Genomic DNA, 60,948 nt, shown 5'->3' with positions numbered 1-60,948 from the left:
AGACGATGGTGGCTTTTAGTGACTATCAGTGACTGTCTCTGTAGATATACTCGGCCAGGGCCGGGAATTGAGCGGTGTTATTTTCCTTACTATTCTTTTTTTAAATGATCATTAACCGCGCTAAGCGTTGGGGATTGGCGATAAATTAGTAAGAAGGGGGACCAGAATAAGCCCCCTCTCGCCGAGTGAAAGAAGATTATTCTATTCTTAATATACATAAAAGTAGGAAAGAGTCTGCCCTCCGTTGCTAGAACGATGGTGATCCGCCACCCGCACAATGTTTATGACTCTCCTACGGGCTGTTAGAAGAAATCGATTTCAGAAATTCTACTAAAGACTATACGAAATTATGCCGATACTAAATGCGGAAAGGGAAACTCAGACGGTGCGTTCTACTAACAAAAGAGGATAAACGAATCGAGTCTCTCAATTTTACCTTCCCTATATCCTCCCACGCCGTTCAATGGCATACTACCCGTAAGTCCGCATTTTTAGGCTCCAGCTTTCGCCCCCGTCGAGCTCTCTTTAGTTGCCTTCGACGTCCTACCCCCGTGATCTCGTTTTCTTTCATTTTAACGTTTTCATCGATGCCTAAAGACAGTGGTTCCCTTTTAACGGCCGGTAAAATGATTAAATTCATCGTCCGGGTTCTATCGGTGGTCTATTCAAACTGCTTTAACTTCTAATCTACCACCGCTAGACGTGCTTCAAGGCTAAATAGTTCGTTTTTATAGCGTTCCATTATATACTCGTAGTCTTATTCCATTTCCTTCATCCTAGCTTAAAGCTCCAATGTTCTCACCGTGGTCATTCCGTTCTCGCTTAAATCTAGTTCGTGAATCGTCGCGCCCTTCGTAGGGTCCGTAGTGCCGGTCGTACATTTATATAGGGTAACACCCTTTTCTAAGATACGGATCCTCTAACGAGCTTAATCTACGTTATGTTGTAAGAACCTCTATTACTCGACCAGATGCTGGTTCCGGCCTTTAGACTCTTCGGCCTAGCGACGAGCCGCCTCGGTCTCTTCTTAGGCGATCAGGAGCTCTTCCTACAATACGACGCTGTTTTCGGCCATTTCGTTCAGCTCGTCGGTTTTAGAGTTATATGCCGTATTGATATCTCACCACGACTTCTCCAAAGCGGTCTTCTGGCTCAGTAACGTGTGGATGTTGGTCCAGAGAGTACGCTGGATATCGCATGCCTCTCTTTGAAACCCGGCATACTGCTGGGTGACGAACTAGAGACGTGTCTAAGTAGCGTTTAGGTTGTTAACATTCACCGGGATAGGACCAGTCGGCATAAGCCGCCCTCCAGCAGTGCTGGGAGTGACCTACAAGATTAATAAGAGTTCAAACGGAAAATAATGAGTAATACGTACTCTCACGGCGTCTAGTTCTGCGCTATTTCTTCCGCTTATATGAGAAGCCATATTTTTTATCGAACGTTTTAAGCTGCCGTTATTCGTTAGACTTTACCGTTCAACGCGGCTCCTTTTAAAGTAGAAAACACTAAGTTCCTCTTCATTCAACAGCAATATCGGCGGCGACAACGGTGACGGCAGCGATAAAGAACTAAAATTAGTTCATAACGAGCGTACCATATCCTAAATCTTGAAATAGAAGCGTCGCCCTTATCGGTTCATAAATAGCTAGGAGTGGAGGCACTATTTTATTGTGGCCTGCGGTTAACTTCAACCGTAGAATAATAATCTCTTTACGCAACGAGAGTCGCTCGACCGTTGGTAGGACTGTCGCTAGGTGCATTGAGCGAGGCTTAGGGCTGTGGGCGCAGGGATGGAAATAATCTGCCCCTCAGGACTCTCCACCGAGCTAGTGAGGATCTAAACGGGCTCGGAGATCCCTGCCGTTACACTATCTGCTGCGAAATCTCTAAAGTAGGAGCCCGGCTTAGACCCTTCGGTACGAAGGGAGTTTACACCGTCTTCTAGAGGGATAGTTCCGGCCCCACGATAAGCGCCGCCGTTTGTCGGTTTAAGGTCGAAGGGTAATCGTCGCCCACGGTTCGCGATGGGCTAGATATAGTAAAGTATACCTTAAAGGTATATTTCTCACTAGGTGTTAGTTAGGTGAACTTATATAAGGAAATGACATTTAAGGGAGTGACATACGTAGTTAACCCTACCTTTATACCATACTTCGATGGCCTTTCAGTAAAATACTTAAAACGCCACCGGCGGAATGTCGTGCGAAGACGCGCTTCAACTTCTCTTCTATAAATAGCCTATCACCAACGAATATATCCAGGACACCACCAATTACCTACTTCAATAATTATCCACCGCTTTCCTATTTCGATAGGACAATACGAGCATCTGTCCGCACATGTGCGCCGATACTACGTTTATATAATCGGCTCCAGAACTAGATGTCAGCTCACTAAAGATGCCTGCCGAGTTTACAGCCACGTTGAAGGAGATTAAGTAGGGAGTGACCTCCCTCCACACCCGGAGTGATTAGATCGAATCTCTATAGACGCAATGTAATCAACTAGAAATTCATTTCTCGAAGTTTCAAGATTAGTATAATCTTTCCGATGAACCCAATACTTTATAACTAACCATGAGAACAGGGTGAAAGCTTCGATGAACACGATGAAGAAATATATTGAGCATCATAGATAGTGATCTTTAATCTTTAAGAGAACGGTGGAAAGCTAGATTAGGGATCGAAATTCTAATTACGAGGGATAGGCCAGATCTAAGGGCTCTATAGTCGAATCGTAGAATACTTAAGAACGGCGTAGACGTATATCTAAATTTGTATGGTAGTTTAGTAATCGGATACGATTAAAGGAGTTACCGTCTTAGGGCATTTTATACGATCGGTAGGCCAGTAAACTCACTAACTTTAAAGCATTTTAAGAACATCGTTTAAAAAGGTACCTTAACCCTCGATGCTAGAAGGTGATGAAGCCCAAAGATGTTCTTAATGAATTATTTACGCTTAGGCCATGGAAATTATATCGTCATTAAACTAAGATCTAATCGTCTACGGTGTACTAAATTTTAGAAGGCTTTGAGTACATTTAAAGCCGACACTTAATTTCGACCCTCTATCGTCGCTAGATTCATTTCTACGGCCACTCCATCGGTCGATACTCGAGAGCTAACCGAGTCTCGATATGAATTCTCTAAAAAGCTAGCTAATCTACATTGACCATTTCTTTCTCTTCATCGTATATCTAGAGGGCTGTCTTAATAAGAACGGCTGTATTAAAGGCTTCTTACAGCAATTTAAAGGTGACGTACAGACTTCTCTAGTGGCATAAAATCTAATATCGTAATGACGAAATCTCTTTCTCTGGTCTCTCGATCGTAATTAATTCCTCCCTTCTCTAGAAGTCGTCTATTCTCTTTAGCAACGCCTCTATGAATAGGTCGTCGTCGTTATAATTAGAAATACTAGGCGAGTCCGGCTATTCTTTATCCATGTTTATTTATTGAGGCCAGACATAGATGGTTCTAAGAAGATGCGGTAGACTACTCTTAGTGATGAATGTTATATAATCGATCGGCTAAACTTAGCTAGATAAGTTGCCGTCTTTATATTCAACCTCTAAAGTCGGCCGGAAGAAGGGACCTAAAGAGGATCCTGGAGCTTAATTTAGCTTTCTATCGTGATTTACACGATCTATATATACCGGAGGCCGAATTAATTAAGTGCATCTACAGTACTACGCGCATCTATTCTCGTGTTAGGACTACCGGCACTCCAGCTTTCTATCTACATTCTCCTCTATCTTTCTTATTGTCGCACGAACACAGCACCACATTCCGGAAATCCCTCATTTTTAGTACTTAAACGCAACACGATGGTGTGAGGGTGTAGTATCATCATCATCCTATCTCGATGACTCCGTCGAAAGGAAAGCGAGAAGAAAAACGGCGGCGCCGAAGAAGCGATAGCTAAGCCTCCGGTATACATTAGTGTCATTGAAGCGGTTACCTCTTAAGTCGACGACATTAACCCGTAAGAAGTGATCATCGACGGTCGCAATTTTTTAAGATCCGAGACTCCATCACCCGAATCTCTAGGACAACGCAGCGAGCAGACGAAGGAGTTTTTTAAGAGTATTTAAGTTTAATGTCTTACTAGGTTAATTAGATAGAAACGAACTATATTTAGATATATATCTTAATAATAAGAATTAACATCGAGCTCTACGGAGGCCAAACGTTCCTCTGGTGCTTTACGAGGTGCCATACTAATTTACGTATCGAAAGGTATATATTCATAACATTATTGAATAAACTATCTAAACTATTTAAGTCCCTATAAATTTACCCGTAATAGAAGAAATATAGAAAGGAGAAGAATCCCTCGTCGATATATCTACCGTTAGAAATCGTCGCTCCAGATAGAAAGAGTCGGCATTAGGCCCATGAGCAACCACATTAGCAAAGTCGCTGGAGATACTCTCAATCGCCCTTCAGCACCGGTGAAGAGGCTAATGTTGGCGGACGAGACAGTAGCAGAGGGAAGACTAAGGCTTATGCTCTGGGTTGGGCTAAGAGACCCGTCGTCTATGGTAAACAGTGGCGACGGCGACGAAAATGTGTTGCCCGAAGGAACCACTGTCGCATTCGTCGAAGGAGGGTTTATGGCGGAGACGCTGTGGCTGGAAAGGGGAGGAATAGTCGACCCGGAAGTAACATTGGCTGCGAATAGATTTGGAGAGCCGCAGGGGGTGACAGAGGTGCTGGCGGCCGTCAGATTGACAGCTGTAAAGCCGTAATTATTGGTTAAGTTTATAACACCGGAGCCGACTAGGCCGTCGAACTAAATCTCAACGGTCGCCTGCGGTGGTGCGCTGAACGTGTTCGTTTAGATAAAGTCCCTTGATATACTGGCCGTTAGAGTGATTATCTCGATGTCAGTTTAAAAGTTATCCGTAGAGACCCCTCTCAGGGAGAAGGTAAGAGCAACGAAGATAGAAGCGCGGGTAGTAGTGCGCAGTAACATCGTTAGGAGCTTCATAAGGAGAATGAACTACGGGAGCGAACATTATCTACTACGTTCTTTATAGAAAGAGTTTAGAATTAGATCCTTAAAAGGCTATATCTATGAATAGGTTAACTTCGAGGAGCTATAACGGGCTCCTCATTTACTGCTATACGATAAAATATAAAACGGCCGCTATGATGAAGGCTTCGCAGCTAGTTAAGTTTAACTGCCCAATAAGATAGCAAAGTAAAAACAAGAGTAAACTAGAAAAGAGAGAATTATATAGCGACGAAAGAGAAAGAGAGACTAGGTTAACAAAACATTTTAACTCTGGGAGCTATGCGGATTTAAAATTACGGTCTATCTTTAGAACTCTAAGAGCGGGTAGATCACATTTCTTTAGACGCCCGGCGAAGAATCGTTATCACGTAACATCGAAGATCTAATGAGGAGCCGGTTAATCTAATCTCCCATTAATTTCAGGCGCTAACTCTCGTTTAGAAGTCAACCGATCCATAAGTAGAAATACTATTACCGAAGGATGTTGAGTATATTGGGGGGAAGAGAAACACTCGAGTAAAACCGAGACTAGGAGCGAGACCGAGGCGTAGTTAGTACGCGTAGAGCCATAACTAGAATAGAGCCTCGGCTAAGAGGAGAGAAAAGAAAGTTTCCCTCTATAACACTTCGTTACCGAATCCACCATTCTTTGGAACTTTTAGTTCAAGGGATAGAAGATTCCCGTTTAACACTAAGTAGAATAAGTTAAATCTCGTGGAATCCGGGCTCCTAGAGGAGCTAAATCTAAACATAGTCCTATAGATATTAATGTTACTAGCGTTATTCCTAACAATCTCTATAATCTTATCATTGTCCTATCCCGTCCCCCGTTCTAAGCTATCGGCGGTTTATCGCCCGGCGCATGAACCCGGAATCTATATTTAGTTATCCTAATACTATACTAAGAGCTAGCCTTAAGCACCACCTACACTTTAGATATAGAGCCGTCTTCCGGCAATCGACCGGAGTCGAAATGGGCTGTCTCGCGACGTACTTATAAGGGCTAAGTCGTGGACCGTCGGGGGGCCTAGCTACGGATGGCGACTAACAATGTTAGAGGATGATTAATCATATAACCCGGTCGACCCGAGTTACAAGAAATGGTAAAACGGCCGCGAAGGGTCTCTATTCTGTTCGCTCTGGGTGACTAGGTTCGGTTAGTTGTGCTGCTGATTGCGACTTTCATGTGAAAAATCAACCAGGGTTCACCGAAGGCACAACACCAGTTAAAAGGGCCCTGGTGGATAAACTAAGCTTTAAGGGCAACGCCACAATGCTTAATTCCCCACACACCCATCAACTTCTAGCCCCGACTACCTCGTCGGGCTTAAAAGAACTAGGGAGTAGTTGTGCGCACATAGACCCCAACGCATGCTTTAAGGTTTGAGGGTTTAGCTTATACTGGCGTGCTGCACTGCCACGGAACTCTGCTCATTACTGTCATTCGATCTTAGTTTCTACGGATAATGGTCAGTCGGGCGCGTGGTAAACTCGGCCAACCTCGGTCGACCGCGAACAGTGCCGCACCGTAGTTTATGAAAGTGGTCACAGTCCAAGACACCTAGCGAGTATACTTTCATGGCTATCGTCGGCTAAACCTAAGGTGCTGGAAGGTGCTCAATTTTTTATGCTTAGTATAGTGGTGGTTAGTTAATCTATGGTGTGGGCAGTATAACCTTAGCCACAGGGACGAAATCGCAGAATAACTTAGCCGTCCCATTGATAGTTCCCATAAGGATGGTGTGACTAGCAATGTATAATATAGATGTGAACAATATCTGAATCTCGTTAAACATAATCCGTAGTAAAACCTACAATACGATTCACCAATAGAACCGGCCGGCGATTCCATTACTAATTCCATTAGTGACCATCATCTTTAGAGAAAATAATACAACGGAAGTATTCATTGATATCTAGGATCCGTGATAATGTGGGTACGGACGCGATGTTAACTCATTATAAAAGCTCTCAGCTTAGCGAGATACAAAAGTTAGTTCGGTTATACGATTAACCTATAAAACTTATTACTTATCTTTAAATTAATTAGAGTTCTTCTACGTCTAGGCCGACTTCTTATAATCACTACGAAGAAGCTCCTTTTATCGGCCCTACTCTACTGTAGGGAGCTTAACCGTAAGAGGAGTTCTAGTGAAGTTATTCGGGAAAGGATTCTCGTAGATATAATAGTGCACTTCTAGGACTATTATCGATAAAGGCCTTTTCGATAGAGACTAAGCTCGTTTCTGGGCGCTGCATCCTAGTCGCGAATAGACCCCCGGACGCGGTTATTCTCCCGGAGCGATGAGATAATCTCTCTAGTAAGCCGAAGACCGGGGCTTATAATAAAGGATACATCTATACCTAAACGCGGGTAGCTCGGAGTATCTCTTTAGATTAAGGGTCGACCTTAGATCTTTAAGCTCAATAGATGATTAATTTATATAATGAACTTAGTTACTAAAAGGCATTCTACTAATGAAGTATTTGTCTATCCTACCCTTCGAAATTTCCGTAATGACCATAATTACTGCTCTACACTATATTTATCCGCGTAAAGAGAGGTAATTCATCGTGAATAGCGAGAAGAAATGAACGGTGAACGTTAATTACTTTAAATGGATTTTATTAGGAGTCTAAAACGTAAGTTAGAGTTATGCTAGGTCCTAAAATCGGATCTCGAAGGGCCGCATTCGGAGCCTATTTAAGTCTCTTCCCTCTGCTTGTTTCCTTTTCCTCGTCCGCTACTTAAGGACCTAGATTGAGCTTCTCTCACGGGATGACGGTCATCGTAATATCTTAAAATCATCTTATGTTGTGCATCTTATAGTCTCGATACTAGCTATCGTATTTTGGCTGTCATGATGGCACGCTGTTATTACAGCGATTAGCTCAACCTCCGCATCGAACGAAACGAAGTTATCTTGCATATCTCGGATCGGCTTTAAACGCTGATCGACGAAATTTCTAGCCCTGGCCTTCGGCAACCTAGCTTATTAGTCTTCATTGGCCATACCGCCAAATTATTAGCCCTTCGTATACTCGGCGTAGAGAAGTATAGGTAGAAGTCGACCGGCAGACGAAAACGTGGCGGCGGAGTTCATCTTTAACGAGGAAATCCCGACGTGTTCCATGACGTCCCCGTGTTTCTAGTCGATGGCGACCTTCCGTACCGGGACTTAAAAAAGATATTCTCGGCCGAATGCCACGAGACGAGATAGTTAATGCTTCCTCGCATTCGGGGAGGCGTTCGAGATCTAGCTATTAAAAATGCTACCGATTACCTCTACTCCCGTCTCTTAGGTGCTTTTGCGGATATCTTTTACTTCTTTTCCACCGACGTCGGCGAGTTTAGTCCCGTGGTACGTCGACTCGCATTCTAGCTCGAGAATGGTAAGCCGACGACACTGCCGAAGGCAATATATTCACGGGTGATCGTGATAATGGAAGCTATAGACCCTGAGGCCGAAAGCGACGAGGAGACCGAGGAGGCCCTTATGGGCGAGCTAAGAGAAGAGATAACTAAAAATTCTCTAGAGATGGTGTCGGCTCTCGAGGTAGTGATCATTCTTCACGGACAATACGACTACCGGCGACTAGAGGAATACTTAGTCCGGGTGCTAAATTAAGGTCGGAGGTAGAAGATTAAGGCGAGAATGCTTTTCTCTAGGAGGTACTTAACCGCATTCTTTAAATATACGATCGACCACTTTAGTAGAAGCACGAGGGAGCCATTCGATTTCGTGAAAGCGTTACGTTTACTTAATCCTATCGCGCCAGACTTAGATACGCACCTATCGAACTTCTTAAAGTATATTAAATCACCCGAAGAGCTAATGGATTTCGCGGTGCCGATGATTACGTCGAGCCTCCTACTAAATCACTATTCTCCCGGTATATATAGTAAGTTAGAGCTTCTTTCACCGCGTAGCGGAACCATTCTAACGGCCTCGTGGCGTTCGACCTCGAAGATATATTTTAGACCTTATATAAAGACGCCTACTATCGGGTGGGTAGAAGCGAGGTACTTATGTATAACAGCTCGATAAGCTTACTTCTTCTATCTAGCTTCGTCTAAGCCGTCTCGGAGTAGCTGCGGCGATGTTTCGAGGACTTTATACGCGGCGACGGTACGCTATCCGTGGCCGTTCATCGTAGTAATCTAAAGAAGTTTAAGCTTCGCTGAAAGCGGGTGCGAAGCGACGATACCTATCTCGTGTACTTACGTCGTATACTAGAGAATAATAACTTACTCTACGGCTACGCGGTCTACGAAAACTACGTACGTATTTTCGGATAGCCGGATTAGAATGATCGATGAGCGTTCGGCATTTCGCGTTATTTCCTCTACGACGCGGCATTTCGAGGGGTAACGGTAAAGATAAAGCCTAACACTACCGGGGTTAACGTATTGACCATCGACGGGGGTAGTATTAAGGGAATCGTACCGCTGCTATTTTTATAAATCTTATAGAATAGGATAGATCTACCGATCCTAGTATAGAATAATTTCGAGATTTTATTCGGTACTAGTTCCGATAGATGAGTAAGATCCGCTAAACGGGCCTCGCTAACGCGGACTAGGCGGGCTAATCGTCCTCGCATTATTTATTATAGAGTAGCCGGTGAAGGACTATACGAATATTTTTAAATCTTTCGCGAAAAGGGTATTTAGGCCCCGCTGAGTCTCCTACGTATTCATCGTGTCCCGTATTCCGGTCCTATCGCACATTCTGGGGTTTCTCGTATTATATTTAGCCGACGGTCTATATTTAGCGGATAATTTAGAAGCTACGCTAAAAGAAGTTTTCGGCGACATAGGTATCCTAGATAACTCCTATGTAATAGCGATCGGCGCGAAAGTAGGAATCCCGGTGACTACGGTCCTTAAAACGGACCCGTGCCTCTTCACTAACTATAACGGGACGGGACCGAGGCCGTAGGACTACGGTAAGCTAAGATTCGAACTAATAATGTGAGAGCGACCTCTAATGGATAAATAGAATATCGCATTATCCGGTCATAAGACGGGTGGAAAAGAATTCGGCTGTGGGAGATGTGAGTGTCCATTTCCTTCCGTCACGGTTTATTAAAGTATAAGAAGATGACTAATATTATAAATAAGAGTAATAAGCGGAGCTACGACACCGTGGTATATTCTCTTCCGGCTCTTTCGAGGTTCTAATTAGCTCATAGACTACGAGGTACTTTCTAGTAAAGCGTATTTCTAGAGTAGAAACCTTTTAAGACGGAGCCCTATAAAGGAATAATTTCGTCGACCTTACTCTATGGGAAATCTCGATGATGTGGCCACTAATCCGAAGGCCTAATGTAGTCGTCTCCCTCGGTACCGAGTCCCCGGGACCACGCGTACCTACGCCGTACTTCAGTAGACTACGTACGATCTAAAGAGAGAGATTTCTACCACGATTATATAGAGCCTTCATAGAATTAATCAACGGTTAAAAAATTACCTAGGCGTTTAAGAATAAAAGACGAATAGAGTTAGACGGGCGATATTTCCGGTTTATCGTTGAGCTAAATAGAGAGGTCGACTTAGATGATACGGGCGGGATGCGCGGGCTAATAATAAAAGCTCGGGAGTAGTTCTATCGATCGAAGAATGTCGATGTCGTCGCGCGTTACCTCGTTACGACGCATTTCTACTTTAAACTCGAGTCTAAGCCGAAGAAGATTAAGGGAAAGTATTCTGAATCGGGCTATATCTTCTATCGTTTATCTCGGAATAGTTCTGAGCTCGAGGTACTACTGGAATAGTTGTCTAAACGGGCGGCGAGATTTATCGTGAACGGCCATGGGCTTCCCGGGTCGGTCGGCGATCGGTCGTTCATCGATCACTAAGCGACCTTTCGTAAAAGGGTCGAATTTAAAACTAAGAACACATTATCCGTTCTTCTTCAAGAAGGGCCAGCGGATCCGCAGCACATTAGTGGATCTCTATACGCTGTTCACGATCTACTGAATATGCAAGGCCTCAATAATGATTTTGGTACTCCGGATCATAGGAAGCGAAAAGAGCGCGAGGAGGATGAGGGAGAAACGACGATAGAGGAGCCGGTAAAGAAGCGTCGTCGGTCTCGGTAGAATATCATCGGTGCTCGTGGAGGTGATATCGCGCTCGAGGAGGGACGAATCGAACAAGGTTATGAACCGGCGCAGTCTTTATAGTAACCTAGTAAGGTATCTCCACCACCAGAATAAGGACAGTCTCTGATTGGCGTGAGACGCGGCTGGAAGGGAGTAGGGAGGTTAATAAAGAGACAATGAAGTTGAGGCCGTCGAGGGATAGAGAAAACGAGTCGCTTCACGCTAAACCGCGGCAAAAACAACATTCCGGCGGTATGTTAGCCGAGGTCCACTCGGTCCAACCGCCATTCCTTTCGCAAGAAGATGAATTCTTGTATTGTTCAATCAAATCTTCTCATCCGAGATCTATCATAGTCTACTTATTTACATCAACTAGAGCTAGCTTTCAGATGGACCACTAAACGATATCCCGGCGCGGTGAAATGCCCTAGGTGCTGAAATAAAGTTCAGGTACTCCGAGCATCGACAACGCACACCCACTACTTTGGACGCTGATTGAGTTTACGAGCGTACTCCCATATTAAAAAAGTAATTATGCTATAATCATCATTGCTTTTTGTTTATTAATACCGTGACTTGAAATTCTTAAGGCCCCGGTTTCCATCGGCCCACGAGAAATCTCCCAAATCGTTCCAGCTCTCCAGAGGTGCTGATTCCCATCGACTTAACATTCCAAGATATGGAAGATGGTACTCCAGCTTATATACACTTTAGAATAGATAATTAATTTAGCCACTTAAGCTGTTCATCGTTTGTGCTGTGGTTTCGCGTTGACGAATACCTCTGTTAGGTACTTCGGTGTAGATTAATAAACAGCCGACTACAATACCGGAAACGGACAATATAGAAATGACACGCGACAAGGATGGCGATTCAAAAGCTTAGCCACCGCCACGATGCTCGCACCATTGCCGCCTCAATCACACTGACGTGCACGTGACACGCTGCATGGAAGAGCGGCTGGATAGGTCCAGCCACGGCTGCCTTTGGCTTGAATAGACTTAGATGCCGCTGATACTCAGCCTGACCCTGAAAAGGCAACATTTTCACGTCCAATTCAATTGTTGAGTATTTCTCACCGTTTCCAAGCGGTATTGTACCTTCGTCGTTCACGCTATGCCATCTCGCCATGTCCCTAGCGGCACCGGGTAGTAAGCGCAGCCGTTTCCGACAATGGCTCTCCCGTGGTTCCATCCCCCCTAGTAGACCAAACTCCCCAGCAGCATCCCCAGCTCCTACCACGTAATCTATCGCTTCGGGAACGTCGATTGCGACGCAGCAAGATTTCCAAACCCGAGTTTTCCTTCTTCTGTTCCTATAGGATCAAGACACCATTCAACAACACAGCGTGACGAAAACGACGGATGTGGATGCACTTATACAGTAAGCTCTCGCGGCGACGAGGCAGAAGTAGACAACATACCAGGCGAAAAGATAAACTTGGACACTTCGCGGACATACCGTCACTTTACGAGAAAAGGCAGACAATGTTGTTAAATGGCTAGATCGCTTTAAGCAGGTGGGAGATATTGCTTCTAGTGCTGATCCTGTGCATATGGGACTTCCGTAGGCAGGCATTCGTCTTCTTCTGGAGATAAATATTTTAGATCTTACAAAAGCCGTTACATATACGGCGCAAATGGGAATCGATTTCAGACTGACTTTCTTATAGGCCGCAATTTCCGCGTAAAGCCAGATGGCGGCTCTCCTCCTCGGTCTTAAAATAGCCCTCTACCTCTCGAACCGTCTCTAAGTGTACATAGTATATTTAATCACCCTTCCGGCCGGTCAGGCTCGTACCAATTTCGAAACCTACTTGGTCGAGTTTCATGCGTTGATATTACGATTTCTCGCAGGCGCGGTTCGCATCTATCAAAAAGGCAGCATTACACGTGCGTTTGACGCATTCTAGCGAATCGAAGATGTGTCAACTTTTAAGAATGCGTGCAATAAACTGGCCAGCCGTGCCGAGACCGAGGCGAGCAACTGTGATCGAGACTTAAATGCTACCAACCGAGCAGCGGTGAAGCGGCAACAAGAAGGCATCCGGTAAATTTTGAAGCAGTTGGAAACCGTGTATCTCATACGGACTGGCATCGATAAAATAGAGGTTAAATTCGACCTCAGTAAGCTCCCAGTGGCAACGGGTGCCGCTTTCAACTCCCTCCAGAGCGAACACGATACTCGATGTCACCTAGACACTCGGGGAGACTTACTGCGCGAGATCTATGATTGGGCTGATGACGTCGATGGAAAATGCATATTTTAGTTAAGAGGTATGGCCGGGACGGATAAGTCGACGATTTTCCGTACGGTTGCTCAGACGTTCGCCAACCGGGGGCGACTAGGCGCTAGTTTCTTCTTTAAACGAGGCGAGCACGATCGTAAGAATACGAGTCTCTTCTTCACCACCATTGTAGTCGACTTAGTTCACTAGATACCGGAATTGGTAACCCACATTCACTAAGCGATCGATGAAGATCCTGGGATCGCTCGCAAGACTTTAAGAGAACAGTTTAAAAAGTTAATTTATCAGCCGTTGACCGGCATTAGTCCTACCTTATTTATAAGACCTATCTTACTTATCGATGCGCTGAACGAGTGTAACTAAGAAGGAGATATACGAACTATTCTCTCTCTTCTAGCCAGTGTACGACGACTCGGTTTAGTCCATGTACAAATCTTTCTAACTAGTCGACCGGAACTACCGATCAATCTCGGTTTTACACAAATCGGCACTGAAACCCATCGCGATATCGCTCTTCACGACATTCCACCTTCTACGATCCGCCACGACATCTCCGTCTACCTGGAAAGTGAATTCCAACGGATTCGCGATGAGCATAACTATCTCTGGCCCATGAATCAAGCACTGGCTCCCCACTGGCTAGGTCGGTAGACTCTGAAGTCCTTCATTCAACTGTCCGTTCCACTTTTCATCGTGGCTGCCACGATTTCCCGCTTTATTGGTGATCGTCGCGGCGACCCCCACGACCGACTGACGACGTTTCTCGCTCAGCTCAACACGGGGCGAATGACCCAAATGGAGCAAACGTATCTCCCCGCGCTCTGTTAGATATTGATCGACGTCGAGGAGCCCGAAGAAAAGGATAAGCTTTGCCGCGATTTCCGTGAAATTGTGGGATCGATCGTTCTCCTAGCTAATCCCTTATCCACGATTTCCCTGTCCCAATTACTCTAGATTCCGAGACGGAAAATTAATCACTAGCTACGACTTCTCCACTTAGTGCTGTCTATGCCTTCCAACCCTAATGCGCCGGTTACGTTGTTCCACCTCTCCTTCCGGGAATTCCTCGTGAAAAAAAGTAACTCCGATCGAGCACGACTATTTGCGATTAACGAGTTCTTCACGCACGTAAATCTAAGCGATAAATGCCTTACACTGCTTCAGAGTCCCAGCGGTCTTCGAAAGGATATCTACTAACTACAGCACCCTAGTGTCATGCGGGAAGACATCGACGAGACCATCGTTACCGAACACATTCCGCCTTCTCTCCAATATACCTGCCGCCACTGGGTCTACCACCTCCAGCACAGTAGACGTAAGATCCGTGACCATGATGTCGCTGCCAATTTCTTACGGGAGCACTTTCTACATTGGCTCGAATCGTTGAGCCTTCTAGGGAGGATCTCCGAGAGCGTTGACTTCGTTGTCACATTATAATCGCTTGTGGCAGAAGAGAACAGCTAAATATCGGCCTTTCTACAAGATGCGCGACGGTTTGTGCTAACATTCAATCCCATTCTTGCGCAGGCGCCGTTACAAGCGTATACCGGTGCTTAGCATTTCAGCCCACTCGCCAGCATTGTCCGCAACGAGTCCCAGAATCAGGCATTACAAAGTGTCCGAGTGATAAGAGAAATCCCAGAGCGGTGGAGTGTATGCTTATTAACTTGTGAGGGCCACTCTGGCTCGGTCCGCAGTGTGGTGTTCTCGGCCGACGGGTCGCGCATCGCCTCTGGCTCCGACGACAACACGGTGCGGGTGTGGGATGTACAGACGGGCGCGTGCGAGCAGACACTCGAGGGCCACTCTGACACGGTCAACAGCGTGGTGTTCTCGGCCGACGGCTCGCGCATCGCCTCTTACTCCGACGATAAGACGGTGCGGGTGTGGGATGTACAGACGGGCGCGTGCGAGCAGACACTCGAGGGTCACTCTAGCTTAGTTAACAGCGTGGTGTTCTTAGCCGACGGGTCGCGCGTCGCCTCTAGCTCCGACGATAAGACGGTGCGGGTGTGGGATGTATAGACGGGCGTATACGAGCAGATACTCGAGAGCCACTCTAGCTTAGTCTATAGTGTGGTGTTCTCACCTAACGGGTCGCGCATCGCCTCTGGCTCCGGTGATAAGACGGTGCGGTTATGGGATGTTACATCCGGAGCCGATTTACTGTGCTACGATTCTCATACCTACGATAACTATATTGAATTTATCGACAATGGCTTAAATATTCTAGTAAACGGTGAAGTTATAAATATTTCGCAATAGTTACCACGACCTACGGTTCCAACGCAATCACCTAGCTTTAACTTACCATCCGATAGTAAGTTCGGAGTCAATGGTGACTGGATTACATGGAAGTCACAGAGAATACTATGGTTGCCGCCTGAATATCGTCCTACATCATGGGTGGCTCAAAGCGACAGTATTATTATAGGGAGTGGAAATGGTCGTGTTACTTTTGTGCGTTGGACTGTATAGTTATCCTCTAAATAAAGAATAATCTAATGATTTTTGTAATAGCTTTACGAACGAGAGGTCCAGAGAATTTCTTTCTTATATACTGTATAATAGCAATGTATCTAGGAGTTTCTTCTAAGTCTTTAAGTAAACAGCAGATTCCGTCACGTAGTTCGGGCTGGACGAGTCGAATATAAGGCGCGGATCTCATCGACACTAAAGCGGCAAGATTATTGAAGTCTGGAACTATGGCTAATGATACCAGCGGGGGGAATTGTCATTACAGCTTAATTTACTTCGGGTCGGTCCTCGGCTGTCGATTAATGTACGTCGGAGTACCCGCCAGGGTTCCTATGTGTGCGTAGAGGGCGGCATAGAACACGGTCAGCTTCAATGCTTAATTTAATAATTGGCTCTACGGTAGATAGATTATACTGTTATACGTATACGATGTTGAAAGTGGAGAGACCGGGTATTGGCGCCTCTAGGGCACCGAAGTCGTGTGGCCGATTTCTTGAAGGGTTGTCGAAATCTCGGCTTATTAACATTAGACTCTGGTATTTATGGAGGAGAGTGACAATGGCGATAGAATGCGGCTTTACAATGTGCGTGCATCCTCAGACCGTCTGTTCAAATGGTAAGTGGTGTGCTAAATATGGTGGCGCTCGAAGTACCCAGGCCCTATTTCACGACGTAGGGCATTTCACGACACCGGGACGTCGACTACTCGTACAGTGACACTTGATCCACGTGGAGCCCAATGCTCCTCGGCAATTTCTGAGTGATGTTGATTTGACAGCGATCCTTATTCTCTTCTTCCGCTGCATAGGAATAAACCGGTCCTAGAATCGTTCTAGAGTTCTCCTCAGGGCAACAGGACTCTAGGTATGAGCATCATTGGCCCTTCCCGACCTACCGTTTCAGCCCGAGTGAGACATCGACAGCTGCTGTCGTAATTCGGCGCTTCTCTTGTCCGATAGTTCAGCCATCACCCGTACACTTAGCCCAAAGCAGAGACAACGCCACTACTACTCACTAAGTTACCGTCCCCCGCGGCACACATGAACCAGGCATAGCCGGACACGTCGTCGTTACCGTCGAGCCATGGTAGGACCGTTTCCAAAAACTGCATTTGCTGGTCAGTACCTCCGTAACTACGTAACTCTATAATCCAGAGTGTTCCTACGCTATTTTCTATTACCAGTGCCGAGGCATTAGATATAAACGTCTAGAAATTCGACGTGTCGACTGCCGAGCTATACTAGTGAATGTTGACGGCATCGACCAAGCACCTCCCTGCACAGGCATCGAAGAATGATGATAACCACTTAAGACCGAGCGAGTCGCCGAGTTCATTCGTCACTAACGGAGTGGCCAGCTCGGCTTACTCATGAAAAGGATTCATATACTGTATGAACTCATCGGCCGCTGCGGATACATTGAGATTTACTTATATTACGATATCGGGTTCATTAAAGGAGAAGAGATGTTTTAATTCATAGCTAATGGCGGAGGAGGCCTATGTAAACCACGAAGATGTCGCGTCTTCATCGAGACCCTAGAGCGTCGGGATAAATTCGAGATTAGAGAGAAGAGAGCCGTTAGCGAATGAAGCCTAGTTATAACCCCAGCTCACGGAGGACTAGTTCGCGAAGAGATACGTAAGCGACGCATCGTTATAGGCCAGACCTCTTTTACCCCCTATTAGACCTTCTATTTTCTCTAGTGTAGGACTTATAATAGAGCTCCTTAAAGGGTTATTAGCTCCTTAAGGAACTAATACGTAGGTATCCTTTTAAAAATTAGTATTTATCGACGACGTAAGAGAGCTAATTTAATGACGTAGTACGATGAGTAGAAAGCCCATGAGATATCTAAGGTAACTTAGGACGGACATCTTAATTAAAGCGTAAGTATTTAACTACGAATTCTGACTCGCGGGTGTGAGATTCAAGGTAAAATATCGCCACGGAACGATAAAAGAGAACTGCATTAGGAATAAGTATATTCTCTATAGCATCACCACTAAAGAGACTATCATAGGATTAAGAGGGGATTCGACACCTAAATAATACGTCGAAAAATATCCATTTAGAGAATTCTATGCCAGTAAATGTGAGCTCCCTTTTAGGCTCCCCAAATTTCCCCTGGGACGTAAAAGGAACTTAAAAAGGCCCCTCTCTTATCTAGGAGAATGCTAGTAAATCTCGAGTATAACCCTTCTTTAATTCTATATCAACGTGGTAGAGTTCCGAATTTCTTAGAGTTATTCATTGTCACTTATCTCTCTATATTGCCTTTAAAGGCTTAAGTTAATAATCGACTAATTTCCTCTAGGAGATGTGAAATAATGTCGAACTAAGAGTATCCTTTCTTCGGTTCTTCTTTCGTCGATGAGATATATATATCTAGATAATTAGCCTTATGAATAAACTAGTTAATTTTAACGAGGAGCATAGGTGTACTTAGATGGCTTCTACCCTACTTCCTCTATGGAAAGACTTAAGCCCGTCTTCGGAACCGACGACTCTTAGATTTCACCTGGTTCAATCGCGAGGTGAGAACATCTTCATTTTGCCGGAATATTTAACTAATGTCTTCTTCTTGAGTGCTGCGCTTAGGCTTTTCTTATTTAGTGTGGTTTCTTATCGTGCATCTAAGACGCGAGTCGTCATAATCTCAGAAAGAGGTTTAGACTACTAGGTAATATTTATTTCGATTTTTGCGGCTTACTCTGCTGTCCATGCTTCGCCTTAGTCCAGGAAGAAAGAGAAGTCGTAAAGAAAATACGCAATAGCGATAGAGCTTATTAAGAGCCGGAGGGAATGATCTACACCGGAAAGGACTATTTAAAACAAGGGGTGGAGAAATTAGTGTAGAGAGGAGCATTGTATTGGCTATACTGTAGCTGCTTATAGAGTGCTCAAGATGGTGGTGGTGTCTTAATGAAGAAGACTGGAGTAGGAAGGCATTAGCGGATACTATTAGGATCGTCGCCGTAAATTGGCATAATGGCACTGAGAACTGTAGTAACTAGGATTGTTTGTATCTAGCGTACGTTCTGTTAATAACGACTTAACGCCTAAGAAAGAAGAGCCAGTTCCCACCCGAAACGGGTGGGAGAAGCTTCTTATGGCTTCCCCTCTTCATCACGTGTGTAATACCGCTATAGTCGGCAGTCTCCTGTCTTCGTAGCCTCGCGTCCGAATCGTCTACTATCTATTCTCTTACCTAAATCGGGTAGAGGACTAGGTATACTAGGAGGGAACGGTAAGCTCGTTAGGGTAGGTTCGTGATAGATACGTATATACTTAATTTCTTATTAGGCAGACCCAGGGAAAAGGATCTAGTCGACGGGAATTAATTCATCCGTGGCCGAATAGTTTATTGGTGCCTAAAAGGATTCTAAGAGCTATTTTAGGACGAAAGTTAGGCCCGAATGCTCGTTCGATAAATATAAAGAAGTGCGCCTGTATCTATATTAGCTCTATTTAGCCTCTAAAGTAAGTGCAGCGTATCGATAGTAGAGAATCTATTCGTAGAATTTATGGAAATTATTAATAAACTTTCTCTCTGTCGGCTACTATTGTTAATTTAGAGAGGTATATAAATTGAGACGCTCTTCTTTTTCGTTTATCTACTTATATACTGTAGGATGGCGTCACCAGAAGAAAAGAAAGAGAAAAGAAAGAATGGGTGCCCGGTAAGAACGAGCTCGATAGCCGTTTAGCTTCCTAGTGCGACGGAGTCCCCCGTAAAGAACCTCTCTAGAGGAATAAGTTTTCGACAAGATGTGGAATATGAAACCCGGATGGAACTGGAAAGAAACTGGCCGGGGCAAGATATTCTTCAATAATACGAGGATATGTGTTGAGGAAAGAGAAATGTCGAAAAAGCGTTTAGAAACCTTTGGCGATAATGGATCATGGAGGCCCCCTGTCGAGGAAGTTAAGGCGACTTTTCGCGAGATGAAAGAGTTAGTTATTGAGGGACGTAAGTATACGGTAGCTTTGGGTTGAGGCACGATCGTAAGCAGTATCAAGGAATGGCCATTTCATGGAGCCATCACGTATTAAGCATAATCTTCGCCACTGCCCAAATTCGACCTTGTCACACTGGTTATGGGCAGTGTGCCTCCCTTTCGGGCAGCCTCGGGGTTTTTTTGGGGTCCTAAACGGGTCCATTTTTGGTCCTAAATGGGTCCCATTTTAGTCCCTTAAATAGCGGCAGTCCATGTGTGAAAGTCTACGCCCAGTACATTAAATTCTGATTCGGTTTAGTGCTGTAAAAAAGGGACTAAGATAGCATTATAAGAAGTTTTAATGTATAACACCTTTAATTCTTCTCACTTCCATTATCGCTTCCACAGTACAACAACTTCTATGTTTAATAGGTTAACGAGTACTCTTACTCAATATCAATACCCGATGAAGATTATCGCCACCTTATCTTTCCTGGCTCTTGGCCTCATCGGTGCTTCTGCCGCTACTCCCTCTCTGCGATTCGCAAAGCGCAACTCTCCCAACGGTTGTGCGGACGGCGTCCCGAGCCAGGCCGCCATCGCAGGCGCAATCAATCAGTGGAACAGTGATGTCACCACCGTCAATGATTTTCTCGATGTCGCGACTTCTCTGCAAGGGCTCCATTTACAATTACCCCGAACGCGCATGGTGTTGCAGAGGGGAATCGCGTTGGTATGGTGAGACGTGGATGGTCACAGGGTAAGATATTGCAGAGCCAAGCCATTACCAAGCACTAGCTGTGCCGGTTCCTGCGCCACTAAAGCCTGGGACTGTGGGCGCTTATTTAGATATATATAGAACAGCAACATCTCCTTCTCAGGGTTAAATTGGAGATTCGACTTCCGGGTTTTGGGAAACTCATGAATGCTTTGTGGGCGCTTATATTGTGTGGATGGTTCGCTGGCGACACTAGCGCTAAGAAAGTTAAGGCGCCAGCATTGGATCTTGTACCTCTGTAGTGTTCGAGCTAAGCGTCTCCTGTGTTGGTCAATTTCTGGGGTTTAAAATCTAAGAGACATAAAAGCCTTGTTTATATTATTCCACTCTCGTTTGTGCAAACATTCCATCACGATACTAAACACGCGGCGTCTTCTTTAGGAAGAAATCATATGCTTAGTTGCTCTTTTGACCTTGACCCCATGATGTACTCCCAGATCCCATCAGAAAGTTCAAACTCGCTTGGAGTGCCAAAACGACGATGGTACTGCGACAAGAGTCATTTACTCGCCCTGCTCGGCTGCTTGATATGCTTCGTGCTGTCGATCCTTACAATCCAGCCGAGGATCGGACCCGCATTGAGCCTATCTTGGAAACTGGGATTGATAAACTAGCTGGTCGTCACAGGCTTGTTGTTGAGCTTGATGAATGAGTGCACCGGTATTCTTGCGCCTACCTTTTTCCTCATCCTTGAGACCCGACGAAAGACCCCGACGCTGCAGAACTACGAGGCAATTATCAAGAAGAGTGTATTTTTAAATAAGGCGGACGTACGCTGGCGTACATCTTTCGTCCTTCTCACCCTCCTCCCTCTAGGACTCAGCGTGGCATATAAAAAGCTCATTGGAGAAAGGAGTACGATAGAGATCCAGAGCCAATTTCCACGGTACTACGGTCTCGTGCCGCCTCCCTTGGGAACGTTTAATGTAATGAACAACTCGATCTATTATATGATCAACGCCAGCGTTCCTTATATGGTAGTATCCTCGAGTGCTCGTTCGACTCCGCAATTCCCAGCAGTGTACGGATTTAACACGATCCTCCTAGACAATACCTCCACGGCGTTGCTGGACTTACCTTCTCCGGACTTTCTAACTTCCATTCAGCAGAATTTGACCGACGGGGATTCCTGGAGCATCTCAGCGGCAGTGGATGAAATAATCGCTCGATACAATGCATCCACCTCGTCCTACAGAGATAATGACGCCTTCTAGACGAGTGCGCTCAACCACTCCTATAACCCTACCGGGTTGTCGACGATTTCCCTCTACAATGGCTATTAAATCGGGCTGATCAATGGCCTACAGAGTCTACACAGCGAGAATCCGGGGCCGTATTGCCTGATGGACTTCTTCAAGGGAAATGTATACGGACTGAATATCTATAGCAATATGACTGAATCTACTAGCCTCGCGTTCAGACAGGCCGCATACATGTTCGAGATCCAGCGAGAAAGGTGTCAGGGAAAGTGGACAGTGACACGCAGCAGCATCCAACTCGTCAGTGGCAGCTGCACCGGAGAAAGGACCAAGTAAGAGGTTTTCAACAGCACCACGCCGTATTACGCGGACACACTGCCTCTATTGTCCCAATGGCTGAGCCGGTACTCTCCCACAAATTCTCAGAGTCAGTCGCCATGGCTGGTCCCATCGTTAACGACCTCCGTTGCGAGCATATTCTGGGCTCGGATCATCTACATAGATCCGACGAACAACACGTATCCTAAAATGTACTACCCACCGACTGAAGAAATCATCCGGTCGACACGGTTAACCCTCCAGGCGAGTTAGGGTCTATACCTTACACTGTCTATCCACCCCATCCTTTGCACGGTGATGCTGCTTTCAATCTGTTTCTGCTACTAAACCCCGATCGGAACGGGATTCGGCTTGATCTCGGTTTTGGCAAGCATCCGGAGAGACAATCTCGATCAGTTGCGGGGTGCCGGCTTGTCAGGGACCCTCACGAAGACAGTCCCTATGAAAATCGATGTCCAGGACTCTCGCTCTCATCCAAGGATCCGGTATTCCTTGGGAGGCAATTTGGAGACCAAGGGCCAGTTAGATATAAAAGAGACGTACTTTTAGTGCATTATGCTGACAAGGTTGGCCGACTTAATGACGTTTAGGTGCCGGTGGAAGAGTCGACAGCGAGGGACCAGGAAATGACATGGACGACGAGAATATAGTTCTACGATCTAGGCCGGGAGGTTCCTCCGGTGGGAGGCCTCGTTTGAGGCGCTTCAAGCGGCGACGGAGATCCTGTTATAAGTCAGCTGTTGCGATAGTGGGTGGATGGCGTAGACATACATTCTCTTCATCTTCAAGTTCATTGTCAAAGAATTGAGAAAACGCAGCATCTTCCCGTTTACGACGAGCTTCAATTCTGGCGTCTCGACGTTGGCGAGCATCGATAATTACAGCCCACTTCTTATTTTGCTTCTCCCGTGCCCGGCGGATTTTCTCGTCCCCGCTAGCGCGGTTTGCTTTGAGAAGATCACACCTTTTAATCTTATGTGTTGCGATGCGATGCAATTCATCAAGACGGCCTTAAACGGCATCGAGTAATTCCAGGGCGTACTTTGATAGAGGGTCAGGGAGGGGAACAGGTGATGTCAAAGGAGTGGCAAATATGTATTCATCCACTCTACTGATGGAGACATCACTATCGGAAGATTCAGAATCCATTAAGCCATGACCAGGGGGGCGATCTTAGCGTCGAGGGAAGAAAGCCTCCAAAAGCGGCGGCGCCGACCGCTAAATTCGGCGGGTAATTTCCCTGCACCCTTCGTTGAGCTGTAAAAAAGGGACTGAGATAGCATTATAAGAAGTTTCAATGTATAACACCTTTGATTCTTCTCGCTTCCATTATCGCTTCCACAGTACAACAACTTTTATGTTTAATAGATTAACGAGTACTCTTACTCTATATTCACTGGACAATACCCGATGAAGATTATCGCCACCTTATCTTTCCTGGCCCTTAGCCTCATCGGTGCTTCTGCCGCTACTCCCTCTCTACGATTCGCAAAGCGCAACTCTCCCAACGGTTGTTCGAACGGCGCCCCGAGCTAGGCCGCCATTATAGGCGCAATTAATCAGTGGAACAGTAATGTCACCACCGTCAATGATTTTCTCGATGTCGCGACTTCTCTACAAGGGCTTCATTTACAATACGGCTCGTAGATTAGTATTAGCAATTCCTCTCCGTACTTTCTATTTTCTACGAATTTTCACGGTATTTTACTACTTCTTAATCGAAAACTACGGGGTCGACATAAAGCTAATACAATTAAACCTTATTATAGTCGCCCTCAGAGCTGCTAACGACGAACCCGACCAATTACAAATTCTCGCGTGTGCATTAGATGTGAGTCTCAGCACGGTTGCGCAGGCCGCCGCAGACGACTTATTCACTGGGTTCGGGCCCAACGTACTCACGCCCCTAAGCAACATCCTTAACGATCCATCATCGATTACGCAGAATTTGCAGCTAATCAATCAATTTCGCTGCTGCCATGTGCTACCGGACCTTGACACCTTATGGAGCTTCACTGCCGAGGACGACGGCGTTGCTAATTAGGTGCCTTTATCGGCTCTTAGACCGGCAGCCTGTGCGTTCATCTATTGCTGAGTTGATATAGAAATACGACGACAGGGGGTGAACGAGAGCTAGTGGCACAATCGAAGGTAATTATTTACCTGGTCGGAAGGTAAGGAGTAATTCGCGGAAGTGAGATTCTTAGAGGGCATTTAAGAGAGCGAACGAGCCGTTCCATAGGAAAGCTTCAGCGCGGGCTACGCCCGCAGAGGACTAGCTAGTTTTCTATATGGCTCGCTTCCACATTAAACTTCATTTCATTCCTACTCACACTTACGGTATAGAGTCCTAGGGAAAGGCAAACAACCACGCCCGAGGAAGCCATGTGAAATAATGCCGCCGAACGGCGTTATATCACGTGTTGAGCGAAGTTTACCCGATACGGTATTTCGCCAGAGCTAAGTGAGATCTCCAGCGATATTGGCCACGCTCTTCGCGACCATTCCCGTACCTTCAGCAACTACCACGACTATAGAAGTCATCCCCTTTCAAATTACTGCGGCTAGCTGTGCTATCATTACACCGAATCCTCGACGAGACAATGTTTGTCTTGACTTCCCCAGCAATGTGGACGTGTCGATGTATTGTCCTGAAGGAACTATATGTGAAGCTGTCACTGGGCCGGCACTGGTTTTTTAATGCAATTAAGAAAAAGTATGGTAATCAATGATTTATATTATTACGTACTCCCTAAAGAGAGAAACTTGTTATGGTAGATTTATCGACTTAAGAAAGAGTGGAGCATCTTGATGGCGTTGAAGGCGTGGTATTACTTTTCATTCCTCTTTAGAGTTTACGATACACTCTAGACATCTATGATGACTGTAAACCCCACAAACTGAGCCTTCTCCCTTCTTATATACCGGGCTGTCGTCCTTACATGCGCAGTAATAGAGATTCCCTAATCTTCTCCTCCTTTGACGAATGGGTTTCCTAGCTTAGTGGTCCTTCTTTTTCCTTTCCTCGTCTTTCTGATCTGCTCGGGCTTGATACTCCTTTTCTAGATTGTCCTCGCTTGGTCGTTTGTTGAGGGTCATGGATGGTGGGTGTAAAGTAGATTGAGATTTGCTGTTATCTAAGTAAACGCTCAGCGCTATCGTCGTAAAGGACTTTGAATACCTATTTGAACATGCCGGCCATCTTATTTTCTAGATTTCGTGTCTCTATGGCGCTCAAGGAACAAGGAGGAAGTGAGAGGATATAAAACTATGAGTGTCCGACTCTACGTGAAATGTCTTAGGGAATGCTAATGGAAAGAAGAGAATGGAGAGTACTTGGGCTGTGTGGTGGTGCTCGCGGGCTTACACTTTCGCAGTACTCGAGCATAAGTTGCACCAATGAAGACTCACAGGAAGGAGGGAAAGTTGTGGTTTTACTTAAATCCTATCTTAGCCAGCCTAGGTAAATGCACCGTGTATAAGCTAGGACTGTTAGTGCTAGATGTCGATCCCATGAAGGATTCACATGGCTTCTGATTAGGTTCCGAAGTAATCGGTTCCTCCCCAAACCGTGTAGGCTACCATTCCTAGGTGGCGTTATCCTGAACGACTGCCAGAAACTCTATCTCTCAGTGGACCGGCAGAGAGCGCTGTCGTGTTCGGTTACAGCAGGGAGCTACTAGGAAGTAGACGAGCCTCACGAGGGAAGATATTAAAATAGATGCTGTCCCTTTTATTTAAAGCCAAACAAACTCAACTAAAATTATATCTATCGGGGAACTACTCTTTACCATAGCACTTTTCTTTATAGGACCATTTATCGCCATCCTAGGAGGAGCATTTCTACTCCTCTAAGCGGTCTTTCGGCTCCTCTAAGCGGCCTTTCGATGCGTCATTAAGGTGTTCCGAATCCCGAGCGATAATGATAAAGATAAAGAAGATATTATACTCGAATGCAATGAACGCTGAACGCCCCGTCTACTGCTAGTATTACTAGATACTAGTCTCTAAATTACACGGCGACCTAGCGAGGATCCTAGGAAAGGGAGAGTTATGTGGTGATATATCTCGGTGATGAGGATGAACTCGACGTTATGATAGTATAAATAGTGGTATAAAATATCTTCTGTGACGTAGGAATTTTAGTTGGCTTCCGGAGACGTTTATAAGGACCAGAGTTCAGAATATCTCCCTCGTTATTCCAATAGCTCCGCGTAGTTTCCTCTTTCCACGATAGAACCATTATATAAAACGAGGATGAGGTCAGCGTCCTTAATGGTTGAGAGCCGGTGGGTAATCATAAGCGTAGTGTGGCCGCGACATAGATTGCGGAAAGCCTTTAGGATGCGAATCTCAGTGCGAGAGTCGATAGCTAATGTAGGTTCGTTAAGGACGAGGAGCTTAAGCCTTTTTAGCATGACTCGAGCGATTCCGATCCGTTGGCACTGCCCGCCGCTAAGTCTGATGCCCCCTTCACCGACCCGGGCCTCGTATTTCTCGGGAAGTTTCATAATCCCATCGTGTAGTCCTACTACATCGTATACTTTAATGACCTCCTCATCTAATGCTTTAAGTCTCCCGAATCGAACATTTTCTATGATCGACCGGTCGAACATCTAAATATTTTATAGAGTGATACCGATCTACTCCCTTAAGCTGGAGAGGGCGATATCTCGAATATCTTAATTATCGATCTTAATGATACCTTCTTTCACATCGTCTATGCGAAGTAAGAGATTTACGAGAGTGAATTTACCGCTATTACTTTCTCTAACTATGGTAATAGTCGATTCGCCTAGGACTATAAAGATGATATTGCGGATTACGATATACTTACTGTCGTACGAGAATGAGACTCGGTCGAATGAAATATCTCCGGTATATATCTATAGCTACTCGCTCCCGTTCACGATAGTCGGCTGTGTATGGAAAATCTAGATGAGTTTTTCGATCGAGACTAGTCTTTCCCTAATATCCTTATAGGTCGTCGTTAGTTCGGTAAGAGTGTCTGATATCGAAGACCAATAACTAACGAGGCTAATGAAGCTGCCCGGTGACGATGCGCCTTTAACAACGTCCGCTGTAAAGATAGTAGCTGCTACTAGTAGTCCCAGCCGTAATAATATTCTCCGGACGTTAGTAATTAAATAGTAACCTTTGTGATACTGGAATTGTGCACTAAGAAACTCGTGCAATACACCTGAGAATGCATTAACCCGAGATTTTTATCGGCTAAATAATGAAATAACTTCGTAGTGCTGAATTGACTCCTATAGAAAATGTGTTATTTTCCGGTCCATTGTGATATGATGTCGAAATAGCTTAGAGGTCCAGGAAGAACCTTGATGAGCCACTAATAAATAGAAAATGATTAGAAATAGCTTTACTAGCACGGAATGACCGCCGTTAGTCTAATAGAGGTATATCGTGGCGACGAGAAGATCGACCAGCGGGGAAATGAGATTAGAGGCCAGCTCCTGGATAATATTGCTGAAAGCTCCACTAGGTTCGAGGGCTGCTAAAAGTTCGCTGAACGGTTCAGCACGGTGAAAATCTATTGAGAGATTTAAGATATGAGCGTAGAAAGCTTCTATGATGTTTCTATGGGTAAATTGGGATACATGCGTCGTAGCTGTAGCCTTGAAGATGGTGAAGTCTTGAACTAGTTGGAGAACAATCTAGATGCAAACTTTCTTCATTATAGCGCTTATACCGGTTAAACACGAGCTAGATATGGACTCGAGGTGAACTAACCGTAGTTTAATCTTAACGAAAAGCCATCTATGATGCTGCCTAGTTAGTAAGGTATCAAGACTTGTAAAGCGCGGTCTTTAAAGAAATGGAGCGCTAGAACAACCATTCATAGCTGGGTTTTCCGGTCTTTCGAGGGCCATATGTAAGGTTTTAAAACGTAGAGACGGTTGAAGTAGAGTTATCTTCCCCAGTCTTGAGTGGCATATTGTAGGCGGAAATCTCTAAAGAGTCGAGAGAGTATCGCACAGCCCACGAGAGCCATGATCACCATTTACAAAATTCATCGTGTAGTTATAGTGTCGAAATCGATTCGAATAGATCTTGGAAACCGTTGGCTTATGCGGTAGTCTCCCACGATATACTGCATTAGGATTGTGATCAGTCTGCAAAGGTGACCTGTCTTCGGCGTCTTCGGCGGTTTGGGGGTATATCTAAGTGCTCTTCACACCGTTTCCATAATTCTATTAAACGGACTGTCGGTATGGATTGCCTGAGAATGTGACTGCTCTAAACCCTCCAGAATAGGTTGTAAGTTCTTATGCTAGCAGGGTCCGAAATTGACTTGCTTTGCGCGGCGTAGACTGGAGTCCCAAATTAGCTTCGTCTTTAGTTTGACCGGTGCTGCACGACCTAAACCTTTTTAAAACTCTAGGATCACTTCGGCGTCGGAGGTAGGATTATTGATAGGAAAGGTGGTCCGAAAAAGTCCACTGGGTAAACCGGCTGACATGGTGAAAATTTAATTCTGAGGATATCATCTCTCGAGCAAGCTAGAAAGCTGTTGGGACCTGGTAACCTCTTTGTTACGTAGGGCTTCCTAAACTTGGTTCACCGTGAGAATGGGTAAGAGGAACTGTGCGGATAAAATAAAAAGGGATTATGACATTATAGAGGATTCAATTACGCTAGCGTACATCTTTGTTAGATAAGTGGATTTGTGCAGAACATTGTTGATGGTATTAGGTTGATATTTAGAGATTTGTTCCGCTTATGCAGCATTCTTTTCAAAGTAAGTGTAAACTTAGGACTTGAGTCCACATTTTCTCCCACTCTCTGATCACCTGAGGCGTGCTTCTGTCCCGTGCCTATGTGCGCTCTATGTCTCGGAGCCGGGGAAGGATATCTCGAGCCTGTCGATCTAGGTCAAAATAATCCGTAAAAGTGAGGACCTTGGTCAGCTGCGTAGATCGAGTCTGTGCATCGATGATCCCTAAGGGTTCATAGGTCCAGCGAGGCCCTCCTGGAGGGGGTAACTTTGTGTGGGGTACCCGGAGGTCCATAATCACCACTTCAATCAGTAGGTAAAAGACCAATTCGGACGGTTCAAATTCTCCTATGGTCTTCCGCTAGATATGGTCCCGTAGCTCGCTAAATTCTGGGATAGGAGCACGTAAATCGTCCGTCTGCCGAGTATTGTATAGTGCTAGAGCGATATATATGTCGCTTTCTAGGCCCATGCTGGAGAAAATGTTGGATAGCCGCGAAATCTCGCATTTAATTATAGACTCCTGAGGGGGAAAGTTTGCTGCCAGCGCCTTCATCAGTGTTTCGATCGACTCTTGAAAGCTGCTCCGGATTTCCAAGGCCGGAAAAGGGCCTTTCTCCTGCTGTAGGGTATCTTGATATGGTGTATCCGCTATGACGGTAGTGGCAGACTCAGGTGGATGCTCTGAAGTGACCTCTGGTTAGATAGCTTCAGGAATGGTGGACGTGAACGTAATATTCAGGGTACCGTGGTTCTCTGGATGGGTGGTCCATGAAAATCGGTCCTGGAGGTTCAAACCTGACCTCGAATTAGGAATTTGAGTTTCATGGCCATGCGTATAGGGCAGACTGGGTAGTGCCATATCGAATGGTGGACGGAACCGTTGGAGCGGATAAGGGATGTTTAAGAGTCGATTACGAGAACGTGGTTGTTATAGCTGATGGACCTATTCGGCTGACTTTTCGGACTCCATGTCTAAGAGGTTTTACAGACTTCCAGTAATGAATTCAATAGACCGCGCATAGTGTAGGGTCCATCGATGCCTGAAGCCACAATCATTTGGTGATAAGACAACCTACCCTGAGGGATGGCAAGGCGTCCAATTCCATAGGGACATGTCACTAGATATTGAAGAAAGGACTATTGACGGCTGGCTAGAGCCATAGTCTAAATATGGATCAGCGTCCGGATACTAACCAGTGGCGTCAATAAAATTGACGCACGTTGCGGAGCCTATGCAATACTTTTGGAGAAATGGTTAGCGTTCATATGCATAGGGTTGGAATGAGTCACTAACAGAGCTCCTAATCGACCACCATCGATGTCCGGGGTGCAGATGTAACCAGGCACTAGGCCTTAATGTCGCCTAACCGGAATAAGTGTCGTAGAGACTGACCGGTCTGAAACTTAGATAAGCGACGGCGGATGAGCATCAATAGCCTTCTCATATCCTCGTCTCTCCTCTCCGTTTATAGGCATTCTAACATCGAATCCTCCATGGTGCTCATCGTATCCATCCCGCCCAGGAGAGTCCGAATCCTTCGATGGTGATGCTTTAAGACATGACGGTAGTATATTTATGCAACGGCCCAGGATTTCTGAATAATCCTAATTACTCTTTCTAAAAACCAAAGGGTATAAAGTTCTCGGGCTTTGTCGAGCCCCTAACACTCTACGTCCTCGGGGAGAGGTTCAAGTGGGCAGTATTTTGACTTTAGAGTTAAGCGAATGGGCCTCTCATGGATCTTACGCTGTAGAGTGGGGAGATAGGCGTTCCGAACGAGAATTTCCTATGATCCATCGTTGAGGGGTGCGATGCTGGGCACCTGAAGGATATTTCCTATCGTCTCGTTAAGGTCCTGGGCCATCTCGTTAAGGTCCACGGTCCCATGGTCCTCGAGAGCGACTCGTACGAGGGTGTATTTAGCGTCAATGAGCCCAGCCGTTCGCCTGGATCGGTTAGGCGGTGTCCTTGTGGGGAAAACATAAGCGTACTAAAAGATAGGTGGAGGTAGCTACGAGTATTCATTACTGGACGGTGTCTCGGCGCTAGGAATCACTCCATCCCGCTCGAAAACTTGGGTGACGACTTTCACATTAAGTGTGAATTCGGAGTTGACCATAGTAAGAACGGACGCGACATCTAAAACGTCTTCATCCTGACCCATGGTCCCATGCGTCGGTTGGCGCCTGGAGTGCCCGTGACGGGGGACAAGTTAAGCGCAGATGCAGTCGTCTGGCCTGGGAAATGAATATAAGGTCGTGACAGGGCATCAAACATCGCATCAGAGTGCGAGGCAACAAAACCGGTGAGAGAATCATACAAACAGGGCGTGAAATGATGCATGGATTATATGTCCCTGGGATAGCTGCAGGCTCGCGAAATAAGCCCCCGGAACGTGCTGCAATATCACAACTACGCCGTCGACGTGAAAATGAGCCAAAGATGGACGTGTGGAGTAAGTCGACACACCTCCATGGAGGTGCTAGTGTGGTAAGGTGTAAAAGGTCAAGCGTGGGTGCACCCGAAGTGTGTGCTGGTTGAAGGCCGAGCCGCGTCCGTGGCGGCAGCTGGCGCCGACCCGGGGCCCCTAGCGGGTACGCTTTTGCTTGAGCAATGCCTAGACAATGCGGTGCGAGCAGCATCATCGAAAAACCTGCGCGTTTCCCCTCTTCTATTCATTGCCTTCCACTAGAAATTAATGGCCATAGATACCGACCTTGTGGTCGTACGAAAGAGCTACCTAAACTTCTTATGGAATCATTGCGCCTGTTGCCCCAGCCTAAGTGTCCAACAGCGAGTCTTCCTACGTGAAAATTATGTCGAAATTCCCTACGAACCTTCGCCCTGCAAAGTCGCGCCCAAAAGGAAAGCGATACAAACGCCCCCTGGCAACGAAAGATCGAAGTATCTGAAGTCATCGAGGGAACAAACGAAGAAGCTAAAAGCTAGAGACTCGTTCGTGCTCAATATACCCGAGACCAGCTAGTGGCGCAGCAGACAAGACAGCGTCGTCGGTGAACCAAAGAATTACGAAGAGATTGTTCGATCTCTTACTAGATATAGCAAAGTCGATGCTATAGGAGAGCCTAACCGAGGGGTTCTAAAATTAAATGATTATCTCGTTTTGGTTGGGGAGAAACTCGCGCTGTTGACGGAAGCGTCACTTAAAGTAAGCGCTCTTTAGAGGTCGTTTTCTTACTTCTAAGTCTTTCTTTTCCTTTTATACTGCGGGCTTCTGGAGAGTAGAGGGATCTTATACGAGGTGGTCGATCGACTCACACAATATATTTCGTCCTTCCGAGAGATTGACCGTAGGAGACTGCGTAGTTAAGCACTGAGAGTTAATGTCCTTATCTAGGAGCTGGTCGAAAGAGGATGGAATATTTGTCGGGCTACCGAACTCTTCTTCCTTAGTTGGTTCCCTGATGTTTCCTCGGGCCCCTTTAGGTGACTGAAATCGGTTTAGATCCACTGTCGCCTACTTATCTTTTGAGTATCGCCGAAGAAGGCTTCCAGCACATTCTCGAGACGCTTATAACCGATAAGTATTTGAAATACGGTTTTGACGACTGTTTTAGATCTAGCTACACAGTACCCGGTCTCATCATTCACATGATGTATGAAGCCGACGCATCTTCGACGATTTCGTAATTCCCCCAGTCAGAGAGAAGAAGCTAAAGCTGACCACTGATAGAACTAATGAAATATACGTAGGCCTTCGATATAAATATGTTATTATTCCGGAGCCACTCGATCACGTTCTCTAAGTTCAACACTCCATTCGAAGCAAAGCGAACGCCACCATTTCCTTCGTGTTTACCACCAACGCAAACTTATACCAGAGCCGGGAGTAACCTTCGCCTTACGGTAAGGACGGTGGCAATGACCATTGATTAAATAATAACGCCTGAAACAGTTAGAGATCCTCCTCACCCGTGTATTAGATCTGCCTCCACCATGAACCAGTTAAGTGTTTCATTTATTAGTTCACGTGTTACAACGCTGCTTCTGTTGTTCCACGCCATGGGCGACCGCATTCCAAAGATCTTATTTGATCGTGCGTTAATCACTCAACGACGAATCGACATGCATGGCAAACACTATGAAGTCACGCCAAAGGCTGCCGGTGTTGATAAGGACCTTGCCGCTCTACTATCAGAAGAAGTAGTCTTCAAGTAAGCCATTGATCATCTGATCTCACGGTCTTAAATCAGTCTACGCGATAGCACTTACTTCTGCTAAGATGAATTAGCTCGAGCATTGTTTAGGCAAAAAAAAGATTATTGGGCTCGCTAAGCGTTTACGCTTTGTTGTTATGTCTTTCCGCGCGGTTTAGATGCAGACTCTTTGTGAGTTCCTATGTCATCCTTGCCCCTCATGTTACTTAGACCATGAAAGGTTTCCTTCCGGAAGACAATTGCTCGACCCTTTACGTTATATACTACGCTTGTTCATAGAATGTGGCCTAGAGCCCCCCCGCGGGAAAGATATAGTCGAGACCTTACTATTCGCCTCTAAATTCGAAGAACTAAGCGATAAAGAAAATTTACTCATAATGGCGACACGTCTACACCCAAACCTAGCTGAGTCACAGACGTATGCCGACATTATTTACCAAATAAGCGTCACACTTCGCTCAAGAGGGCGCATTTCCGAATTAGAACGCGCAATAACAGAATTTCTCAACAGTCGAACATTTGACTTGAACGATGAATCCCGTCGTGTTCTCGGACTTCTCAGCCTTTCCTAAGCCAATAATTAAATATACCGGTTCGATTTTCATAACGTACGTGAGGAGTGCAACAAATGGCAGCCTTCAGGTGACACCCTCTCGGATCGTGAGCTACACCTCTTATGCGATCAGCTACGAATAACTGGTCGGATTCTTAGGGGAGAAGGCCATTTTGACGAAGCTAGGCGTTGCTTCGAAGGCTGCCTCCTTATAACTGGACTTCCAAAATCGAAACGGACACTCGTTAAATGTCATCTCTTAGACGTTTACTGCGAATTGGAGTATGTACAACAAAGTATAAACTCTGTGTTAGAACTGTAGTCGCAATACCTTGCCCGAGGAAGAGAGATGATAGAATATGAGATCAACTGCGAGAGAGCCAGCGGAAAGTACTCGAGGAGTCTTAGGCGCTTACTTCTGTCCTTGACGGAGATCGACGTTAGGTAGGGTCGTTTCGACAAAGCTGCTTGCTTAATCAACGAGCTTTTGGGCATCTACGGCACGATTGTTGAACTAGATGTCGATGACAAAGTTGGGTATGTACGAACACTGATATTTAAGGCGCGCATCTCGCAGCTACATAAAGCCGAAGACAACTGGACTGCCGCCCTGCTCCAGAACAAAACCTACAACCCGTCTGAGGAGGAGGTTTTCACATGTGGCGTGATTTATCTTTTCATTTCCTTCATACGCTTTCAATCTAGTCATTTCGACGGGTCCTGAGATATGTTCCAAAAAGCGGTAGAGGTTATTCGCAGGAAAAGATCTTAGTTCTTGATGCCTGGCCTGGGGATATATTTGTTTGACTATGTGATATTAGAATTGAAATTAGTGGCTGGTTTCGCGCTGCCGGAGATGACTCGTTAACTTTTGTTAGCCCGTATTCTTATCCGCTTGAAAATGCGCTCGATCTAAAGATTTGTAAACGACAATATGTGATTAATTAGGCATCCCCAACTCGGTCTCCGTCAGTAACTGCCCTCGCAGGGCGAGCTTGCTAAGCTCGATTAGCCATTTTCCAGCCCCGCGAAAAGGCTCTCTGGGTCGTAGAGGTGTGAACTAGCCTCTGTTTTTCTGATTGCGGCCTTGCACATCCTAACATAATCCCCGGCATTAATCCCTTGCCTTGCCGCTAATGTGACGCCTGGGGATTATATAGATGGCCTTCCCGCTCCCACCATGTCGTCCTCTCACCCTTCTCGAAAGATAGTCGACTTCCGCACCGAGTCTTCTGTAGAATTTATTGAGAAATCTTATAGACTAACTATGGCAAAGCAACTCTTTGAGACGTTTGACGGACGCGAAGTCACGGATGCCATGTTAACGGAAGCGGCCGGTTTGTTCAACGAAAACTACGGAATATGGGGAACGGATCCTACGCATTCTCGATCAGTACCTAAATAAGGTGAGTTGTGCATAGGACCTTTCCAGTTATGTGTCTAATCATAAGGATAGGAAGTCGCGTGAAGCTTAGCAAAGACCGTCTACGAACCCAATACCTGCCCGAAAATGTCGACTGCTCCTACGTAAAAGTCATCGTTGAGGGTTATCTAGCAGGGAATGCGTTTGCCTGCCGGTGGAGAGTTAAGAATAAAACAGTATGCTGGATTATATAACTTGTTGTACACGGCGACTATCGGGAGCGCGGACTTGTAGTCGGCCTGCTAAATTGCCTCCGGCGAGACGACGACAACATCTACGGCCTCATGAGTTCACACCCTGCCGCCTGCTTAGCGGCTGTAAAGGCCTTTGGAAGTAAGAGGCACACAACTCCCTTAGGTTATGACTTTAGAACTCATTGTCTCTTAGGTGGTATCACCTCGATGCCCATAGGCTTTATTCGTGATAATGCGAACAATGTCATGAAGGAATCGCCCATCGAATATGTCAAAAATGCTGAGCTTCGTGGTAACCTTTTCGATCCTGATGACACAAGCGGGGTTATTTCGTCCGTCTGTACAAACTTTTTCGTTGATCATGCTGAGCCGCTTGAGGCACTGAACTGGGTTCGACAGGGACTGAGTTGGCCTCTTGGCGAATTACTTGATGGACATGAATTTCTTCTTATAATTGAGGCACGGCTTCGGAGTCGATCTAGATCTCGGTCGGCTTCGCAACCTGGTGTATGAAGACCTTCCCGAAGGTTAGTATATTTTAGAGTTAATGTCATTGTCTCTTGTCACCGTGATTCTAAACTAAGCTCACTGTGTCTAGAAACGCGTGGTTGCAACTTTAAGTTTGTAGTAATCGTATTCATTGGCCTTAATGTGGCGTTGACTGCTATGATAATCTGTAATTTGGGTGCTCTCCTCGTGATCGAAAAGTCGCTTTCGGGGTCACTTTCTTTCGCCTCACTTGTTGCGGCCTTTAACCTGTTCAATTCCTTCTGTATCTGCTGCACGCCTAATGGTCTTTTCATCTCCTCTTTTAGTTTATCCTTCGTAAGAGGCGTTGCGCGTATCAGCGGCAGACGTCTACCTTTGCCTAGCTAATCACGCTCTCCTTCTTAGAGGTGAACATGAGGTGCACTAACTAGGACTGATTCGGATATCTTGGTAGGTGACGCGGAGCGCTAGCGCACTTGACTTTTGGTGAGGCCATCCTCATGAACTTTTTGCCTCAGTGAGAAGCATTTTGAATGTACGACTCCAGAATAGCTCGACATCGAAACCTGTGTTAGGATGGGACCTTCGGAGAATTCACCGAAACATTTCTGCCGAAATTGTCACAAGCTAGAATCCGAGATGCGTATTTCAATGCAAGACTGTCAAAAATATCGGTCGAGGCTTTACTGCTCGCAGATTTGTAGAGAAACGGATGTGACAGAGCTTGGCTATCATGGAATAGTCTCCAGGACTACACCTGATTGCTATATGGTTCGTAGCCTCAATAGGGAGCCCGAGAGCTCAGTGGAAAGTCTCCACATCCTCACTTCCGAAGAAACACGAAGACTTCTCTCTGGCAGCCGACAAGACGCCCTGGGATAGAGTAGACAAGCAGAAATGATTCTCTCTCGCATTGAATCTTGGAATCCGGACCTGATCAAAAGGTTCAAAGTTAAAGATACTCCGTTTTAGTTTACTTCATTGCGTATGCTCCTTGCGATGTCAATAACGAGCCAGCCACCTCTAAGAACGAAAATAACATCCTTTATCGCGCTCAGCTATGCCTGGAAGAGCATCGATCAGTACCCGCTAAATAGCTTCCATATTTCGCAGTCGCTTACTAAGGTAATGCCAGTATCTGGGAGCCTCTGGAACTTTCTCCTTGACATGCGGAAGTCCGATCGAGAAGGCATATGGATTGATCAGGTTTGCATCGACTAGATCAATGACTTGGAAAAGCGTTCTGCGATCGATTCTATGGACACTTTATTCGCCAACGTACGTCTGGTCTTTATTGCACTCGATGACATCAAGTTAGCACGGGCGGAAGTGGAGCATCTTTCAGACGCTTTTCAGCGTCTCTCAACTCAACACGAATCCGTGTTTGAGTAAGAGACGTCACATGTTCTCTTCGATATTGTGTCGAAGATATTCTCAGTAAGATGGTTTTCTCGTGCCTGGTGCTTCCATGAATGGCACATGAGCAAGAACCGGATTATCGTCATACCCTGCGCAGCAGGACCTGGGCAGAGCCAAGACTCCGTCATAGGCCTGGTCAATTTTGACCACTTCATTTACAGACTTCCTTACTTTGAAAACGAAGAGGTCCGGAAGCAAAATTCGAAGATTGTACATGGAATCTTACGCTTCTTACATACACCATCATCAGCATACTCCAATATTATTGCTAACATCTTCTCCTATAACGCTAAATACCCGATTGATAAGCTATCTATCGCCATTAATCTGTGCCGACTGCTAATAGCCGTAAAAGAATGTGCCCCCACAAATGACGACACTTGTCTTGATGTCCTTACGCTGGCCCTGGCGGCCGGCGACGGAACGGTCCTCACCACACGAGGAGAACAGCTTCAGCTTGGTTACAAAACGGGACAAGTTTCCTGGTGTCGACGACCTGACGAGGGCGGATGGAACGGTCGATACGAGATCCCTCGAAGTCACGGGATATCCTAACTAAGTGGTTAGAGGATTATCCTGGATCTTTTCTTCTTGAACGGCTTAAAAGTGCGCATTCCATCTCGCAGAAATTTGGAAGTGGCTAACTTATTTCTGCGGTCATTATGTGCCAATCAATTGTAATCAGTGTATGGACTAGACGATGTTGAATGTCGCGAAGTTGCAGAAACTATGGCTTGCGCTCTCGACTGTGGCCATCGATGGATGATCAATGCCTGGCCGAGGATTGCCTGTGAAGTGGGCGACGAGATTGACCTTAAATGGGGGAGAGTAAAGCACTTATCTCAAGACATCTTTGAGATTCTATTTCCCGACGCCATCAATCCCATTTCCGATAATGAGGAGCATCAAGCTTATACAGAAGTATTGCTTCGATTCATTGCTTGTATATTGCGCTTCGGCAAGTTCTGGGAGGTCGGTACTTCGATCTCAGTTAATCCCTCTGGAGACTTTGCCATGAGTGATCTTTAGTTGAAGGGATATATATACCGAGTACCATCGTCGACAGAAGTAAAGTTATGGAGTGGTACTCATTATAGATATTACCCGAGAGAAAACATTCGACTGGCTGTGCCTCGTGCTTTGGCACAACTCACCTTCCCTCTATCTAATCGGCTCCTGCTTTTGGAAAGAGTAGGTGATGTCGGAGTCGACTGTTGGAAGGTGAAAGATAAAACCTGTCTAATCGGCTGTCCACCTCTCTGTGACACTCTTGGTTTTGTATCTTTATGCAGAAATCAATAGATCGTGGGCTAATTATCTACTCACTTTGAAAACATTCCTCTGCAGTGATTCTTTAGAATTGTTAAGGGTTAGTTGGCGTCTAAAGGGCAAATTGTGGCAATAGCGTCTGGGGTAGGCAGTAGTAGTGGTAAATGGAGGTCAATTCCCAATCTGTAGAAGCACAGCTTCTGTTAGGGTTAACCGTCTACGGCTTATATGTGGGCGCCTAGACGCACTTCTTTAGTCTTCTCCGTGCTACTCACATTATATTTACGGGCATGTATTATATGACTCTCTGCCTATTCTAACCGTCTAAAAGGACTATTCTTTCCTTGTTCAAAGCTATCCTCGCTATAGTACTGTATAACTATTCACTCCACATTAACATCTTATATCCCGAATATGCGTTACTGGAATCACTCTGCTCCCGTTTACTTACTGAGTATCTAAGACTCCACTCTTTTCACTTTCCCTTTTTCCTCCCTGGTCTTTTCTATCCATTTCTCCACGTTGTCGACAGTCTACTAAGGTGACTACTTATTCGTTAATAGAAGTGACATCACTTCTACCGGGCTAAACTCTAGCTCTAACATTTTTACGACGAACGTCTTTACTAAAAGCCCGACTATTTTTCTATATTTAGCGATTTTCGTTGGATTAGGGTCGTTGCCATCGACGCTCTTCCATAGATTCTCATGGTCGCCATCTAAGCGATTAAAAATAAGGTAGAAGAGTTAAGTCATTATCTTTCTATCGGTGAGTTAAAACTCGACTTTTATATTTACGCGGCCGGGTCGTATAAGCGCGTCATTAAGGCGCTCCGAATAATTAGTCGTTATAATCAACACACGGCCTTTAGGTGATTCTACACCGTCGATAATATTAAGTAGAGTAGATAGGGACACTATTTCCCGAATAGATTTTTTAGAAAAGGAATATCTATCGTTCTAATCATTATAAGTTAGATTAGTGACTTCGGATCGTTTTGAGCTAGCGGCATCGATATCTTCTAGAAGAATAAGATACTACGGCGGAAGCTTAGAAAATAAAGTCGATAAGTCTTTATTATTAATACTGAAGAGATTAACGATATAGATATCTAAACTAAATTCATCTACGATGAATAAGCTTAAGCTGAATTTTCCGATTCCGGGTGGTCCGTGTTATAGATAGCCTCGTTAATAAGAAATATCTCGATCGGAATACTAATCTAGGGCTATTGGCTTAAAGAAGTCTAAAAGATCTCTTAATAATAAAGATTTTATCGTTTCATCGAGGATAATCATCGATATTTTTCTCTTATTTCTTACTCTAGACTTTTTTCATTTATCGCCTTAATGTTTAAAGATAAACGTTTTATTCTGAATAAGTTCTAGATAATAATGACGATATTCTTCGAGGAGCTCCTTTAGAATTCTTATTAATCTACTAAAATACGAAATGAATAGTTCTTTCGATCGTGACTCTCCTAGGCTCTATATCCGTCGAAATATTAATAGATAATACTTATACTAGAAGTAAAATCGTTCATTCTAAGGAGTATAATATAGAGACTTCTAACTAACATCATCTAGAATAGTACGCATATATTGCCATGAACGGTATCATCCCCACGGATTCGTACAGTCGACAGTGACGATGGAGGAGTAAGCGTCACGCGTAAATTTCTGACTTTCGGCCCATATAATAAGTATATCGTAAGCTTTATCGACACATAATATATAGACTATCGAAACTAGGGATTATTAGAAAGCTATATTACTCTAGCCTTAGAAGAGGGTTACGAACTAAGAAATTTATTCACTAATTCCCATAAGTATTCGTACGTATATCGGCCTAAAAATAGGAGTATTCTATAGGTACACAGTAGACCAGTATAGCTGTTTAAGTTGTCGGTTAGAAGCTATTGAATGGCGGGAGATATATTAGCAAAGCCAGGCAAAAGGATGTTCACAATGAAGACCCGGGGAGATAGGATGAACTAGAATGGTAAAGAGCTAGCATTGTTGAACCCTACTATTGTAGTGTTGAGGATTAACAGTAAGGCGAGAGATAAAGCGGTGCGCTAGTCCTAAAGAAGACTTTACCGCGTTATGTTAGTGACCAAAGTATTTGAATTAGAAAAATTGATCGAAATAAGTAGGAGCCTAATGTATGTTCTGTTATCTTAATGTAGAGTGGTCAGACATAGTATGAATAGAGGCCGGAAGGAGAGTTAGTGTCCTTGATCTCGAATGAGAGGCCCTTGTGTGATTGAGGATAGAGTCGAAGACCGGACAAGAGGAAAGTAAGGGGATTTATAGATCACACTCGGTCCCACCTGCACCAGAGATATGAGCCTAGAAACTCTGTGAACTGTCCAGCTACGTATGGGTTTAGATTAGTGCTAGTATTGGTCTGTGACGCGTTGAGATGAACTGCTCCTTCCTGGAATTGGCATGGTCCATTTTGCTGTCACTTCCGGTAGATGTAGGACTTAGGTATATACACTAAGAGAATCCATGATGAGAGTGCACATTAGACTCCCGTCGTAGTCACTAGCTCATGGTGATGAGGCGCTCAGTTCGAGGCGTCTACCAACAATGAAGAAGAAAACGGAGCCAGATCTCTTCGGGTAACTCACAACGTCTGGGTTCCGACAACATAATACTGCTACTTTCTTTGTTCTATATGTAAATTATCAGTGGTGTATGCAAGTCGCATTCACCTTGAGTGTGAAGAGCTTAGTAGTTGGTTGCATAATATGCGGCCTGCCTCAAACCATCGAAATATTGATCATTGGTGATTCGCTAGCTCATCGCCTCATCTTGCTGCAGCGCCGACAGAGTGCTAGGTATTAGAGCTTGGGAAGCATTATAATGCGTATCGATGCCTCTCATTATAGAGCACATAAGCCCTGTATAGGTGGATGCTCCAGTTTCATGATGATCCAGGTTCATTGCATATGGTCTCACGGCTCATGGCACAGTCTCACGGCTCATGGTTCACGGTCTCACGGCTCATGGTTCACGGTCTCACGGCTAAATGAACCAGCCTCATTGAGAATTTCCTCGAGTCGAACGACTGCTCTATCCCTCATATGGTTAAGTGGATTCTGCTGGCAAATATGTCTCGGCATCGGAACGGAAAATCTTTGAACCGGTCTTTTCAGAAGCCTCGCTGGTGTTGCCCCGCGGATCGCAGGCGTAGCTTCCGCCTTCCAAGACAAAATTTGATCCCAGAGATGATATTTTCACTGTAAGTGAAGGCGACGCGCATCGCATCAAGGGTAACAAATGATATGACACTGATTTTGATAAATGGGCCGGCGCACTTATTTATCACACCTCGAACCCACCATCTTGATACTTTGACCCCGTCATCGCTAGAACGCCCAAATATTTTATGGCGAACGGTTAATCCACATCTACCAGGCCGCCGCAGGTGTCCGTACTAGAGGACGGAGCCTTTTGTGTGGAAGATGCTGCTATTGGGAAAAGAGTTAGGGAGATCGAAGAAAAGGGGTTTCCATTTAAGACACTTGAGGGTCTGGAGTTTTGTAAACTACACACCTTTGATGACAAGGCAAGCCTTAAGAGCACCGAGAAAGGATATATTTAACATATCTCAGCGTATTCGAGACACCCTCGAAAACTTCTTTGAGTGGTCGGGTCTAGGATTTTACAAAGCCTTTGGTAGTGACTCCAATCGTACGTTCTCCTTCATGAACAAAATACACACAGAGGCCCAAGTTCTGGTGGTTCAGCTGTGGAGCAGAGGATCGCGAGTGGTTTTCCATAATGGCTCACATCTCCAACACTTAGGTGCAAAGCCTGCGGCGAATGGACTCCTTGAGATTTCACTAAGTCATCTAATAAGAAAGGACATTATACCCGTGGAAGTCAAAATGAAGTAAGGAGGACTGTAAGATATCTCTTCTGATTTAATCTGTATCTGCTAAAAATATGCGAATAGGGCTATAGTAGATGGCCGCCTAGGATTTATAATAATGCAAGGGTTTACGATTATGCTTGGATTTGCCACAAAGGAAGAGCTTAAGGAGTGGGCGAAGATGAGACTCCTAAAGGCGCAGGCACTCATCGAAAAAGTGGCCGAAATAGAAAGTGTAACTATCGGGACAAATTTTGAGTTTGTAGATGAAGGTAATGCTCTAACAAGATAGCATGACGAAAGATTCGTGACAGTGGTTTCGATTGGCATATGCAAATTAGAATGATCTCTTCGCCCGTTGGTCGTTAATTTGGATCAAAGAATGATGGATGTAAATCTCCATACGTCGCCATTGACATATCGCCTGCAATTTGAGTGTTGTTCTGACTTACATAAGCGACATTATATCCCAACATGATGCCGTCGTTTCCAGCGGACATTGCGTATTAGTATGTTGACCCGTCGATGGTGTGGGATGAAAGGATAGGTGCTCTAGGATATATACTTGCATCTTGTGTTCCTGAGGCTAAATAGTCCGGCTGCCCATCTATCGTTTGCGATAAAAGAACGGGGGCTCTTGCCAATGCACCATTTTGGTGTTGCTTAATCGAGCATCCATCCATGGTGTGTGCGGTTAAGAGCGGCGCTCGTGTTGTTAAGTCCTGGACCGTTGCATCCTGATTCATGGCGTAGACTAAGAGTTCGGTATTATTAGTGGAAAGATCGCCATGGATTATGGTCAGTTCTAAGGGCTGACTTGGGTTACGATGCAGTACCCTTTCTGTTGGGGCGGTCGAAGCGAGGTTATTTATGTGTACGTTAGTTAGAGGAGTTGATGCCTCTACTACATAATTAGAATCCTCAGAGAAAATGAATTGGAAGTGACTCGCGAACCTGTATTTGACCCTATAGTATGACTAGGAGCTGGAGGGTAAAATAATTCTGACGAGGACGAGGCAGTAAAACCTGTGTAGTTTTGTGTGGTATGGTGCTGCTCTATAGAGTGTCGAAATGTGTCTGAGTCCGTATATATCATTTTATAGGGTCGCTTTCTTGCCGTACGTTCACCAAGTCTGCTCTGTTTCTTGGATAAGGCTTCCTGGTGCTCTATTCTTATACTTTTGGACATTTTCAAACTCAGTGCTTGGGAAGCCATCTTGTTAAGGGACCTCTTGCGACGTATTGCTAGATCCCTCTTATGAGGCGACAAACGTTCTTGAATTTTCCTGACTCGGCACGAATCGTAGTGTGTAACGTATTGGCGTACACGGGAGATTTGGGATCCGCAAAACAAACAATTGTAATTGCACTCAACGTCTAAAAACGAGATTCATTAGCGACTGGTACTCTATACTCTAGGTATCTCGGGAGAAATACGGATGGTATAATGTCGCACAAGGTTCTTCCACTTTTGAAATCTCGTTCTGGGCTTGCCCTCGCATTCTCGGTGGGGGCATAGAAGGTTTCTGTTTGTGTTACTTTTCTCTTTTGATGATTGATCGATAAGTTCAACGAAGCCGTCGGTTCCATCGTTAGAATCATCTAAATCTTCAGCGGGGGAGACATTAGGACCAGAGTGTGCTAGACATCTTTATAGTTCGGTAATTAAGTGTCGTACTCGAGACTGCGGCAAAGTCAGCTGGGATTTCTATAATTCAACGACGTCCACAAACTTCGAATTTTTTAATATGGTTCCGCAACTCATTCTTGGTTGGAAATTGCTGGAAGCAGACCTGGCATCCCCATGGATGGTGCGGACCCTGAGACATCTCTCTGGTTTGCACCTTCCGCAAAGTTCAATGGCTGAGTGAACCGGAATTATATGGGCAAACTAAGGATAGGTTGTTAGGGAAAGCTTATTATGATGTCTTTCCTAAATAATATAAGCCTATTTTTCAGGCATAGTTCTTGGCCGTAAAGGTCGGATGACTTAATTCTGCTACGATGGGGGGATTCTACGTCTGAACACTATAAAGGACCCCTCCAACTCAGCACATCTTCCCTAACTGCGAGGTAAGTTTTCAATCGAACCCCGGAATTAAGTCTGTGTAGTTGCGCCTCTGCTCTATATATCCAAAGTCTGGGTTACGTAAGAATATTGCTCGGTCTTTCTGAAGTGTTGTTAGGGTGTTCTCAAATTGCTTCTTGGAAAGTTTCCCTAAGCTAACTTTAAGTTAGGTGTAGCAGAATATGGCTCCGTGTACTCTGTGTGGAGGTACCGGGAAGAATGGCGAATTTGCATGCGGGCTTTGCTAGGGAAAGGGGACACGAAGAATTCCACTAAGTCTAGTAATGTAGTCTTCCTATTCGGAACCTGACACCTTACGTGGCGGCATTCTAGAGGGGAAAATTACGTTCTCACGTCCATCAATGGAGGTAATCGCAAGATTGTGACTGGTGTAAATTGAATGAAATGGTAGGGATTGCGTGGATCCGGCCGGGTCTTAGACTGCCGAACTAGGGGTGGTGCCGGAAGTAGCACCGGTCGCCCGCACTAGACGGGTGTAAAGGAACTTTTTGCCTGCTTAAGTTCATTGGAAGCAGTCACATAACCTTCTGCAGGGAGGTCCACAACTAGTGTTACTTGCGCCGAGAATGCAATAGCACATGCGGAGATGGATCAAATGAGCTCGCGAGAGGGGCGAATATTTTGAAGACGACGCTGGGGTGCTAACTGTCATAGGTCACACATCATGGGGGCTTGAAGACGGTGGACTTCGGATTAATAATATTCCTTGTAGCGTTAGCGCGTTGGCCCTGATGACGTAGTATAAAATAACTTTAGAAGGGCAGCCAATCCAGGACTGCATTTGATTCATCCGAGGCACGAACTCGTTGTGTTAGCGTATCTCGCTTCGCCGTCGTTATAAGATGCTGGAACAATTCCTCGCAGGAGATACTTACAAATATTTGGCGTATATTGGTAGGCCTACGCAGCTACATGAAACATTGCAGAATTATTATTTGATGTAACGAGCAAACTTTTCGTCTGAGTATCAAAACTATATTGAGACTTTCTCTACGCTGAATACATTGATCCACCACTCTTGATAAGAGTCCCTCTCTTGTGAGGCGAAACTTCGTTCCCGGGCACCATATAATGGCAAGTTGGGAGGCAATAATATGGTTGAACTGGTTTTGCCTAATTGAGTGTTAAGGATCCCTACTGATCCTAACTGGGTTAGGGTTCTCAGTAACAATCCTAAGATAGCATGAGCTGGTTGGGGAAGACACAAGATATGAGCAGGGTTCTCTGTTACTAAGAACTATATAGTTCAGTAGATAACATGAGTTAGCTACGAAGAGAGTGTAGCTACCTAGGGTGATGAGGGTGTATATATAATGCTTATGCTCTGCTGCGCTCTGTGCGCTCTGTGCGCTCTGTACTAATAGGGCTAATAGGGCCAACAGGGCCAACAGGGCATATTACGTAACCTAGCCTTATTCCTCCGTGAATTCTTCTAAGTGTCTAATGAGCGTGGTGAGTCGTGCTCGTGCGACTCGTAGTCGGTCTTCCGTAAGGCTATATCTAACACTATCCTCTCTTCGGTTAGACTCTTATCCTAAGAGTCCGTCTCGGTAATAATATAAAAGCGGGACACTACCTAACTTAAATTCGCTTAAGTCTAAAGATGTCTTCTCTTCTCTCTTCTTCTCGTTTATAGTTCATCGTTCCTAAGCCTCTTTCTCGTGTCCGCGACCGTCCTCTCGAACGCCTTCGTTAATCGCGCAACGTTCGGTTCACTGGTTACCGCGCCATAGTACCTTACTTAAATTACGATCGTTCCCGCTCGATCTATATAATGAAGTATAGAGTTTCTCGTTATTCTGAATGTTTAAAAAAGAATATGAAGTGTGATGGTTAGTATTCTAAGTTAGAGTACTAAAGCATCGAGCGAAAAAAGTCGAAGTTACGGAGTAAGGTGTAGGAGGCTTAGGCTCGTATGGCTCAACGTGCCCAGTGATATGCGGGGGAAATAGCTCGTTTAGCGTAATAGCAATCCCTAGAGTTGCTTTAGAAGTAGTCCCGTTTAAGTTAGGTGGAACGCTAACTAGATAAGTTAACGTAAGCTTAGAGTGATATGACGGTCCGGGCCTATATAGTACTTAACCGTCTTAACGAGGAAGAAGAGTATACGCCGAATAAACCTAAGCTACCGATAGCTCGTGAGTTCGCCTTCGACGATGAATAGCTAAATATTTTACTAGCGTTGAGAACCACTCAGGGTAATCCTTTCTTATTTTTCTTAGAAGTTCCTTCGAAAGGTTAGTCTCCGGTTCCTAGCTATTTTCGCACTCGTCGTACCCTAACCATTTAATTAGATATTAGGGCTGGCCGCGCCTAACGCGTTTTCTAAGAACTTCCTCGACATTATATTCCTCGGGTACTATCTTCTCATTTAGCGGAAGTGTTTAGATGATTTTAGCGTTTCGCGATGCTAGTTTAAGGAGTGCTTTATGAAATACGTTGTAAATTTTTATATTCTTTGATAGTTCCAGTCGGTATATGACGTCTCTAAGTTTATCTTTAATTTTAAATGGTCCGAGTTTCGTATAGTCTAGCTTCGCGCTTAGTCTCTTCGTTTTAATATTTTTTCGTAAAAGGTAGACGGGGTCCCTCTTCTCTAGGAGCGGTCCCTCGATTCTTCTTTTATTCGTATATTATGCCATTCTTTCTATGAGAAATCGTAGATCTAATTTAAGTTATTCGTATAGTTCTTTTATAGTTAATACTATATTCTTAGCCCTCGGATTTAGACTTTCGTCTATAACTTCTTCGAGTCGTAGGTGAAACCTATAGTTAGTAAAGAATGAGCTTATTTCTATTATCGACTTATAATTATTAAAGTAAAATTAAGTAACTAGTAATAGTCTTATTTAGTTCGTCTAACTATAATTTACGTATATCCTTAAGTATTATTCTAAAGTTTAGTTCGTTCTTTCTATTTAACCGTCTATTTAGGGGTAGAACGATATAGATAGTTTATACTTCGTCATTAGTATTTCCATTAATGCCTTTTAAAATTTAGATATAAAGAGCTTATCTCTATCTATGATGATCTCTCTTAGTATTTTATAATTAGTAAAAACTATTCGTAGAAATTCGTATACGAATTCTTCTACTATTAATTTCTCGAGATATAGTCTAAAGTATGAAAACTTCGTTAGTCTATTATATATTATTAATATACTATCGTAGATTACTTTCGTAAGGGGTTCTTATAATTTAGGTAGTTTCGTAATAAAGTTAAATATAATAGATATCTAGGCTTCGTTAGAGACTTATAATGGTTTTAGTAGTCCGTAGGGCCTATGTCTCGCGTACTTCGTCTACGCGCACACTTCGCATTAATTAATAAATTCTTAGATCTCTTATCTTATATACTTCTAAGGGTCGTGGTGTCGGGTAATGAGCTTAATTATTTTATTGGCTCCTAGGTGTCCCATTAATGAATCGTTATAATAATACTTTATAACTTCTAGGCGTGTAACTTCGTTATGTACCCTATCTACGAAGTGATATTCCGTTATATTGGTTTTTAGATTAAATCGGTAGTTATTCCCTTCTAAGACTACTTCTACTACTGTAAGTACTAGTTATACGTATATAAGATATTTCCCTTCTTATCGTAGTAAGATTAATAAGGTCGGCTTTATATTCTTTATATAGTCGGGTCGTCGACTAAGGGTATCTACTTAGCCGTTCTCTTTCTCTTTAATATAGTAAATCCTAAAGTTATGTATAGCGAGTGTTTCTACCCATCGCATTTATCTTCTATTAAGTGTTTTAGTCGTATTCTAGTATAAAAGATTCTTATAATTCGAATAGATCTTCACTAAGTATTTAGGTCCTTCTAAATAAACTCTTTAGTGTCTAAATACTTTCACTATAGCGAGTAATTCTTTATCGTAAATGTCGTAGTAAAGCTCTAGTTCTATTATTTTTCGTGAGAAGTAGGCGATTGGCCTAATCTTCCCGTCTTATCCTATCTATATGAGGATCGTAGCGATCGCGCCATTTAATGTATTCGTCTTAAGAAGTGTCTATAGGTCCGGGTCGAAGATCGTAAGGATCGGGGCCTCAGTGAACGCTTTTTTAAGATTCTTAATCGTCTATCTAGTAAGCTCTATCAAAGTAAAGGTCGCGACTCCTTTCTTTATTAGGTTTATTAGGGGTACAGTGATTCGCGAGTAATTTCGTATGAACTTCCGATAAAAGTTAGCAAATCCTAGGAACGCTTATAGTTCCCTTAGTGTAGTTGGTTCTAGCTATTCTAATACACTTTTAACCTTATCGGGGTTCATCTTAAGTCCTTCTTAGGTGACTATATATTCTAAGAATTTAATATTATCTTTATAGAATTTACATTTTTCCAGCTTAACCGGTAACTAGTATTTCTAAAGAGCCTTTAGTATCTTCGTTACGTATTCTATATATTCCTTATAGATCTTGAAGTAGATTAATATATTATCTAAGTATACGATATAGAATATATTAAGGTATTTTCTTAATATATTGTTAATTAGTGCCTAGAACGTTACTAGGGCGTTAGTGAGTCCGAATGGCATTACACAATACTCGAATAGTTTATATCGAGTCCTGAAAGCCGTTTTCCACTCTTCGCCTTCTTTTATGCGTATGCGGTAGTACGCGTCTCGAATGTCGAGTACCGTAAAGTATCTGGCGCCTCTTAGTCGGTCTTATAGCTCATCGATTCGTGGTAGCGAGTAGATATTTTTAATAGTAATGTCGTTAAGCTTTCGGTAGTCCATATATAATCGAAGTTTTCTATCTTTCTTTGAAGCGAATAGAATTAGATATCCTGCTTCTAATTTCGATGATCGAATATAGTCTTTAGCTATATTTTCTTTAAGATATTCTCGTAGAGCGACTTACTCTTTCTCCGATAGAGAGTAGAGGGGTCCGAATGTAGGTTATTTTCCCTTCTATAAGTGAATCTCATGGTTCTATGGCTTATATTCTGGTAGTGCATTAGTTCCTACTCTTTTCTTAAATATTAATTTTAAGTGTATATATTATAGTGAATATTCTATAGTCGCATTATTAAAAACCCGTGCCGGTCGCACCTAGATCGTTTTCTTTACGTAGGTTTATGCCGCCTCCATTTCTATTTCTAGGGTTTTGTTGTCGTGGTCGCAGTTATTAAACCGTATCTAGGATTTAGCCTAGTCGATAATAGAGTTATAATATTTTAGCTATAGTATTCTAAGAACCATATCGTATTTTATATTCATGATATTAAGATCTAGTCTTTCCTAGTGATCGTTAATTATTAGTTGCACCGCTTTCAGCTCGTGCGTAAGTTATGTTATGATTATTTCATCGAATTCAGTAATTAAGTCGGATTCCGGCCTTAGAACTTTTTAGCCTTATAGCTTCTCTACTACCCTTATATATACGAGGTTCTCTATATATTCTAAGTCTATTAGGATACTAACTTCTTAGTCTTTAAGTATCTCTCTAAGGAATATAACTCTAGCGTTAGACCTTATGACTGTATTCACTTCGAGTTTTAACTTTCGCCTTTCTTCTCTAGTTCTAACTAGACGTACGCCTCTACTATCGATCTTCTAGCGCTAACGTTTTCTAGGGATATACTTTCGATGATGTAGGTGCCTCTTATTCTCTCATTAATCTAGTTTTTTAGCTAGTGAAGGTAGTTTATTCTTTTACCTTAAGGTTATAATACGTCGTAGTTATAGTCGTTATAATGTTAAATTAACTCGGTATAGATCTATTATACTTCGATAGTCGTTATACCTAGCTTCTCGGGCTATAAATAGTCGAGATGCTACTCGTAGAGGTATGAAATTAATTAGAGTGAATAACTATAAACGCGGTTATAAAGAAATAGTCCGGCGATAAGTACGTTAGGTAAAGTCTTAATGTATCGTGGGACTAGAACTCCTCGCTCTCGATATACGCGTATAGTTACTTATACCCCGGCCTCTACTCGATCTATAATCCTTATGTAATTAATTCGTTCGCGGACCTCTTCTTCTAGGAGTCTCGCCATTCTAGTAATATCTAAGATATCCCTTTCGATGAGAGATTATAAGAAGGCCTCTTCTTAATCTATAGTCTCCCTTACTTCGCGGGTAATCTATTCCGTTTATGCTACCGTCGCTGTAACTCTTTCGATGGCTTCTCGAATTAGTTATTTAATTTCTTTCTCTATGAAGGATTCTTTAGGTTCCTATGTTTAGCTTTCTCTAGTGTGATCGAGGTCTAAGTCGTATTTAGAATTAGCTATGTTATATTCGAGTGGCGTCGTATCATCGGAAGAAATCTAAGTTAGTGGTTGTCCTTGTGAATTTCCTTCTTAGTGAGCGTATATAAAATCCGGGTAAGTGTTAGCTTATGAACATTCTTAACTTCGGTATATATAAATCCTAAAGGTTGTCTCTATGTCTACCGATAATTCGTCTAGTTCATATACCGTATAGTTATGTTCCGTAATTCGCCGTGAATAGTAGAGGTCGGAGCATAGTTTTCTTATTCAATACTTAGTTCGAATATAGATCTTATTGGCAGTGATTCCCGTGATAACCGCTTTCCCTTGGTTTATAGAGTCGCCTAGGCGTATATATCCTCCTTTAGCTATATTAGCTTCTAGGGCTATTTTGACGACTTTCTCCTACTTTAGTTACTTTTCTACGGCAGCGATCTACTTCTTCCTCTATTTATATTTCTTTACGTAGTGTTCTAGCTTTCCGCAGCTATAGTAGATGACTTCTTTCTTTTTCCCGGAAGATTTCTTTAATTTATTCTTTCTAAAGTTATTTCGCCGTTTCTACGCCTAGCTTAGATTTATAGATTAGAGTCCGTAGTACGGCTTACGTCTTTTCTAAGTGTTTATCTATTAGGCCTTTATAGCTTATATCTTTCTAAGGTTGTGGGGTTCTTATTATTAGTATTCCTTAATATCGTTGTCTTCTTTAATAGCGGCAGCGATTTAGTCTTCTAGGGTGGTCTTTTTAAGGTGTCGTAGTTCCTACTTAATCTTTAATTTTAGTTCTTCTCTAAAGATCGAAATAGTGATATTATTCTACTATCCTAGAGCTACATTTAGTATTCTAAATTTTATCGCGTATTCTTAAACTAATTCCGTTTATCGGAGATTCACTATTTTCTTTTAGACTTTCTTTTTCTTATTCTTTACCCTAAATACTAGCTTCATCGTTTCCTTAAACTCTATGAATGTTTCGAATAGATTAATAGTTTCGTCTTTCCTATCGTCTTCTTCGTTTTCTATATAGTTCTTAATAAAGAGTCTAAGCCATGCCTCAGCGTCTCCTTCGAAATAGCTTCCCATAAAAAGGATCTTCTATAAGTCGTTCTGAAAGTCGGTGGGGTTCATTAGAATATATATATCTATATGGTGAATAAAGGGTATAAGCTTAGACTTCACGCCGTTGAAGGGCTTAGGTGGATTGCTAATCTTCTCTTTACTAACTGTCAATGGTACGTCTCTTAATGAGCTTACTATACTTATTCTATACGTCGGTGGTGGTGCACTGGCCGTAGTTCTTAGGGTGCTTAGTGTTGGTCTTAGTGTACTCGAGGTTGTCGACATTGTGCTATCGTTGAGTAATAGTCGTGCGGTACGTTACGTAAGTTCGTCTATAAGTGAGGTAGGTCGGTTCGGTCTACTTATATAGGTTGCCTTTCGTAACGGGGGTAGTAGCTAAAGTGTTAAGGATCCCTACTAATCCTAACTAGATTAGGGTTCTTAGTAATAATCCTAAGATAGTATGAGCTAGTTAGAGAAGATATAAGATATGAGCAGGGTTCTCTATTACTAAGAACTATATAGTCCAGTAGATAACATAAGTTAGCTACGAAGAGAGTGTAACTACCTAGGGTGATGAGGGTATATATATAATGCTTGTGCTCTACTGCGCTCTATGCGCTCTATGCGCTCTATATCAATAGGGCCAACAGGGCCAACAGGGCCAATAGGGCATATCACGTGACCTAGCCTTATTCCTCCGTGAATTCTTCTAAGTGTCCAATGAGCGTGGTGAGTCGTGCTCGTGCGACTCGTAGTCGGTCTTCCGTAAGGCTGTGTCTAACATTGGGCCACTCTACCCTAGACGTTCTTCACTCATGAAAATTAAGTCTCATCTCTTCTTTAGTTTCTTGAATGTCGCCTATCCTAATGTTTAGGTAATAGAAGTTTCTAGTGTCATTTTCTCGGGATCTAGGAAGCTTAGCTCGTCATCACCAGTAGCTCCTAAGTCCGAAAGGTGATGGCTTTCTAGACCTTATAAAAGTCTAGATGATGAGGGGAACTATAGTTCGGATTCTTCCGAGAGTTCAAAGTGTATATCGGGTGGTATAACATTAATTACCGAGTAAAGCCTTTTAAAGTGAGTAGGCATCTAGGTATTATAGACGCTTTTAGTAAACTTATATGCCGTCCATTTCTCTTTGCCCTCCATTTTAGTAAAGTCGAATTTACGGATCGTATGCCGGTAGAACGTGGTCTTTTTACCTTCGATCATAGGGTAGTGGCCATAGATCCTTATATTCTCGTTGTTATACGAAATGAAAAAGGCGAGAATCTCTCGATGAAGCTCTTACTCGCGCTTTACGAGCCGGAATAGTTCCACGACTCCTCGAACCGCGAGCGTTATGCTGTGCGCGTTCTATCGATTTACTACGTCGAGTGCGGCCGCGCCGCACTTCACTTCGCTCGAGAAGAAGAGGAAGTATATATACTATGTTCCCATGAAAAAGGAGTTATCGGTGAGGTCGCCCATAAACGACTAAAGTTTCTAAAGTTAGTCGTCTATAAATATAGAGCGTTTAAAATCTATAGAGTAGTCTAGTTAAGGTCGGGACTTAGTGATAGAAATGAAATTATTTTAGCCCTCATTAACGCTTTTAATGAGATATCTTAAATACTTCGCCCCCCGAATCGCTAACGATTACGCGGAAGGGACGATGAGTCTTGCGATGTTCTAAATAATCTTTACTTCGTTTTTATCTTATATCATCTCGCACGTTTCGTCGAAGAAATTATCTTTAAATAAGGAATACTCAGGAACTATCTACTTAGCTTTAAGTAATGACTTATACTCTTTTAGACTTTCTACTATAGGACCTTCTTTACTTCGGCCGATATACTTATCTATAAAGCTTCCTTTCGCCTTAAGAAGCGACCTATAGCGTAGGTCTTAATATGAAGTACTCTTCTTCTCCCTAGACTTCTAGTTACTTAGTGTAGTTAAGCTAGGTGCCCTAGACTCGCTATTCGATCGCTTTCGGCGAAGAAAGATAGCGGATTTCTTTCTCGCTAATAAATGACTTATATCTTCACTTTCGTTGAAGTATCTTCGCGGCCAGTGATATATATACGTTCAGTATATAATAGAATTAACGTCCTAAATAGAGGGGCTAGAATAAGATATTCGCGGTCGTTTTAGAGAGGGCGGGTTTAGTTACTATTTAATTTCTCGTTTCCGCTTCGTAGGCTTCAATGATAGAGGGGTGTTAGACACAGCCTTGCGAAAGACCGACTACGAGTCGCACGAGCACGACTCACCACGCTCATTGGACACTTAGAAGGATCTACGGAGGAACAAGGCTAGGTCACGTAATATGCCCTGTTGGCCCTGTTGGCCCTGTTGGCCCTGTTGGCATAGAGCGCACAGAGCGCACAGAGCGCAGCAGAGCACAAGCATTATATATACACCCTCATCACCCTAGGTAGTTACACTCTCTTCGTAGCTAACTCATGTTACCTACTGGACTATACAGTTCTTAGTAATAGAGAACCCTGCTCATACCTTGTGTCTTCCTCAACCAGCTCATGCTATTCACGGATTGTTACTGAGAACCCTAACCTAGTTAGGATCAGTAGGGATCCTTAACAAGGGGTAGGAGGTGGGTGCGCACGCTATATTGAGTTAGTCTTTCATTATAGAATAACGTTGGCGACCTACATTAGGACTTTTAATGTCGCTGATTAGGGATGGTAGAGGCTACTGGCTGGCTTTTAGTTGAGTCTCATTAACCTCAATTAAGCGGTCTAAACGGGCACTTCGTCGAAGAGAAGTTTGCTTTTGTCTCTTCTTAATTCCTTGAGGGCGTTTCTCTTTGCTGGTTAGTCGAGTATAGAAGGAGGAAGCGGATAAATGACCTTGGTGTGGCGGATTTAGGGACTGCCTTCTGGTCCTTTGAGCGGTTGCACTGTCTCGTCGTGCCATGGTTGCTCTAGATGAGGGAGAAAGGAATAGATAGCTTTCATGTAGTTGCAGGCGAAGTACCGACACGGTCGGACCTGAAGCGCTAGGCTAGGTGACATGTGACATCACACGAAAAGAGGATGGTTGGGCAGCATCGCTTCTGGTAAACTCAAATGTCACAGATGGCGCGTCGATTGCGTAGGCAGCCATTGGGGCCAAATACCGGGCTCGATTTGGAAGGAAGGTTAGTCGAGTAACGAGCAGAGACCGGCTGTTGAGCGTGATATATTGCTCGAAGATTTTGAGGTTGGGGTAGAGCACGGCTTAGTGAAGCTATCACATTGGTCCAACTGGCAGCAAAGGTAGCTAGAATGAGTCCTGTGGCGTGCTGGCGCCGTGCATGTTGCATGTCTCATGCCTTGACTGCGGCAGGAAGAAGAATGGATTGGCGTTTCTGGCTGGTGGGGTTACTAATCAGGTGGATTATGGTCATACCGACTGGTTGAATAGGGTAGATTCATGAATTGGACAACGTTTATACTTCCCGCCGACTGGACGAATAGGTCAGTGTAACGCCAGGAAAGCGGTAGAATCTTTTCACCCTAATGGTCCTCTCCGTCCCTATGTTGGAGGATACGGTATCATTTCCTCTTTGGACCGAATCGTCCTATCAAAGACGTTGTCAAGCTATGATTCCTTCATATTAGCTCTTCGACGCCTCTTTCGGACACGCCTACCTGTAAGGGCTCGCTCCGTGTTTTGCTCCCCAACGCTAGGACAGGGCACAGGACGTTGCTGATTCATATTTGACTGCCTTTTAAACTCTCGAAGCGTCCAATCGAATATATTATTATGCTCGAAACCTTTGCGGCGAAAGAGGCGACCGAATAAGCTCTGGCCTATCCTGCTCGTCCAATCCACGAATGTAGTCGCGGGCGGACCCTGGTATAGTTCGGCCACCTTGATAGTCTGCTTCCGCTCGAAAGCCAGCCTATATTTTTCCTGCCGACTGGGGGCCTTCAGACCTTGCCCTCCCGTTTAGAGATCGCCTGGCCCTCTTTGATTAATAAATCTCTCCTAATCACAGCCGATTGTAGTTCCCCGAGATTAAAGTCGTGATAGTAGAGTCCTACTGCCAACTGGAGAAGAAGACTTGGACACACCAGCCGCCGTTCTTGGTCATGATATTTTGCGAGCCGCATGATGTCGGTCCAAATTGCTCTCAAGATTTGTCTCGTTAGATTTAAACATCAAACGTAAACGGTCCGTATCGACGAGGGATCATAGTAAATGGTCTGTGATGGGAAGCCGGCCAGTGATCATTTAGTGAAAAGGATATGGATCGCGTGAGGGGATCGACGGAAGGACATTGAGGTTTCGGCGTCAAATCATCTTCAAAGTCTTGATGGACGTTAGTTAATCTAGTACCGAACAAACTTAAATAGCTTACTTTGGGTTAGAGGAGAGACACCTAATCCAGCAGCAAGGAGACGCCTTTTTGTGACGGGGTTTGGCTCATTGTCTTCGAAGGCTCCGGGGACCTCTTGCGCTTCTTAGATAGCCGCTCTCTTTGAATGCCTGCGTTCGCAACACGCGACTGGTAGTTCTCCAAGACCTTTAAAGGCTCTCTGGCCAAAGTAGTATTGAAGTTGTGACTAAGTAATTCGGAAACTCTGCATCGAGTAAAATCTTCACAGTGATTAGGTGTCACGGCAGCTTCGCTTTTTTTAAACCTGAAAGGCCCACGTGGCAGTGAGCTAGTACGAACCATATGTCTGCGCACCTGGGGAAATCATTTAGGAACCTTGGCAAATAGTCATTGTGGACTAGTCCACGTACGAACAGTAGCATGACAAATAAAACCACGTGATTTTCATGTGAATATCGGTTCAGCTAATATGTCCTCGGAGTTGGGCCTTCCCGATCGCTCCGCTAGATGCTTGGGTCGCTCAGTGTACGCTTCAGAACTTGCTAAGTCGTCCTTAGAAGTGCACTAGCACCCACTCTGCCTCTTCGGTTCTACGTCACGTTCTAAATTATCTTACGCTGCTCAACACTAAGCTGTGAGACCTGAATACTTGGTCGTAAGAAAATGCAGAATTTACACTCAACCTAGGCTCAATAATGGCCTAACTACGTTGGCTCGACACCCCTCTCTTCTTCTGGAAGGTCCTTGACTTATATTGTGTAAATTCTTGATCTCTTGGAGGCGTCCCGACATTGTAAAAGCAATCTGTAGATTCCCGGTCTAATTGTATATATCGTGGTCCTATATCCCCAAACGTAAATATGTCTTTAGCGATCATGCGAGTGTTCAGCGGGTATTGAATCGAAATTTAAGCGAAATTCTCAGTATGAGTACCGTCCTCGAGAGCGTGGTCAGTCGTAGTTAGATTAACTTAGAATGACAGCGATGTCGTATCTCAGTTCGCGGTTTAACGACTTGAGTAGCTTCGATGCGTTTTCGACTTGTTGTGAACATCTCTATAAATAAGCCTGAAAATAGTCTCTTGTCGATGTCGACTTCTGTATTTCTTGTCGAAGTTGTTCGATCTCTCGATCCTTTCGATCTGCTTCCTCTTGAGCGTGTGTGGCCTGGTCGTGCAATAATAGCACCTCTTTGGAGAGCTTTTGGTTGTTAATTTGTAATTGCTCACTGGTGAGAAGTGGTCCGAGCTCTGGTTCTGACGACCGTGGGCGCTACGGAGACATAGTTAGCCTCTGGCTTAGAAAATAATAAACGGTGCTTTGCCGGACTTCATCATCGCTCGTTGCCCCTTCGTTAAGCCCTCTGGATTCATCTTGTGCTACTGCTATGATCGACTTTTTTACTTCGATCTCCCGACATAGAATCTTATAGGCCCCAATTGACTGATCGCTCATATTTTTAGTAAATAGTTTTTGAAGACGTGGAGAATAATTCCAACGGTATGGATCGTTGATCGTTAGAACTAGGCGAACTTATGACGGCTCTATATGCAATCCTAGCTTTTGTTCTGTAATTATTAGAAGCTTTTTAGATCATAACTGGTATTTGATCTCACCGAGATGGCTTAATAATATACAACGGCATTTGCTTCTCCATCTTGCGCGGTCTTCATTATTCCGATGAGCGGGCATCCCCGGAAAGACGACAGCGGTTCGAGTCAATTCTTAGTCTCGTTGAGAATATTATACTCCGACACTGTGCAGTATAGTAAACTAGCTATATTATATTGCAATCAACAATATGGGGGGAATAAAAGTAGAAGTAAGGGGGATTAGAATAGGATCTTAGTTATCTCTTCTCTATATAGGAGCCCGAATCGGAGCCTGAAAGATTAAAGGGGACCCGAAAAGGCTGCTCGACGTTTATCTTAATGTCCACATCTTCTTGCTGTATTGGCCCTCGCAATCTGGCCATGTCCCGGATTTATGCACACAGTGAAATCAAGAGATTGAGCGCTATTCTGTGGGCAGCGCGGCAGCGTTTGAATTCGCGTCCTGTCTGAAGCAGAGGACAGCGGATGAGAAATCTTTACTGGGAGAGAATAATCAACCTCTCGCTGATTATGAGGCCGTTTTGTCCAAATCTAGGTCACCATCGCCCCAGCAACTGGTCGCAGCCAGGATGGAGCGAGTCGTTGGAAGGACATATCAAGTGGACGGAGACGAGGCATCAGACGGGTCCGAACATGGTTTTCGGAACTACCAAAAGTGCGGATCCAGTACCACGAGAAAGTCAAAGAAAGTCAAAGGAACCTCATCGATGACGAGTAAAATATCGTGCCTAAGTATTTTAGAACTCTTAGAGTCTGCAGTCTATTCAGACCCTATGCTGGTGAGATTGAAGACGGTATTTGTCTTCATTGGTTTGGTGGGGGAGTTGCGAGTCACCGAACTCCGCAGTGCCTAAGGCGTCTCAGCGCCTAGACTAACCGCCGCTCCCTCGCACCGTCAGACCCAAGGTTAGGCAGCAGCGTAAGGGCAGGCGATTTGCTAGGTCCCCTGGCGCCCGTCTGAAACAGATGCACAGTCGAGAGGCAGGTTTAGCCGATTACGGGGGGCCCTGATTAGGCACTCGGTGTGGTGCTTAGGGAGCGCTCACGGAGCGCTCAGTGATGCTCAGCTAAAGGCTTAGGTAAAGCTCAGGTTGAAGCGGCCTTCGCTCACCCACTAGGATCAAACCGTATATGGCAATTAGGTTTTTCGTTCTCGAGTAATAGAGGTATAGAATACTTAGACGCATAACGGTAGGGAGAGTAGGGGAGGATGATACTTAGTTACATTAGAGTCTGGACTTAACTCCGGGTGGAGAGAACGAAACTGGAAGCGGCGCCGCCTCCGGCTCTCCGCTCCCCCTTTGGCCCCCCTCCCTTTAATTTGTTTCCCCCAGGTAGAGATTTAGGCTTGGCCACGAATGCGGGGAGATGTGCCTGCGCTCTCTGTTTCCCGTCAATCACGACTCACCTACTCCATTATCCACACGTGTGCCCATGTCGACTGACGATGTCCTACGAACATGTGAGAATTGTCATGCAAGGAAAGTCCGCTGCAGTAAGCCTCCGCCAGGCCCTGACAACCTCAGCGCATGTCTGTGCTAGAGGACCGTGGGTTGACTGAGTTGAAGGACGGTCGCCGGGCGATGCAGCATGCTTAAATTGCCAGGTAACTCGTCCCCGTCACATTGCGGTGACTTCTCTCTCTGACTTTGGTTGGGCTTGTGCAGAATAGACGCGAGAGCTGTCACTTTTCCCGCGATAAGAGGCGACAACGACACCGGCGAAATGGTACGGACCCAAACAGACGTAACAGCCAGGGAGAAGACACTAAGGCGAAGACATAACTGCAGGTGAAAGCCGGCGGTCGAGTTTATCACAGTTTCAAGAGGTCCATGTCTGGCACATCCGCCCGGCGGCGGAGCAGCAACCCACGGATCCTCCTGAGCCTCTGAACGCTGATGCAGGTGCCGAAACCATGCAATTCACTTCGCCAGAGCTGAACCATAACAACCTCTTTGTTGATCAATTGCTCAAGCATGATCGACACACGGTCGGTAAAAGGACTTGCCAGAAGAGACTTTTTGAGGTGAGCTTTGGCCACACCTTGAGCTTTTAAAGTGGGAGAACATGCTAAACGGTACCTTAGGCCGATGAAAACCATGGTAGTAAATGTCCCCTTTCAAGTTCGAACGTGACTGTCTGACAAACCCTGAAGTGACATGTTCGAGCTATTGTGTCTTTACCGAATCAAGGTTGCAGTCGTTGGCCCGAGTTCTTGGTCATGACAAGGTCGCGCAAATGATCGACGAGATGCGGTCGATGATTACAGAGCGCCTCGAAAATGCAACCAAGATTTTCTGGAGTCCAGGTTTGGCGGTACTGCGTAGAGACGCTGATCTGTCCCACCAATTGAGAGAAGAATATATCCAGGGTTGTCTCCGCCTCGTCCTTGGATCGCGACTTGCTGACATGTGTAGCATATTTCCGCTATGTACATCCGGTACATCCTTTTCTTGATCAGGCATCATTTCTTGAAGAAGTCTCCAAACCTCAATTCGATCAGCTTTTGCGCAACCACCCTGAGTGGTCCGCCCTGTACAATGCCGTTCTGGCGCTCGGCTGCCAATACCACGGCAGAGGGGCCTTTTTCCCCGGGAAAGGTCTTGCATGGCACTTTTTTATGAAGGCGCGGGAGTGTTTCCCGAAAACCTTGGGCCCAATGCCAACTCTGCTGCACGTGCAGGTCTGTTGACTTCCTTTCAGATGTGAGGTAATCGCTAACCGCGTAAAGACTGTTACTGCAATGGTAGGAATAAACCGATGACCTTAAAACAGAAAAAGGAGAGCTAACCACAATTTAGGCCATCTTCTCCCAGAATATGAGTTCCTTCCAATTCAAAGAGGACCTTCTTTCAGAAGCTGCTAGGTTATCGAGATGTCTCCAACTGCACAAGTCAGACCGGATCGATGAGTCCAGAACTTTCTGGGTGATCTACCAACTCGAGAAATCTTGGTGTTTCCAAAACTCGAGGACCTCTGTATGTCATAACTGCCTTTTGCATGCAACTGGAGCTCACTGCCTCGCTAGCTTATTGCGGATTTTGATATTGATTGTCTCGTGCCAACAACGCCGGATTCTATACGCAGCGAGCATGACTGGTTTTTAAGTAGCGTACGACTGGCCAGGTTGTTATCGGTCTGTTACGAAGAACTATTTTCCGTCAAAGCAACGATGTATACTGTGGAACAGAAGCGAACCAAGATTCAGAGTGTCTATAAGACACTTCATACCTGGAAAGAAAGCATTCCTGCTGAATGCAGACCGGGCAACATTGTTGGCATCCCAGACGGGCAGGGTCCACAGTCCCGTGCCGTCTTGGTTCATCTCCACTTTTCTTACTACGACGTCGTCATCGCACTGGCAAGA

General features: G+C 44.5%; 9 protein-coding genes across 9 annotated transcripts in view; 8 read left to right on the top strand and 1 right to left on the bottom strand.

The window, feature by feature from the left end:
- Positions 1 to 4,401: 4,401 nt before the first annotated feature.
- Positions 4,402 to 4,755, top strand: Z519_09236 (uncharacterized protein; the record flags this gene model as incomplete). Its single annotated transcript, XM_016766960.1, has 1 exon — positions 4,402 to 4,755. One exon carries the CDS (start codon positions 4,402 to 4,404, stop codon positions 4,753 to 4,755), a length of 354 nt encoding a protein of 117 aa, XP_016616476.1.
- Positions 4,756 to 8,467: 3,712 nt separating this feature from the next.
- On the top strand, positions 8,468 to 8,653 carry Z519_09235 (uncharacterized protein; the record flags this gene model as incomplete). The annotated part of the gene is made up of 1 exon (XM_016766959.1): positions 8,468 to 8,653. The coding sequence occupies one exon, from the start codon at positions 8,468 to 8,470 to the stop codon at positions 8,651 to 8,653; it is 186 nt and encodes a 61-aa protein (XP_016616475.1).
- Positions 8,654 to 14,595: 5,942 nt separating this feature from the next.
- On the top strand, positions 14,596 to 15,405 carry Z519_09234 (uncharacterized protein; the record flags this gene model as incomplete). Its single annotated transcript, XM_016766958.1, has 2 exons — positions 14,596 to 14,670; positions 14,938 to 15,405. The coding sequence occupies 2 exons, from the start codon at positions 14,596 to 14,598 to the stop codon at positions 15,403 to 15,405; spliced, it is 543 nt and encodes a 180-aa protein (XP_016616474.1).
- A 4,859-nt stretch (positions 15,406 to 20,264) lies between these two features.
- Positions 20,265 to 21,790, top strand: Z519_09233 (uncharacterized protein; the record flags this gene model as incomplete). The annotated part of the gene is made up of 2 exons (XM_016766957.1): positions 20,265 to 20,531; positions 21,191 to 21,790. 2 exons carry the CDS (start codon positions 20,265 to 20,267, stop codon positions 21,788 to 21,790), a joined length of 867 nt encoding a protein of 288 aa, XP_016616473.1.
- Positions 21,791 to 26,310: 4,520 nt separating this feature from the next.
- On the bottom strand, positions 26,311 to 26,730 carry Z519_09232 (uncharacterized protein; the record flags this gene model as incomplete). Its single annotated transcript, XM_016766956.1, has 1 exon — positions 26,311 to 26,730. One exon carries the CDS (start codon positions 26,728 to 26,730, stop codon positions 26,311 to 26,313), a length of 420 nt encoding a protein of 139 aa, XP_016616472.1.
- Positions 26,731 to 32,814: 6,084 nt separating this feature from the next.
- Positions 32,815 to 33,036, top strand: Z519_09231 (uncharacterized protein; the record flags this gene model as incomplete). Its single annotated transcript, XM_016766955.1, has 1 exon — positions 32,815 to 33,036. One exon carries the CDS (start codon positions 32,815 to 32,817, stop codon positions 33,034 to 33,036), a length of 222 nt encoding a protein of 73 aa, XP_016616471.1.
- Positions 33,037 to 34,768: 1,732 nt separating this feature from the next.
- Z519_09230 (uncharacterized protein) lies at positions 34,769 to 34,993 on the top strand (the record flags this gene model as incomplete). Its single annotated transcript, XM_016766954.1, has 1 exon — positions 34,769 to 34,993. One exon carries the CDS (start codon positions 34,769 to 34,771, stop codon positions 34,991 to 34,993), a length of 225 nt encoding a protein of 74 aa, XP_016616470.1.
- A 2,180-nt stretch (positions 34,994 to 37,173) lies between these two features.
- Positions 37,174 to 38,142, top strand: Z519_09229 (uncharacterized protein; the record flags this gene model as incomplete). The annotated part of the gene is made up of 2 exons (XM_016766953.1): positions 37,174 to 37,630; positions 37,799 to 38,142. 2 exons carry the CDS (start codon positions 37,174 to 37,176, stop codon positions 38,140 to 38,142), a joined length of 801 nt encoding a protein of 266 aa, XP_016616469.1.
- Positions 38,143 to 59,496: 21,354 nt separating this feature from the next.
- Positions 59,497 to 60,948, top strand: part of Z519_09228 (uncharacterized protein) — a gene marked incomplete at both ends in the record, with an annotated part of 2,176 nt that continues 724 nt past the window's right edge. Inside the window, 6 exons of the mRNA XM_016766952.1 lie at positions 59,497 to 59,607; positions 59,668 to 59,686; positions 59,737 to 59,889; positions 59,936 to 60,264; positions 60,383 to 60,559; positions 60,610 to 60,948. The exon at positions 60,610 to 60,948 is cut by the window's right edge and continues 131 nt beyond it. Coding sequence (XP_016616468.1) covers positions 59,497 to 59,607; positions 59,668 to 59,686; positions 59,737 to 59,889; positions 59,936 to 60,264; positions 60,383 to 60,559; positions 60,610 to 60,948 — 1,128 coding nt within the window. The remainder of the gene's footprint in view (positions 59,608 to 59,667; positions 59,687 to 59,736; positions 59,890 to 59,935; positions 60,265 to 60,382; positions 60,560 to 60,609) is intronic.

This window comes from Cladophialophora bantiana (assembly GCF_000835475.1).
Source record: "Cladophialophora bantiana CBS 173.52 unplaced genomic scaffold supercont1.15, whole genome shotgun sequence".
NCBI classification, from domain to species: domain Eukaryota; kingdom Fungi; phylum Ascomycota; class Eurotiomycetes; order Chaetothyriales; family Herpotrichiellaceae; genus Cladophialophora; species Cladophialophora bantiana.
Note: the sequence above shows the minus strand (reverse complement) of the source record. Positions and strands in the feature narration are given on the sequence as shown.